The sequence below is a fragment of the Manihot esculenta genome, chromosome 7, assembly GCF_001659605.2.
Source record: "Manihot esculenta cultivar AM560-2 chromosome 7, M.esculenta_v8, whole genome shotgun sequence".
In the NCBI taxonomy this organism is placed as follows: domain Eukaryota; kingdom Viridiplantae; phylum Streptophyta; class Magnoliopsida; order Malpighiales; family Euphorbiaceae; genus Manihot; species Manihot esculenta.
Window position 1 is genome coordinate 30,195,755 of NC_035167.2, and position 70,861 is coordinate 30,266,615.

At 33.6% G+C, this 70,861-nt stretch overlaps 8 protein-coding genes across 18 annotated transcripts; 4 read left to right on the top strand and 4 right to left on the bottom strand.

Annotated features, from left to right (window-relative positions):
* Window positions 1-1,694: 1,694 nt before the first annotated feature.
* LOC110618434 (probable lysine-specific demethylase ELF6) lies at window positions 1,695-12,324 on the bottom strand. The gene is made up of 7 exons (XM_021761564.2): window positions 10,761-12,324; window positions 9,992-10,070; window positions 9,191-9,258; window positions 8,046-8,196; window positions 6,574-7,151; window positions 5,508-5,687; window positions 1,695-4,670 (listed from the first exon to the last, which is right to left on the bottom strand). Exons 1-7 carry the CDS (start codon window positions 11,923-11,925, stop codon window positions 1,936-1,938), a joined length of 4,956 nt encoding a protein of 1,651 aa, XP_021617256.1. The 5' UTR covers window positions 11,926-12,324; the 3' UTR covers window positions 1,695-1,935.
* Window positions 12,325-14,998: 2,674 nt separating this feature from the next.
* LOC110618561 lies at window positions 14,999-19,437 on the bottom strand. Of its 11 annotated transcripts, none has more exons than XM_021761713.2 (6): window positions 19,339-19,437; window positions 19,138-19,200; window positions 17,223-17,283; window positions 15,760-15,939; window positions 15,576-15,672; window positions 14,999-15,436 (listed from the first exon to the last, which is right to left on the bottom strand). In XM_021761713.2, the coding sequence occupies exons 4-6, from the start codon at window positions 15,906-15,908 to the stop codon at window positions 15,107-15,109; spliced, it is 576 nt and encodes a 191-aa protein (XP_021617405.1). In that variant the 5' UTR covers window positions 15,909-15,939; window positions 17,223-17,283; window positions 19,138-19,200; window positions 19,339-19,437; the 3' UTR covers window positions 14,999-15,106. The 11 variants fall into 11 exon arrangements, with proteins under 11 accessions (XP_021617405.1, XP_043814560.1, XP_021617404.1 ...); XM_043958625.1 differs by having other exon boundaries at window positions 17,223-17,371; XM_021761712.2 differs by having other exon boundaries at window positions 19,293-19,436.
* Window positions 19,438-21,441: 2,004 nt separating this feature from the next.
* On the bottom strand, window positions 21,442-25,161 carry LOC110619191 (transketolase, chloroplastic). Its single transcript, XM_021762464.2, has 7 exons — window positions 24,509-25,161; window positions 24,198-24,288; window positions 23,814-23,919; window positions 23,446-23,728; window positions 23,032-23,180; window positions 22,790-22,946; window positions 21,442-22,639 (listed from the first exon to the last, which is right to left on the bottom strand). The coding sequence occupies exons 1-7, from the start codon at window positions 25,037-25,039 to the stop codon at window positions 21,668-21,670; spliced, it is 2,289 nt and encodes a 762-aa protein (XP_021618156.1). The 5' UTR covers window positions 25,040-25,161; the 3' UTR covers window positions 21,442-21,667.
* An 8,745-nt stretch (window positions 25,162-33,906) lies between these two features.
* On the top strand, window positions 33,907-35,179 carry LOC110619177 (BURP domain-containing protein BNM2A). The gene is made up of 2 exons (XM_021762450.2): window positions 33,907-34,064; window positions 34,159-35,179. The coding sequence occupies exons 1-2, from the start codon at window positions 34,011-34,013 to the stop codon at window positions 34,993-34,995; spliced, it is 891 nt and encodes a 296-aa protein (XP_021618142.1). The 5' UTR covers window positions 33,907-34,010; the 3' UTR covers window positions 34,996-35,179.
* A 24,307-nt stretch (window positions 35,180-59,486) lies between these two features.
* Window positions 59,487-60,267, top strand: LOC110619841 (organ-specific protein P4). The gene is made up of 2 exons (XM_021763409.2): window positions 59,487-59,582; window positions 59,675-60,267. The coding sequence occupies exons 1-2, from the start codon at window positions 59,541-59,543 to the stop codon at window positions 60,089-60,091; spliced, it is 459 nt and encodes a 152-aa protein (XP_021619101.2). The 5' UTR covers window positions 59,487-59,540; the 3' UTR covers window positions 60,092-60,267.
* A 1,709-nt stretch (window positions 60,268-61,976) lies between these two features.
* LOC122724097 (organ-specific protein P4-like) lies at window positions 61,977-62,814 on the top strand. The gene is made up of 2 exons (XM_043958650.1): window positions 61,977-62,080; window positions 62,178-62,814. The coding sequence occupies exons 1-2, from the start codon at window positions 62,033-62,035 to the stop codon at window positions 62,454-62,456; spliced, it is 327 nt and encodes a 108-aa protein (XP_043814585.1). The 5' UTR covers window positions 61,977-62,032; the 3' UTR covers window positions 62,457-62,814.
* A 3,275-nt stretch (window positions 62,815-66,089) lies between these two features.
* LOC110619044 (organ-specific protein S2) lies at window positions 66,090-67,038 on the top strand. Its single transcript, XM_021762302.2, has 2 exons — window positions 66,090-66,134; window positions 66,231-67,038. Exons 1-2 carry the CDS (start codon window positions 66,090-66,092, stop codon window positions 66,960-66,962), a joined length of 777 nt encoding a protein of 258 aa, XP_021617994.1. The 3' UTR covers window positions 66,963-67,038.
* Window positions 67,039-68,746: 1,708 nt separating this feature from the next.
* LOC110619045 lies at window positions 68,747-69,708 on the bottom strand. Its single transcript, XM_043958160.1, has 2 exons — window positions 69,702-69,708; window positions 68,747-69,603 (listed from the first exon to the last, which is right to left on the bottom strand). Exons 1-2 carry the CDS (start codon window positions 69,706-69,708, stop codon window positions 68,747-68,749), a joined length of 864 nt encoding a protein of 287 aa, XP_043814095.1.
* Between the last annotated feature and the right edge of the window lie 1,153 nt (window positions 69,709-70,861).

A 70,861-nucleotide genomic window follows, 5' to 3' on the forward strand; every position in this document is an offset into this window, starting at 1 on the left:
CTTTATCAGGTGAAAGCAATTTTCATTTTTTTTATTGTTTAAATCAATTTGATTACAAATCAATTTAAAAGGAAAAAAAATGTACTTTTAGTTTAATTTTTAAAATATATTTAACATTACATAATATATTAAAATCATTATTTTAATTTTTCAGTTTTATATTATTTCCACTAATTTATTTTGATATTAACGTTAATTATATTTTTTAATTAATTCATTGTAATATTTAAAAATATTTATCTAAATTATTTAACATTTTAATATTATCCATTGATTAAATTTGAATTGATTCAAAATTATTTGATATTTAAAATAATAATAAATTCATAATATTTTATATACTTTTATAAAATAATTTAATATCATCTGCTAATTAAATTTAAAACTTATTATCAGTTATTTTTTAACTCAAATGAAAACTAATCTATTCATAAATTATTATAATTATTTTAGTATTCTTTTTAAATATTGAATCATATGATTAAATTATGTTATCACTTATTATCCTACAATCATGTTTTAAATTTAAATTTATTATTTAATAATTTAATATTATTAAAATTAAATTTATTTTAATAATATTATTTCAGTTTAATTGACCAGAATCCAAATATTCATTTATAATAAATATTAACGTTTCACTTTAAAATTAAAAATTTAATAATCAATAATTAAAGGAACAACATACCTAATATTTTTTATTATCAAATTATTTATATTCTTTTTCATAATTGAAATGAGCTTTTTTTAAAATGAATTTTAATTCATACACTAATATCATATTCAATAAAATACAATCTCGATATAAGAAAAATATTATAGTAAAAATTTTCTTTTATTTGGCTTTTTTTTTAATTATTATTGTCTAAAAATTATTATTAACTTTTATATATTTTTTTATAAATAAAGTTATAAATATAATTCACTCTTAATAATTAAATCGATTATTATAAAAATGAATAATAATAATAATAATGATATAATAATTTATATAAAAATTAATAAATATATATATATAATTAGAAATGAGTAATATTCTGTTTAAATTAAAATAACTAATTGAATTAAATTAATTCAAAAATTCAGTTTTAATTTTCAGCTCACAGTATAATACAATATTATTTAACATGAAAGGGACATCGTAAAAATAAGCAAGTGCAGAACATTTGACCAACCCGTCAATCTAAAGGAAGCCAATTGTTCACAGGCCAAATCTACAGTCTCCTTTACCCACGCCATGAAAGACATCAATCCATTTTTGTTTCAAGTTTGATTCAAAATCAGAAATTAAAGTAATTCTATGTATAAATTGGCAAAACCATAATAGCCAATTCCAAACCATTTGTTTTCCAACCTGAAATGATAGCCAAACTACTACACTTACAATAGTGCCGCTTTAATATTACTATAATTTAAAATTATTAGAAAAAATTAATTTTTCAATATATACAATAATATATTTTATATTTAATAAAAATAAAATTTTAAATATATTTTTTTATAATGCTATATTCTTTATTCATTATAAAAAAATAAATAAACCTCAACAACGTATTTTAAACTATTGCTATTGATCTAAGATTATATTTAAAGTATATAATGCAATAATTCTTAGATCTATTTTTGTAGCGGTGAATGCAGGTCTCATAAAAATGAGAAGCATGTCATGAAGTTTCTCCAGAAGAGCTATCTGGTTTGTACTGAAATGAAAATAGTATTGAATGATCTAGACAGCCAAAAACACAACAGGGTTTTCAACTATCAGTGCATACAAATAATTGGACAATGCCTGCCTACAAAAGGATCAGTCTAACTCTAGCCTAGCTCTATGTGGAATGCTCGAGATTATACATGATTCTGTAGGCCTCTTTGGCCCCCAAAATCCAATTCCCCTTTTCCATATAATACAGATTCCAGCCTGAATACAACAAATCTTCAGGCAGGTGTATTCACATAGTGTCCTGTTTTTCTCCTATGCCGGCTAAAATCTGATACAAACCTGAAAGAAAGGCCACAGCCTTCGACCTTGCACTTGTATGGCTTCTCTCCGGTATGCACGCGTATATGCTCAGTTCTAGCCCATGCCCACTTGAATGACATGGAGCAACCATTCCATGGGCACTTGAGAGGTCTATCACCTTCATGAACACGTTGATGAATTATTGCGTATTTGTGGGTGCTGAATCTCTTCCTACACCCTTCGTACGGGCACTGGTTCCGTTTGTGCAACTGTAGCTCTGCCTTTGTCTCAAAACTCATGGTGCAACCTTCCAGGTCACACTTGTGAGATCTCTTTGTGATTTCTTCCTTTTTTGTGCAAGGAACTGAAACATCAGACGGCTTTCTGGCCTTTTTTCTTGGTGGATTATCCAGAGCTGATTTTCTGATATTGATCCCATTTCTACTTCTTGCATCTTTCCTAGCCCTTGGCCTCAATCCTTCACATGGGCTTTTAATAAAGCCATTGCAATTTAACTTTTTGTCTGTTAACTGATCAACTTCATTTTTCCTTTTTCTGCCCTTCCCAGCAGTTGATCCAGGTTCCACCACAGTGGATTTGATGCTTTCCTGTTCACAAGATGAACAAACTTCTTGTCCCTTCAGCATATTTTCCTCGGTGCAGGATTCTTCATCAGTTGTAGAACATTTTGTAAATGGGTCTGGATTACTCTGATTTATCTGTGTAACTCGGCCAGAAAGATGCTCCTCCTTGTCAATTGCACTTGTAGTCTCACATATTTGAGGCCCTTCATCATCTTTATTCATCCCATCATCTGAGTGAATTTCCTGCTGGACTTCAGTGTCTAAATTGACACCTACAGTGTCTTCAGAGGCATATTTCTCTCTTGGAGCTTCAGAATATTCTTCAGCTGGATCTTCCATATTGCTCGTGTCTTGCATTTGAGTAGGGGAGTGTAGGACTAGTTCTTCCACACTGCTTGTGTTAGCAGTTGGAATTTTTAACACCTTTTTAGAATCAGAACTTGACATAGTGGTAGTGCACAAGTCTTTACTAGCTGTGATCCTTCCAATAACTTCAGGAAATCCTTCCGTGGAAGCTATAGTAGGCTGATCTATTTCCATTTGTGCTACAGAAAACGAGATATGTTCTGCTTTGCTTTCATTTGTCGCCTCAATTGCCTGCTGCACCACATTCTCTGAGGTTGCACCATCCCACAATTTGACTGAATCACAGGGGTCCCTGAAAATTTCAGAAAATTCATCCTCAGAAACCTGATTTGGGTGATTTACCAATCTAGCATTAATTGGAATGAGTTCCTCTACATTAGTTCTTCCAGTAAATTGAACTTCATGCTGCAGCTTATTGAATCCATAACACTTATCTTTTGAGAAACAGGTCCCCTGTGAAAATTCAGCCATCTCTTCCCCTGAGGCACCAAGCTGATTTATTGGTGTGTCATCATATAAAATGCTTCGGCTGCCTGTACTTTTACCTGTAGTTTGAAGAGCTACTTGCACTTCATTGTCCAGAGTTGCACAATCACAAACCTCACAATTCATGCTAGATTGCTCTACAACTAAGTTCTCCATTTGTCCCACAGGCGCACAAGCATGTACACTTGCTGCGGTAGCAAGATCGGTAACCTCATTTTCCAAAACATCTCTACTAGCCAGGAACTTGTGCTGTCCTTCAGAAACCATATTATATGTCTCATTCCTGAAGTTGTTCTTTTCCATTATTTGATGCTCTTCTTGCACTCCAGATCTTTTGTCATCTGGAACCACACATGGACTAAGGCATTCGATGGCATTAGAATCCTCAACCTCACTGGTTCCTCCTGTGACCTTTTCTTTGTGCTGCATCTCCAAATTACCACATGCTGCTGTATTGCATACAATCTCATAGCCATTTGATTCTTCCAAAGTTTGATTCTCAACCTTCTCCGTGTGTTCAACAGCTACATTAGCAGTTAGAAGAGAGCCTGCAACATGTAAAGGTGCAGAATTCAAGCTCATATTGCCAGTTGCTTCAAGCACCTTAACTTCATGCAGCACCCCAGACGTTCCAAGGGGAGAGAAATCTAATCCTGCAGAATCTCTTCCACTGATCTCAACAGTGGGACCAATCTTACATGTTTTTCCAGTATGCTTCACAAGATCCTCGCAATTAGCAACTGAAACTTCTTCCACTACATGATTCCCAGGGCAGCATTGACTCCAATTTGAAGAACAATCTATTTTCACCTTGTACTTCCTTCTTGTATACTGAATGAGTTTTTGTCCCTTTTCAATATTGACTCTACCTGACCTTTTCCCCAATGCATCATTTTTATTTGGTTTAACATTCTGACATGGCTTACAGTGAGCAGGCCAATTTAACTTGGTTCTTGACCTAGATCTTCTGGATTGCCATTTGATATTTAAGAAATCTGAACTGCTTCCATCAGAAAATAATCCGCCCAATGCTAAAGCATGCTGAGCCTTACTAGAAGGAGCATTCTTTCTAACCTTTAAACAGAACCGCAAGTTGATCCCCATTTTTGAGGTCCACTCTTGTCCAGATTCATCATGGTCTTCATTGTCAATTGCAAGACATATCAAATTCAGATCTTCCTGGGATGCACTTTCTAGTAGAACCTCATTGTAATTGAAAGGAGTACCAATATCCTCAGAAATGGCAGCAGCATGTGCCTTTATTTTCTGATAATCTACAGGATTTTAAAATAAATAATAAGAATAAATTGCTTAACAATTTTCAAAACGGATGCACATGAAGAAAAGCAGAGAAAAATTGTCATATATGTACTACAGTGTTGTAAAAGGCACCAGGCAAGGTGAGGCGCCACCCCCTTGCCTTGCCTGACTGAGGTAAGGCTCTGCATAGAGGCAGCCACCTGGCCACTGAGGAGCCAGGCAACAAGAGCCAGAGCCTCACTGAAGCAATGGTTTTTTTTTTATGCTTTTAAATGGCAAAAGAGAAACCCTAGCCTCTCTCCATCTCTTTCAAACAGCAGCCAGAAGCCAAAAAGATTATTTTCTTCCTCTCTCTTGCTCTCCTAACAGCAGCAGCAGGTATCTCCCTTCCTCTATCTCTCTCTCTCTCTCTCCCCCTCCCTGCTGGATCTGGTGCAGCAGCAGTTCTTTTTTTTTTTTCTCTATTCTTCTATTCCCTCCTCCTCCTCCTCTCCTCTTCTTTTCTTCTTCACTCCCTTATTCCCTTCCCAAAATGGCAGCATGACACTGGCTGACACTGGCAGCTACTTTGTTTCTATATAGCAGCAACATGAAATTTTTTTTAATTGCTTTACCACTTTCCATATCTTTATATGCATGTATGTGTACATATAAATAAATCTATATATTGGCTAATGTGCCTCAATTCATAAAGACCCTTGCCTCATCCTCACCTAAGGCCATAGGGTACCTGGTCACCTTAGTGTTACTCTCACCTTAATAACACGAATGGACTGTGTATAATGCATTTGCAGAAAATTAAAATCTCAATTTACTGAACAATAGGACAGACATTCAAAAGCCAATCTCACCTGAATGGCAAATTACAAGCATGTTTGCTCCACCTTTAGACTGCAACATCTCCTCAATTTGCACACCATGCTCCAGGCAGAAAATCCGAGGTCTCAGAAATTTACTAGAATTATCCCACCCTCTGGGCATCGGCAGATTTGTCAGTGGAAGAAAAAGGTCAGAAACAGGATGGAGATTGTCTGCAGAAGCAAGTATAAAACGAACATTTACTCACTTTAGCACATGAAGAGGCTCAAAAGAGAAAAGATAAACAGCCTAAATGAATCACTTCATATGCTTCCATTCAGACCCATAATTATTTCTTCAAGTACCTTCCTATTATTCATACCATATGCAAAAATTAAAGACACTGCATGAAACATGTATGACACAATTCCTTATCAAATCTAAGTCAGCTAGTGCATCTCCATGAAGTACAACATGGAAAACAAAGAGGGCTGTCTTTTGCATACTTTATTGCAATGCAGTTGAGTATCTAGCACAACTAGCAGACAGTATCATAAATCAGAAATAGAACTAGCAGCATTGAAATTTACATATAAAAGCTGCTCAAATTAACATAAAATGTAACCCACCCAACTGAAGTTCATAGTCAAGTGAAATATAAAACAAAATATATATAAAAAAAAAGATAATGGAAACAATTAGCATTAGTTGCAGTAGGTGGTAGAAGTCTCCACCTGACTTTCCCCAAATTAGTTCTGAATATCAGGAAACTCTTTCAGGCCTTTGAGACATTGTTAAAAATCTTGCAACAATTTTCTCCATATTAAGTGCATTTAAGTGTAGAATACAAATTTCAGAGTTTCAAGTCCTGATTTGTAATTTTTTTAGAAGGAAAAAAAAAAGAAAGGAAGTATTGATTTACAAAAAATATGATGGACCGAAGGAGTTATCTTTTGGTGTTCTGATCCATCACAGCAATGTTGGTGTGTATTATGAATTGAATTGGGGAAAAAAAGGGGAAACAACATCAATTGCATGATGAGTAAGTGAGAACAAGAAAAGCAAAGGGACCAACTGAAGATAACAAAGAAGCAACAGACAAGTATGTTAACCTAATACCTGGAACAGAGCACTTGATAGAGCCATCACAGGCTGCAGAGGAATGATAACTGTCAAAATTTTCAACCCTTGATCCTTCTTGAACCAAAGGATGATCCCCTTGAAGAAGTTCTATTGATGCCCTCCCAGACGGTTGCACCACACACATAAATGGAAAACCAAGGATCCCACAAGCCACACAAGCCAATGTTCCTGAATCAACTTGAAAATCACATGACAAATCATCATCATCATCCACATATAGATCATTGAGAGATTCCATATACAAACTCATCTCCTTTAACAGATCATTCCCAATAGCATTACTTTTATCTTCAGAATGAGTATGCAGAACATTTTCTTCTGCTATGGTAGCAACAGAATTAGGCAATTGAGACTCTTTACTCGCACAAGGCAACAAATCAGCGTTCCATATTACCACATTGTAAGTGGAATCCTTCCCAAGAAGAGCAGACAAAATACTGTTTTCTTTCAACATATCTTGTATAAAAGCCTTCTTCACTGACAATTCTCTTTCTTCTTTCAAGCGGTCTCTAAGACGAGAACTCCGAGCACCTGGTAGCAGTGATCTAGGTACTCTGGCATTAAAACAAATTAAGAGATGAGAAATGACGAGTTGCTCGTACCACTTGATAACTTCGTGGATGCAATTAGCAAAGAAATATAATCTAGTAAATTTAGCATGCCGGTGTTGCCACAAAAGTTCTTTTATAGAAACTCCCAGCACAATGCAGCATAAAGTTATTTTCATTCAACAAGGTCCTAAACTCAACAATTTAGCCAGACATTTTTCACCTTCGCAATGATAATTGCATTATAATACCAGTCAAATTAATTATGATAATACAGATTAATCCCAACTGTCTCTGGAATGAACTTATTTCAAATGGAATTTGAGAAACTGATTGAACTAAAAGACAGCTAGAAGCACAGAGGTTTAACGGATAATTCCACCAGCTAGACCAACTATCAAGAATCAATACCTCAATCAAGTATTATGTGATGCACAGATGACTGCATGAACAGGTAGGCCTGTGAAAGCATCAAACTTGACAATGAAGCATTCAATTCTAGTAAACTACACATCAAATACATAATAAATTATGAGATGAATTAAAAAATGATACATTATAGACCTTGAAATACTTTAGAGACCACAAAAACATGGTATTATAGAAAAACTGTACAATCATGCAGCATTTTTACGTATATGATGCATATAGGAGATGCAAGATGCTTATCATATTTTCTGATCCTGATTAGCATTTTTCTTATACACCATTAGAAAAAGCAATATAGTTGAACAATCCTGCTCAATTTCCACATAAATATTCATCTCAACTATACCATTGGCATAAAAAAGCTTCCATTTCATTAAAATAAGCAAACATTTTAGGAGAATCATCAAAAATTTAATTGGAACAAGTTTCATAAGCTATTAGAGGGTTGTTTACAGTGAATAATATGCATACCTTGAAACGAAAGACATAGTCAACAGGTATAGCAGCTGCTGATGGGAAAGCATGGGAAGATAATTCATGGCAGCTCTGCGCACTGCAGCCTCCTTAGCTACTTGAAGCCATTGTGGAGTTCCAAAATTAGCCGCTTCCCCGCAGTTAAAACCTGTTATAATAATGAAGGGGAAAAAAAGAATGTGATGAAGGGAGTAGAAAATCAAGGGTTCAGCACAGTTGGATAATAGCTGACTACCTTAAAATGACAAGAGAAATATAAACCAAGCAAAAAAATCCAGAAGTACAACAAATATTAGAAGAGCAACATTTAATCACAGGCATCCTTTGCAGAAGGGAGAATAAATTTTACAAAGGAATATCAGAGTAAGAGTATGGATATACATGAATTATGATGGAAGAACCTTGCACTTATTTATTTACTTTGGTGATACGTGTGGAAGTGCATTAGTCATAGATTTATACATTCCTTTTACAATAACATAATGCTTCCCCATCATCCCAATAGAAAAACATCTCCAAAATTCTAAGGGTCAAGCCACCCAGTCTTCCAAGTATTCCAAATGCAAATACTTAAAAAACTTATAATTCCTTCAATACATACACACACACACATATATATTATTTTAACATTTTATGAAGGTTATTAAAACTTCTCGTGTCATTTTCTATCACTCTTTTGAATGACTCGTACATTAAAACAGTCACCAGTATTCTTTGTGGGTGCTTATGGCAACTAGATCAACTTCTACTATATCTAAGCTAAGTTTCCAAAGACTTAAAATCCCCAATATAAGTATCCTAAGAAGAATAGAGAATGTCTAACAAAGCATTCTTCGATATGATAGTGCATTAAAATTGACTTATTGACTACAAACAGGGGAGACAGGTGCCCACCCATGAACGAATGGAAACCATTGCTGCTTACATAAATGGATCAATAACATCCTGGAAAAATATTTGATCTAAAACTTTTCACATTTCCACATCATAAATCAGGTTATACTGGACATTTATTTTCTCCTCATAGCAAATGCCATATATTATGTGTGTTTGCACAGTAAGTGCATTGTGTTGAGCTCAGGTTCATAGTAACAACATGCTTCATAAAATTTTATAAGCCTGAGTAAACAATGAATAATTACCGTGGCTGAATCCTACATGATAAGCCCTTGGAAAAGTCACAACAAATTCACCAGGATTCTGTATTAACCTAAAGGAAAATCAGGAAAAGAATGAAAATAATTTCAACATAATCAGCTGAAAACACCAAGTTCACTCTTCAGTATCACACAAGATTAAGTTTCCAAGAATAAACCCCACATTCATATTCAAAAATAATTATATAAATGGAAGACATAAAAAAAGTTAGTTGTGATTTATTTTGACATCTGAATAACATAACAATTCTTTTTTCTCTCACCATTTTAGTGCCACAAGATTTCATATATTGTCACATTAGTGCTATTTTAACTAAACTTATTCAGTTATCTTTAAATAGCATCCTAGGGCATAAAACAACTCATTGATAAAAAGAACTGCCAAATTAATGATCTTTATATGTCCAGAGAAGGAATAGAACTTTCCGTATCTTTTACCCCTAATATAATTTTATCCTAAAGACCAAGTAATAACAGTTAAATGAACACTCAACTGATGTCATGTGACCATCCATGCAAGAGCATACGTATGAGTTTAACATGTCAGCAAAAACTGGTGCTAAAGCGACAATGAATCAGACATCATGGTACTAAAATGATTTTTTTTTTAAAAAAATCAGTTGCTTAAATGTCATGGTCATAAATCACATGGTAATTTTGAAATTTACAACATAAATTTTTTTTGAAGAGCAGGAGAGATCAATCGTCAAAGCTCAGAGAGAGAGAGTAAGGGAAAAAGAAAGGACAAAACATACACACAGACACTCTCTCACACCCAATACCTACCTACAACAAGGAATGCTGGCTGAAACTACCACCTCAGGTGACAAAAGGGTTGTCTTCTCACCCAACAAGGTCAAAGCACCTGGAAGGAAAACAAACAGCAGCTATGAAGGAAATAAAAAAGTTCAACAAATTTCAGATTTTAACAAACTAATTCATCAAAAGAAAGGAAATAAAGAATACCGAAATCATCATAATTTACAAACTAAGAACTTGGAAAACTTTGTGCCACAAATACAAACCAAACTAAGTCATACTTCTTCAAACATTGTGCCAGTGCAAGGAAAAATTATTTTTAAGTGCAAGAATATTCTTTTACGAGATTTAAGTCGCAGGACATAGTCACTTCAGCTATGGCCAGGAACTTATTTGCAGACCAAAATTTAGTCACTTAACCAATCTGAGACCATGGAGTTAAGCATCATAATCTAGGCAGTCATTAGAAGGTATGCAGGTCACTCAGCCACCTAAACTATGGCTAGGTAACAGCAGGATAAAATTTGACAGACAGATTAAGAAGCTTCTAAGATTGAATTATCACTACTTGTAAATAAATAAAATAGCATTAATAGGAAGATGGAATCGTTGAACAGAATGCATCTGAATCATCCGTTAAAATAAAAATAAGGATTCTTGAACATGGTTTTATTTTAGCTATAAAAAGACCAAGGAAAAAAGTTTAAACCCTTCATCAAAGAGGAACTGCATGAAAAATTTTAAACAATAAGCAAACAATTTGAAATATAAACATGCATGTGAATTAGTGAAATACCTAAGCGATCAATACTGCCACCATAAGCCTCAGTACGGATAACTTCCTCAAATGCAAATGCATAATCTCCAGGAACCGCATACCAAGTCTTTGGAGAGCCAGTATGAAGAAAATTCATGCTGTGAAGCTCATGATCTTCAACATGCCAAGCAAACCAACTGAACAGCATACCAATATAAATCATAGGGGAAGTAACACCTGGGATATCGTCTGGCATGAAACGTGTTATTGACCCAGGTGAGCGTGCAATTACTTGCAGATTCCACGGGCTGTTAGAAAGTTTCCAACCTGCAGTACCTTCCATATCAGTGATAGCATTAACATTTTTTCGCTTAGAAGATCTCAAATTATCCTCCAAACTCGAGGTTGAAGAAGTAATAGATGATCCAGATATTGGTCCTGAGGATGTACTAGGGTCATTCTTACAAGTAGCATCCTTAATTTCATCATTACATGAATTATTTACATTATTCATTTCCTTTTTCTGGAAATCAGAACTTTCTGTACTCCTTCGATAGGACTTATATGATGCCCTCTTCCTTCTTCGTCTATGAAAATACCGAAACTGACCCTCTGGCTCTCCAAAAGCTGACCCAGGCACATCATTTGCATATTCCACATGGATAGGCTTCTCTGAAGCTGCTTTCCAGAATAATGCTTCTATAACCAATGGATTAACCTCCTTAATCATGCCCAACAAACTCCTAGCGAAAGCCTTGGACTTGGACTCAAACTGTTCCAATGTGTAAATTTCCCCACTTTGCCATACTTGCTTATGAACACTGAGTTGGGTGCCCTCCTTAACCATCCCTTTCGTTCTCTTCATACCTTGACCCAATTCCTGATGCCTGGTCGTAAATACAGCTCTAACCCCCCCTTCATTACCACAATCTGCTAAACCCGTATTCATTGAAGAAGAAGCATTTGACAAATCTACATCACCCAATTCCGGACATCTGGAGAGGGACTTATTCAAGTTAAAGAAAACGTACCTTTTGGAAGGTTTAGGCAAGGGTGGTATAATCTTACATATACCAAAAGCACTAGCTTCCTTCTCAATTTTCGATATATAAGCAATTGGGTCTGCAAATTCAGTATCAGTAGGCCGAAACTCAGGGGCCAAGGGCAAGTCTTTAAGCCATTTGGGTATTTCCACATTACCCATTTCAACAAAGATTCAGAATACCCACTTGAGGGAGAAAATATACAACAAAAACTGAAGCTCAATTATACAGCATTTCCTTATCATTGAAGCAGAAAAGCAGAGCTTATCTAAACCCTAGATTCAAGATTTTCTATGGGCGAAACTGTAAAATGTTTTTTTTTTTTTTTTTTTTTTTACTTCTCTAGTAATTGAAGATACCCCATCTTGAAGAAATTGACAAACTAGATAGAATGTAAAAAGGTAAATTTAAAACAAGAAAAATGAACCTGTTGAACTCCACGAGACCCTTTTGAATTTCACTTCTTCAAAGAAACCACACGCAAAAGAGGGAGAGCGAGTGGGGAGAGAATTAGGATATTTGTCTAGGTTTTGAGTGACATTTCTTATCCGGCGTATGTTAGCAACCTACACTAGCTTCTGCTAACGTATTTAAAATGAACATAACGCACAGTTTTCTTGTCCGTCGCGGTTTTCTTTTTTTGCTGGTTTTTTAGCGCGAAACATAAAGCTCCGATGTGTAATACCAGCGCATGATAGCAGTGAGCACTGACAAAAAATAATGGTATGATAGGATTATTTGCCGGTGTACGGCCCAACCACCGATGAATTGAGAGTATGCATGAAGTCATTTTGCATTTCCGGAAAAAAAAAAAAAAAAAAAAAAAGGTAAATTTTGCGTAGAGCGCTTAGTCCGCCCAAATAAAGGCATTTCATTCTATTTCAAGAATTTAAATTTAATTTTCGTTTTCCTTTATTTTTAAATAGATTTTAAATGCTACTTAGTATAGAGATATGAGTAAATACTTGTGAAAATTATTCTATCTGAATTTAAATTTAATTTATATTATTAATATTTAAATTTAATTAAAAATTAAAAAAATTTAATAAAAATTATAAAGTAATCTCTTATTAAATTTTCAACTAATTCTTAAATTTAAATTTTTGTCTAACAAAGTTATTCTTTCGTTAATAAAAGTAATTATTTTTCATGAGTTAATTATTGACTTAAGATTTAATCTTTTTTTAATGGCTAAAATATCTTTTAAGTGGCAGAAGGGATTGATGGTTTAACATCCCTTCAATACTTAGCCAATATATAATAAATATTAGGTAATTGACCTTTAAAAATTAAACGTTTATACATTTTAATAATTTTCTCAAATATTTTAATTTTAAAAATTTAATTTAAAATTAATATATTTTATGTAAATGTCATCCTAATTTAAAATTAGATTAAAAGGTGTTTACTTTTAATTTGATTTGCACAAATTTTATTCAAATTTAAATAAGAGAATGTGTTTTTTATTATGTGATATTATATTGGATTAAACGATGTGATCTATTTAATACATATGTAAACTTTGTAACCCATAATTAATAAATAAATATTATTTTAATTAATTAAAAATATTTTTAACCTCTATTTCATTTCTTATCTATTTTTATTTTTTTATTTTTCTTTTTTTTACTATGATTTTTTATTTTTCTTCTACTTAATATTATTAGCGATGATATAGTTGATAAAAAACAATCCAAATTAAATCATTCATATTCTCATTTTACTTTCTCGAAATAATCATCTTTATATTTAAAAATTTATAATTTGTGGAAACAGAGAAGAAATGAGTTTTACATATTAAAAATATATGGTAATTAATTAAAATATATATTAATTAATATTATAGGTTGATAATATTTATTTAAATGTGGAATGAGTCCGTATTTAGTAATAAAAAAATTAAATATAATATCACATAATAAAAAATATATTTTTTAAAGTGTAATTTTAAATTTGAATAAAATTTATATAATTTTTTAATTTTGGAGTAAATTGTTAATATTAAAATATTTGAATAAAATTTTTAAAAATGTGTAAATATTTGACATTTTAATATTTATTTATGTGTCGAATAGAATTTATATTTAAAAATAAAAAAATATCTGTGGTTAAAATTTATACAAAATATTTTAATTTGATGCCGACCCCTCCATCATTTAGGGCTCACAGCTAATCAGTCATTCGTCCAATTTCTAGAATTTATGCAACCTACAAGCTGTATTTATGGAAGAAGAGATTGGCAATATTCTTTCCGTTCCAATCAACATTTTTCCAAGGGAAGATGAATTGATTTGGCATCATCCATAAGGAGATTGGCAATATTCTTTCCAAAGGAAGATGAATTGATTTGGCATCATACAACCTCAGGAATCTACTCGGTGAAATCTGGATATTGGACAGCTAAACTCAAGCAAGAACAGGAGATGTCTATCCGAGCAGAACCTGGATCTTCTTCTTCCCATAGGTCAAGAGACATGTGGAAAGGATTATGGAATCTTAAGCTACCCCTAAAGCTAACAATCTTCATGTGGAAATTCCTGCAGGATCGTTTACTTACAAATGAACAACTAAATGGCAAAATATCTTCCTTTCCAGTGGAATGTGCCTTTTGTGGTGAGAAGCAGTCTTTAGTTCACCTATTCTTCAATTGTCCAAGAGTTATGCGTATCTGAATACATTCACCACTCATGCTTCGCTCTTCTCTCATACAAGGTGACTCTCTAGTGGATTATTGGCTTGAGCTTTTATTATATCCGTCGCACCATCGTCAAGAGCAACATATGATTCTTCTGTTGGTTTACATGTTGTGGAATATATGGAAAAGTAGAAATAATTTGATCTTCATGAACCAAGTTGCATCTCATCAAGATGTTATTTCTGCAGTGTAAATTTTTTGCCTCTTTAAGATTCTCAGAGTCACCCACAAGTTATAATTCAACCGACAAACTTCAAATGATAAAATGAACATGGATTTTTGGTCGTCGTTAATTTCATTAGATGAAAGTTCATATCTGACGAAATAGCTACATCAAGGCATAAATCACTGGAGATGCTGATGTTCCAGTATTTTGCTGATTTTTGAAAATCACAGATGACAAAAAAATTACAATGATAATTTAAAAACACTTTTTTTAAAATGTAAACTTTTTAAACTAGTAACATGCATTAACAAGTATTTAAATAATAATAATAATTATTATGAAATTTAATTTTATTATATCACAGCACGTTCACTGATAAAACAATTAACTTAAACTCTATTTCAATTTTGATGTGCTACAAATATATGTCATAAAACAAATACTAACATCTCTTAGACTAATCTTAAAAGTACATGGAACATCAATTATGAGGTGGTATAGAAGGTGAAAGAGTTGGTAAACTACTGACTAATTTAGCTATCAGCTCCATTATAGAGGCCTTGAACTCATCGAACTCCTTCCTCAGCTCCCTCCTTTCTTGTCTATCAACTTCAATTTGTTCCTCCAATTTCTTAATTCGTTGTAGTAAAGCAGCATTTTGTGCTTCACTTGATAAAGATGCACCAGAGGGTTGTGCTACTTGAGAGCCATGACCATGTATTCTCCGTTTTTTATTACTTCCAACAACATCTATATATATTTGGTTATCATTAATACTTTCAGTTGACTGTGTCATCTCTTGTCCAACATCCTATATATAAACCAAAAAATATTTAAATAAAATAATACTAATAATTTATACCATATATTTCAAAAACATTTTGTAATTACAACATAATCAATTTGTATGTATAGGGTGTTATGAAATTTGACATAAAAATGATACTCACTAATCTATCAGATGTCTCAGCATGACCAATCGATCCACCTGTATCGATGGATGGTCCAAAAGCATCTACAACACCACCATTTTGATCGATAAGAACCCTAAATAGAGAAACAAATATAATATTATTAGATGTTATATGTATTACAAATAAATTTCATAAATGAAAGTATTAATAATAAACTCACAGTCTTCCTTCACGTAATTGTATCTCTTGTCGCCCCATAGGATCATTCCTAGTTAAAGACACAGGCTGGGACCCATATGAGCCAGCAACTTCATCCCCTGGGCCAACTTCTTCAGCATCAGAGTGAACTGATGAATGTGATTGCGCCATCTAATGCTCCCTTAGGATGTTGAACGAGTTCCTGCACTCAAATTATGGGTATTTACTAAAACGAGCCCGTTTCTAACCATATATGTAATTAAAAGGCAAGTAAAATTTTAAGAAGAATTATCCCGAATGTATAGGTAGTTGGACAAGGAATCCTCTCAAAATGAACATCCCCATACTTATTATCAACAACTCAACATGGATAGTACATTCTACAAGTATCTCATTTTCTCAAATCTACACATCACGTTTTAATTAAAAATAGTATGTTAAATCAAGTTACATTTAAATGTCAATTAGTAGGACAAGGTAAACAAAAATCAAATTGCATTTTATGTTTAATTAAATTCCAACACAATGATATTTTCTATTGAAAAAAAATCAATAGTTGCAAATTTCATAACAAAAATTCTATTGAAAAAATATCAATAATTGCAAATTTCATAAAAGAAATACATTGCTATCATCGTCATATTTTACAAGTCCATCTTCATCCTCGATTTCCATTAAAAGAACTTAGATATGATTCACCTGGTTGTTTCTCTTATTCAATAGCTTCAATATTCTAGGATTCATTAAAGGAATAATCTAAATTTTTAACTTGTTCTTCTATATTTATATCAATTTGAAGAAATAGATTGAAATGTTTGGTCCAACATTTAGTTTGTCAAGTTTAACTTAAGCACCAAGGCAGTGAATTTTGGCTTCACTTAGCATATCACACACCAATTCGCCTTGTCCCTTCTCCCGGCAGTATAAGGATGTTTCATTAACAATTCATATTTATTTAATCTCTACCAATTATTGATATCTACTAAGTTGTACTATTTGTGAGACTCCATATCGATATTTGGAGTTAAATCAAACAACTTGCATTTGAAGAGTATTCTCTTTATTGGTAATACAAGGTACTCTAGCCAAACCACTTCAGTCAAAATACCATAATAGTAATTGGAATAATCGCTAATCCTTGAATACAAATATCACTATTCATCGTGGACTGGTTAGCAACATCATTTATAGTGTGAAACCTATAACTATTTGTAAAATAAAGAGTATGATGTAATACTTTTTAATGATTCTTCTGTTAGATCCGTGATGAATTTATTATTCATGTTTAAACACTTTCGCTAATACATAAGCTTTGAAGCAATATTGAAATCTTCTTTCAAAATCTTTTTTTTTTCAATTTTTCCTCGACAAATTTTGCAGCTTTTTATCAAGAACATGGGTCTCATGTTAAAAAAGTAATCTAAAGCTGTAGGATGATAATTCAAACATTAATAAACAGACAGGATTTGATGTGAATATGCTTACATATTTAATTCTGCAGACAGAAAGGCGAAACCATTGCCATTATTTGATGATGCAGAAAATCCTTGACGATGATTTTTAACATTTAGTCAAAAAAAGAAAGTAGAAGTACCCATGATATGATGAAAGAACTAGTTTTGTTGACTTTAAAGCTGCATTGCACAGTAAAAATTAATACTGAGAACACACAGATTGACTGGTCTTTTCCAGGATAAAATTTATTCAGTTATTGGAATATAATTATAGAGGTAAAGCTTTGGGAGTACACATACAAGTCAATTTTGCTTGGTCAAAAAAAAAAGACATATCTGCTGCATATTAACGTAGGAACATTTACTTCAATGGTGAATGTGTCTGAAACTTTACTGATAATATTATTTCAGCCGTAATGTACAGAAACTTGATCTAAAGATCAAGTGCATGACTGTTAATTTGCATATGATCTAAAACAGGACTGGCATGTGATCTAATTTGCATGCTTGTCTCAACCAAGAACATATTTTATTCTGAAGGTATTCATCATGGTCATACTCAAACTAATCCATATCAGACCGATAAACTTGGCATAAACTAATCCACATGATCACGCTCAAACTAATCCACTTCTAAACTTGGTACAACCGCACAAAAGTGCATCAAATATGTCTGCGTAAGTAATTAATACCTGCAAACAATAAGAACTTTACGTTCCAAAATATGAAAAGGACCTACAACTTTAACCCTTTTCCAGTTGCATCAGCCTAAGTTTTATTTTTGGAAAGGCACCCTGAATTTTTACAATTCGAAAACAACTGTTAGTCAAGAAAAGTTTATCTCCACTAACTCTAGGTCAGATTCCAAATATTCTTGTTACGCCTAAGAGCATAAACTTCAACCATGTTATCAAATTGCTGCTGTTATTTTATCATACAGCTCTTAAACCAATATAGTGATATGCAAAACCCCAATCATCAGAGCGGTATATTTACTGGCCTTCTAAGAAAACCTTCAATTAAATGGCTACCTCCCAAAAACCCGGGTGTAAATGAACCAAGCAACTCAGACTTGACTCACAAAATATCGTAATCAAGTGGACTGTCAAGTAACTTATGAAACAACAGTGCAGAGTTCTAGTTTTATGCCCAAATATGAAGAATAATACTCAACCAAGTATTGGTTAATAAATAAGAATGGAGCCTTAAGCTTTTGAAACAAATTGAGTTCAAAATAGTACACTATATCAACTCAACTCAGCATGGTCACATTATGTTCAATCGCAGATTTAAGGATCTCTAACACATGTCTACAACCATGCCTTAAACATTTTTTTTTTAATTCAATAGCTAAGCCTGAAATGCTAAAATCTCAAAACACAAATTTCTGCATTCATTCATACAACAGTGACTAAAAATTAACATCATATTAATAAATAGACAATATCAGAAACTACCTAATTCTCATGATTGAAAGCATATACTACCAAATAAAAAAATTCAAGAAAAAACATAAGCCCACGCAATGCAATTTCATGCAAGTGAAACAAAATAATAATTTCTAACAAACTGGTTCTCAGTAGATCATTGGCTAATGGTTCATGTGTTTCACTTTCATGCATTGTTGAAAACACAAAACTCATAGTTAAAAACAAAAACTTCCTATTAATTATCAATAAATTGCAAGCTAACCATACCTTCTCAAAAACAGTACAATTGCTCTAAATTTCAACAGCAATTCAAGTTGGGTATGCAGGAGCAGAATTAGCTCCTTAAATGCAATTTCATTCTCTTCTCCGTATTTATCTTAGCCCACAATATCTTAAATGCAAATTGTTTTTATATATAAAACTAAGCATAAAGGCATTACATCCTACATTGGCTAAAAGAGTTGAGAGATTGTCAAAATATAAATAAAATAAAATTAACAATCGCAAGCCACTAACCTGCAGTGACGAAATCTCAATTTGTGAGTAGCAATAAAGGGTGATGAGGAATTAAAGACTAACCTGAAAAATCAAAAGAAAAAGACCCAAAGAATATCAAATCAACAACTTATCAACACAAACCACCAGAAAGATAACCTGCAAAAATCAGGTACCACCGGCGACGGAAGAGAAGAGACAGAGCGAGAGAGAGAGAGAGACTGAGAGGCGGAGAGGATGTCGTGGATTTGCTACTTCATTTGGAAAAAACCGGTTTTGCCTTCGTTTGGAGAGACCGAAAAAACGGGGTTTGAGCTTTGCTCCGAAAAAAAATTATATATTCTGAATTAAATTTTGTGAAAATTTTAAATGTGTGCATTAAAATTTTAATTGAGCATTAAAAAATAAATTATAATTTATTTTTTTATATGTAATAAAATCACCTTAAATTTATCAATTTAATTATTGAAATTTTGTTTAATTAAAAAAATAATCTCTTAAATTTTATATTTTCAATTAAAATTAATTTTTAAATATTATAATTAATAATAAATTTATATTTATAAATTAATATTTTTATTTATTAAATTTTAATATATGTGAAAAATAATAAAATAAAAATCTGTCATTTCTTTTTTTTTCGATTAAATAAAAAAAATCACTCAGGAAAGTTAGATCAAAGGGGATCTTTTGGTTTAAATCTAGATGCATATCTGAGCAAGATTAATGAGTTGATTTTTATTTTATTATTTCATTGCATAATGTAAAATATTAAATTAAATAAATATTAGAGATTTATTTATAAAAAAATATGTGTTATTTTATTGCTTAATATAAAATATTAAAATATTTAATAAATATTTTAATTTATAAAAGATATAAATAATTATAATATTAAAAATATAAGTAATTATACTATTAAAAATATAAATAATTATAATATTTACACATCAATTTATATAAATATAGAGACAAATTAGGATTAAATAAATTATTTTATTATTAAAATAAAATTTTATATTTAAATTTAAAACTAAGGATAAAATATATATTTTATAAAAGTTTCAGAATTATGTAAGGATGTATATAATTTATAATGGAGATTAATTGGATCGAGTTTATTAATACAACTTTTCATAAAGTTTCGTTGTTTTTGAAAGAGGGCGAATTTCAATAAAAAATCAAGTATTATGATATCCAATTTTCATTTTTCTACAAATAGAATCGTATTAATATATTAAATTTTTATTTCGTGATTTTATTTTACAATAACATTTTATAATCGATTTTATTAATATTACAAGAAAAATGACATCAATTAATAATAATGATTCTTCAAAAAGTCATCATAAATACATTAATTTTGACCCATATACTTTACACAAAAAGTCCCTGATTTTTTCTTTATTAACACTTTATACCTAACCTTTATAAAACTATAACTATTATACCCCTAAATTTTATACAATATAAAAATCAAATCCTTTATAAATTTTACAAAATATAATTATTTTTAATCTTTAAAAATTCAAAAAATGGGTAACTTATATGGAGATATATATGGTTAAATACTTGCGCATTTAATCTCTCAAATTTATTCAGATATACTTAATATCAAATTAAATCTGTAAGTATTTCAATACGTTACTTAAAATTCTTTAATTTAAAAAAATGTTAGATACATAAAAATTTCGACGTCTATTCTTAAGTGCTAGAAGGGAAAAAAAATCAAATGATATTTGGAATCTAACCTCACAAAATTGAAACATATTTTTGTTAACATTACATATATTTATAAAAAAAAACAGTAGTTAACAACATTATCAATAACAAGATAAGAAAAATTATATGAAAAATCAATCTATTGATTTCCTGGTTTAAGGCCATCAACCGCAACTTCCGATTCCCCAAAAGCAAAAGCATCAGTAGCATGTTTAGCACTAGCACTACTTCCTCCAACTGCATTGCAGGAATCAGAGCAGGCTTTAGCACAAGTATCAGCAGATGCTTGTGTTTGCTGAAGACATGAAGGCATGCATTGCTTTGCACATCCTGTAAGCTCTGTACTTCTGCTTGTACACGCCATTATCAACATTATTATGCCTATGCTCGTCATCTTCATGCCCATTCTCATTTTCTTTTTCCTTGGAGGGTGTTTAAGATTAGCAAGTGAAGCTTTAATGAGTACTTATATAAAGAGAAAATGGGGTTGAAACTATTAAGGGAAACCACAAGTCTTTTGACTGGTTTGGAACAAAATGAGGGAAACCAATGATGTTTGAAAAATTTTGTAATTTTTTAAACAGAAGTCACTCTGTGGCAATAATCCAAAAATATCCTTTTCTATTTTATTACTTTTGTTATACAAATGAAGCAAAATAACCAAATACAACAAGTAGATTACACAATAGAAAATTAGCCTGCTTGGTAAGAAAGAAAATATGAAGAAACTCGAACTCAAATCCCCACCAAACTACTCCTTGACTAGCTCTATCATCATTGGATTATTGCCATGGACTTGCTCTCTTCCTATGCAACTACAGTTCTTGAACTATTTCTCAAGCAATGACTTAGCAACGTTTGTTACATTCTCTTCAGTGAAACCAAACTTCTTAAACGTATCCAAATATGCTCCACTAGCCCCAAATTCCTCCACCCCAATCACCAGACCTTCCCCGCCTACATACTCCCTCCAACCAAGTGGAGATCCGGCCTCCACACCGATGCGCTTCGCAACACCCTGTGGGAATACTTGCTCCTTGTACTCCACCGGCTGCCTGTCAAAAAGTCTCCAGCAAACAAGTGAAACCACCCTTACCTTTCTCCCTTCTTCCCTTAGCATCTTGGCACTCCCTTCACAAAGGCACAGTTCAGTTCCGGTTCCTATCAATATAATCTCTGGCATATTTCTACCAGAATTGTCACTTACTATGTATCCTCCTCTTTCAACTTCATTTGCAGATGTTCCTTCTAGGTTTGCTGCTACTTTTTGCCTTGACAATGCAATGACACTAGGTACTTCTCTATTTCTAATGGCTACTTTGTATGCTCCTGCAGTTTCATTCCCATCTGCCGGTCTGAAAACTAGAAGCCGCGGCACTGCTCTGAGGCCTGCAAGCTGCTCAACAGGCTGATGGGTTGGACCATCTTCTCCAAGACCGATAGAGTCATGAGTCATGATATAGAGTACTCCAGCATGGCTCAAAGCAGAAAGTCGGATTGAATTTTTCATGTAATCGGAGAATGTAAGGAATGTTGCTGCAAATGGGATTAATCCACTTCCATGTAATGCAATTCCATTAGAAATTCCAGCCATTGCATGCTCTCGAACTCCAAAGCGTATATTGCGGCCTGAAGGGGAGTGAGGCACAGAGAAGTCTTGGTAGTCATGAAGATAGACTTTGTTAGATGAAGCAAGGTCAGCACTCCCACCGATCAGTCCCGGAAGCACCTTAGCTAGCTCGGTCAAGCACTTCTCGGAGTATCCTCGAGTAGCATCTACTGAATCTGACATAGACCATTTCTGTTGAGAAAGAACAATATTATCACAGAAATTGGCTTTTGGGAATTCTATATCAAATATATTGTTGGTAACCAAATAATAGTAGTCCTTAATTTGTTCAGAAAAAAAGAAGCATCTCCAATTATGCAGTCTTGTACAGTAACAAATTACCGGCAAGCAGCTTTCCCAGTTGGAAGGCAGACCACCATTGAGAAGGACTTCAAACTCTGCAGCCTCCTGATGAGGATACTTGCTTTTATAATAGTCTAGCTTAGAGAACCACTCCCTCTCCAATTTTTGTCCCTGGTCTGATTGAATCTGCATTTCCCTGTAGCAATATATTACATGTTTGAGATAATATTTTTTTAGAAAGAAAATGTTTGCTAAACAATGACAAGTTCAATAAACCAAACCTATAAACCATTGGGATAACATGGAATGGCTCTTGATTTTCCCATTTGAGTTTTCGTTTCATTTCCTCGAGATCATCTTCACCAAAGGTACCATGATGAGACTTGAATGTTCCTTCCTTTTTGGACAATCTCCCTATCAAAGTCTTCACCTATAAAAGTTAAGATGATCATAAGTGCTCTTGCAATAAATATTGGTTCATCTTTAGCTAATGAATCATGCCAGTGGCTGCCCCTGGAAGCTCCACGAAGAATTTTGGTAAGTTATCAGCAACAAATTAAAGGTTGCAAGCACAAAAATGCGAGTAAATTGTCTTTCTTTTTGGCAAAGCAAATAAATAAATTTATGGTCCTGCCATTTGAAAGAAGAGAATGAAAGGTAAAAAGTAGATAACATGGTCCTGCAAGAACACAGACCCTGATGAAAGTTGGTTTTCTAGTCTCATTCAAAGCGGAGAGAAGAGCATCCTCGATCGAACCCATATTGTCATGTATGTTGTCTACTGTAATTGCATTCCAACCAAGAGCCCTGAATCTTGCAGATATATCTTCAGAAAATGTTAGACTAGTCGGTCCATCGATGGTATTGCAGTTATCATCATAAATTAGTGTAAGCTTGTTGAGTTTCCAATGGCCAGCCAAAGATGCAGCTTCATGTGATATTCCCTCCATGGCACACCCATCACCCATGATGCAATATCTACATCACAAGCTCAGAGACATAACACAAATATTCTGTGCATATGTTAATTTATCCTAACAAACTATCAAGTTTATATACTAACACCCGATGATCAACAAGTTCGCAATCCGGCTTATTGAAACGAGCTGCCAAGTGAGCTTCTGCTAGTGCCAGACCAACTGCATTAGCTACACCTTGTCCAAGAGGGCCTATTTTAAAAGTTAGATTTGTAAACTTAGTACATTCCAAAATCCCACAACTGCAGATTAGTCAAGTAGCACTACTACAAACTCTAAAGAAACAAGTATAAAGTGGCAGCAGATTGTTCCTTAATTATAGCCATGAGTCAACAGCAAAAGTTACATCTATAGGTACGTTAAAAATCAAAATCCACCATATAAACTGTCCATGTAAAAGTTATCAGAAGGATCAATTTTGGGGAAGTAATGGGCAAGGAGAGGGAACAGGAATGCATGTAAGCTTGTACCTGTGGTGACTTCAATGCCATCTGTAACTGTGTTCTCTGGGTGACCTGGTGTCCGACTCCCAAGTTTACACAAGTTCTTTAGGTCTTCTATCTGAATTAAACACGCCTTAGAAATTAGAATAAAATAAATTACAACCCTCCACCCCAAATATACATAGGACTAATGCAATATTAGGTCTTCTGTCTAAAGGTTAGCTCCAAGATGAAACAATTGATTTACATATGCGGATCAATGTTTCAATCATTTTTGTTCAAGAACATTACACAGGAAAATTAAATTGAGAGATGTATATTTTATGATTAGCCGATACCTGAACGGATTCAAACCCAGCAAGATGAAGGCATACGTACTGGAGCAAACACCCATGTCCAGCACTCAAAACGAATCTATCCCTATTGAACCACTTGGGATTTCTTGGATTATACCTCATAGCATGCCTATATAAATAATACCCAACCTCTGCCATCCCCATGGCCATGCCAGGGTGACCTGCCTTTGCATTTTGCACAGCATCTACTATAAGCATTCTTACATTGTCCACGCATTTCTTGTCAACCAATTTCTGGAAGGACTCATCATCAATCTTATCAATTTGATCAATGGAATAGTTTTCTATTAAGTTTTGGTTACTGGGTGGTTGTTGAAATGCATTTTTAAGCTCATTCTGCCAGGAAAGCCTGTGGGTATTAGAAAGACGAGTGGTGGCTCTGTGGGGTGGGTTAGTTCTTAAGGAAATATGCAGAATGGATGAATTTGAGTGTGTGTTGTTTTTGTTGTTGAGAGATGGTTTGGTGCAAATGAGAGGAAAATAGGACTTCAAAAGAAGGGAAGAGATAGCCATGGAGAGAGCGAAAAACGATGGAGCCACGGTGGTGGTGGTGGTGCAATGGCTGCAGGGAAGTTGAGGCGAGAATTGAAGGTGATGGACTGATGTGGCAATCTCCTGGAAGGTCAGACGTGTTTGTCAAAGAATGTGACAAAGTGAAGAGTAGGAATCAATTCGAGTTATTCTGATTACAATTGTCATACATGCAGAGAACTGATAAAATTGTAGAGATAAAATATAGAAAAATAAAATGAAATAACATATTAAAAATATATAATTAGTGAGTAAATTTTAATTTACTTATGTGTACTTTAAATATATAATAAACTAAGCTCAAATAAATATTTTATTAAAAAATTAGGCATGAAAAAGTTTAAAGTAAGTAGCAATGATCGCATTGATGTATGTCAATAAATATTTGTATGTGCAACGACGGATGCATAAGTTTTATTTAAATATATAATTAAAAATTCATATATAAAATAAATATATATTAAAAATAATATATATTATAAAAAATTAATTAAATTTTATAATTAAATTACAATAATCATTATTTAATTTTTATTGCTTGAAATCTATAGGTATTTACTTAAATTGTAATAATTGAACATATTGATTTACTTACGATGATGATAATTGATATTCTTTTATAAAATCATTCTGTGTATAAAAATTAATAAAAAATTCAATAAACACAATTTTGTAAAAATTGATGACACATCTATCTCTATCTTTTTTTTTATAAATAATTAATAATATAATTAATTTATATTTAATTATTATAATTTTTATAAATTTAAATATTTAATATATTATATATTTAATCGATTAATATGAAATAAATAAAAGTATATATTTAATCAATAAAAATATTTATTATTTTTTATAAATAAAAAATAATATATATAAAAATAATTTAAATAATCAGTGAATAATTCATTTTTAATATTTTGAAGAGAAGAAAAATTTGAATAAAAAAGATTTAAAAGTTGAAAGCTTGAAGATTTAAAAGTAAATTTTTTGAATTAGAAAATAATAAAGAGGAACTATGGGTGAGGGGCTGCTATGAAAAATTTTTGGGAGGGTTAAATTGTTATTTACTTAATGTTTGAAGGAAACTTGCTTAAAAGCCCTTAAAAGGATTTTAAAAATTTCAGGAGCCCACAGCCCCTTAGTCCTATGGTAGCTCTGTCCATGCACATGCTTGTGCGTCTCCTATCACAATGATCAAGTTATTTCATATTTTAAAAGTGATTAAGATGAATTTTTTCGTTTAAGGCAAAATTCATTGTTTAAATGGCTAAAACCCAGTACATACAAGTTTAAACCGAACAGAGTACAAATCAGAAACCCCTAAAAACTTACCTTTAGTCCAATTACAAATGTAAACCCATGACCCAAACCCAAAAACCCTAGCAGCAAAATGCAAGAGGGAGATGAGGACCGAGACACTGCCGCTTGAAAAGGGTGTTGAAGCTTACAGCAAGATGTCTAAAGTCAATTTGTTGCCCGCTAATTAAAGTGCACCATCCATAAACCAAGGTTTTAAGCTACTGGGATTTAGGGGGTGAGCATTCAGTCAGTTTGGTTCAAAATCGAATCGAACTGAATAAATTGAAAATTGAAATTTTAGTATTTATAAAAATCGAATCAAACTGATTTTGATCAGAAACTGAATTAAACCGAATCGGTCTGATTCGATTCGATTCGGTTCGGTTTGATCGATTTTGATTTTTAATAAATTTTTTATTTTTTACTTTATTTTTAATATTTTAAAATTTAATTAAAATATTTTAATTTTAATATAATTTAATTTATCTATATTATTGAAAATAACATATTATTATCACTAATCGATTCGATTTAATTTTTTTTATTTTTTTCTGATCAAATCGAATTGAAATAATCGAAATTTTTAAAATTAAAAATCGAATCAAACCGAATTGAATAAAAAATCAAACTAAATTTTAAAATTAATTCGGTTCGATCGATTTTTTCGATTTGAACCGAATACTACTTACCCCTATCGGGATCCAGTTTTAAGACCGTTAGAATTTAAAAGAACTAGTGATAGGAGGCATATGGCTTTCTTAATTCGAATACCAAAGGAAAATCAAGCATACAGAGGAAGAGAGAATAAAACAACTAGTGATAGGAGGCATATGACTTTTTTTAGGTCATATAAATATTTTTTTATTATTTTTAAAGAGAAAAAAATCCTAGAATAAAGAAAAGTGTAACCATCTTACTTTTCTATTCTAATTTTTCATCTTTTCTTCACACCATTAAATCCCCTGGAGAAAAGGAAGAGCAGCTACAATTTCATCGATAGAGGTTCTATGGACATGAATTTTCATCAGAGTTCTCTATTTTAATTTTTCTTTTTCTTTATTAATTTAATGTTTATTTCATTTTATTTTGAGATTTTTCTTGTAAATACTATAATTAGTGAGTAAATTTTTAGATTTCAAATATTGGATATATAAGGTCGTATTTTAATTTTGGATTTAAATTAATTTCCATTTAAGTTAATTTCTATTATTGAATTGTGTATTTTATTTTTTTATTCTTTTTGCTGTGATTTAATCTCTTTATTTAGTCAACCAAGTACCGTTGTAATCATTAATTGATGCTTTAAAAAATAAAAATGAATGGTAAAAAATATAGAATTAGAACTTATATTATTGATCAAGAAGTTGACTAAAGATAAAGAGAGTTTTATAATTAATTAAAAAATTTAATGAATTTCTATTAAATCAAGAGTCACGAATTGGTTTAATTAAAACACAATTTTAATATTTTAAAAGAGAATTAAAATAATTTTAAAATTAATTCGTTCAAATAATAGAAAACTCATCAATAGATAAAAATTAGAAAAAATTTGAGTTAGTTGAAATGTGAATATCAAATCTTTGTAATCCCCTTTTCCTTATTTGATTTTAGTCTTAGTTAATTGCTAATTTTAATTAATTTTGAGTTAATTATCTTTGCTTAGTTTAATTGTTCTTAATGGGTAGTTAGTTTCTGTTACTAATCTAGAATTAAATAATTTAATTCTCACCTCTTACTTAATTTTTAATTAAATTACTACATATTTTACTTTTATTAGTTAATTTTAATTTAAATTTGATTAGTCCAAATAATTATTATATTAGTTGTATAAGCTGATAAAAAATATAGAATATAAAATTATATAAATAATAATATTATTATTATAATATGGATAATATACTATTTTGATTAGAAATTTATCATTTTATTAGGAATTTTAAGGTATCTGAATAATTGATGTGATTTTAATTATTGAAATATAAATTTAATATATTATCTTAAATTTAATCACTGACATAGGGATATTTAATAATTTTAATAACTATTTTCATATATTATCTTCATTTTTCTCTAATTTAAAGAGAAATAAGGTTGTATTTGGATGTATAGTTTTGGCTTTTGAATTTAGATTTCAAACATTAAATTTAAATTTTAAAATTTGAAATCTCTAAATTTTAAAATCTTCTGTTTGAGTAATTAAAAAAAAAATTCATATCTTTATTTTGAAATTTATTGTTTTATTAACCATATATTTAAATTTATAATAAATTTTAATTTTAAATTATTTTAAAGACAAATTATATTTTTAAAACTATGTGAGATTTCAATTAATTAAAATTTTTATATGAACATTTTTTTAATATAGTATGAACTATGATATCTTGACATTTCAAATAATAAGAAATTAAGAAATTTAGTTAAATATTTAGCTATTCAATAAATAATCCGCTTTAGCTGCATGCATCAATCCCAAAATTGGAAGAACTTCCATTTCCAGATCTCTGCTCTCTGGGCATCTCAAGTTGCGAGCTTTGCAATAAAGCTGCTAAGCTAATGGGTGAATTTCTTTGCAAGAACCAAAGTTTATCAATTCAACCTGCAAAGCGGAGCCCAAGAAATTATTACAACGCAAAAAAAATTTTTTTTGGTTCTTTTCCTTTAACAAAATTAATTATTTATATATATATATTAATTAATAAATATTTTTGTTCTTCTGTAATGTTCTAATATTCAAAAAATAGAATTTTATAGTGTGAGTGTAAATTTAGATAAAGAAAAAGTGTTTCTCCACTTTTATTCATTTTCTTTTGTTGGTTTTTATTCATTTTCTTTTGTTGGTTAGTGATGTCTAATGGTTTTTCTATTATAATATCACATGTTTTTGTCACATAAATCTGTACGTATGGAAGCGTTAGATTTATCTTCACGCCATGCGGCCATTTAATTTCTCTTGGCGTGTATGCGAATAAGGTTGTGAAGTGATTGAATTTGTTATTTTTCATCATGTCACATTATCGGATTGAATTTCTGTGAGTCCAATCTATCTCACGTGTCTAAATCATAATTTAAAATACTGATCGATCTATAGGATTTCGCGAATCTTAAAGACTGCAAAGTGATTGAATCTGTTATTTTTCATCCCATCATATTATCGGATTGTATTTCTATGAATCCGATCTATCTCGTGTCTAAATCAAAATTTAAAATACTGATAGGTTTGCAGGTCTTAAAGTAGCATATATTTTGGATTATAATGTGAAAACGACGTAGTAACGTCCGACCATTCATTCTGTCTCTTCCCCATGCAGGGTGTGGGCAGGGAAAGAGAAATGATTGAAGATTAAATACATGTTTCCCAAATCTATTGGCTGTCTGAATTTTGAACACTCTGTCCTCTTCATCAGCCTCTAGTAAACTCTCTGCCTTTAGCCAAATCTGTTGGCTGTCTGATTTTTGAACACTGTGTCCACTTCATGAACTCTACGTCTTTGGCCAAATCAGCCTGCCTTACAATAAATTGAAGTAATCATTTAATAAAATTTAGAGTATATTTAATAAAATATAATTAGCTAAATTAAAAGTGTATAGTTAATAATATATGCAATAATTTTAAATATTTTTTGAAAAGTTATTGATGGTTTAAGTAATTCGAGTTTAATTATTAGGATTTTTATGTTAATAAAAAATATTATAATCTGTATGAGTTCAACGTTGAACAGATTTTAATTTTAATTTTAAAATTTCAATGAATTAATATTAAATGCTAAATACTCCATGAATTAATATTTGGTTTTTGATTTTTTTTTTTATATAGGTCCCATCTGTAAATTACCATTTCATTTTTAGTCTATTATTAAACTTTAAGAAAAAAATTACTACTTCGTTAAAAAATTCACTTCGATCTTTTAATTTTAAAAATATGTTAAAATATTTTTAATATTTTATAAAATTTATTAGTTAATTTTTTTATTAATTTTAACTATTAAATATGATAAAAAAATTTAAAATGCTTTTAATATGAAAGGATTGATTAATAAATATTTTAAAAATTTAAGAGATCAATTAATAAATTTTTTAAAATTATAAAAATTAAATAATAAAATATTTAATAAAAAATTAACGAAAAAACTATCCATTAAAATATATGATATTTTAATATATTTTTTAAAGTAAAAAATTAACTATTAAATTTCTAACTTGTATTTAAAAAATATTTTTTATAAAAAATATTTATAAGAGAAATAATTATTTATTATTATTTAATTTTAATTTAAAAAATAAAATTTTTAATAAATTTATGTATAAATATTTTAATAAAAATTTATCATTTTCTTTAAAATAATATTTTTTTATTAATTAAATTTTTTAAATACTCTAAATACAAAAAATATTTCTTTTTATAAAACAAACGAAATCTGAATAGTAATTTTTCTTAAAATTTCTCTCCACCTCTTTTTATATAAAATGTTAATGGCTAAATAGACTAAAAGCAATGGAAGTGATGGAAAGTGTTTGAAGAAATCAAATATTAAGAACTGTTTAACCCAGTTTCACAATATGGCTTCAATTGAAAAAAATATATCTAAATTCGATTTATAAACAAAAATATTTCCATATAAATTATCCTGAGGATTGTCTTAATATTTTAATTATGGTTCTGAATAATATATGATATATAGAAAGAAATTAAAAATTTTGCTTATTTATTTTACAATATCCAGAAAGCCACACATTACGAAAATGCAACTTGCTTGCATATTATATTCATATGTAATCTTTACCAGCCAGATCCATCCCCTCCTCCATCCCACACTTTTTATTCTTATTTATTTTATGACTTCGGCCGCAAATAATTATAAAAATATGTTAACGCGGATTAGATTTCATCAGAAATTTTATAGTTAAGATAATATAACAGAAAAGAGGAGTTAAAAACTGAAAAAATTTTATTAAAATTTTTAAAAAATTAAAAAGTGAGTTTTAAACGAGTAAAAAAAGTTATTTACAATAAAAAAATTATAATATATAGAATTATAAAAATATTTTAAAAAATAATTAAAATATAAAATTGACGTAAAATTTTTACTTCGAATTTTGTAATATACCTACGGCTCTCTTCACACTTTTAAAAGTTGTGTCTCGAAATTTCTTTTCTGAAAAACTATTATATATCTACGTCGGATATTAATAACAGCAATTAGATCTATTTGTAAAATTCAAGATTAGGTATTTCGTGTTAAGAATCATCCGGTCCACATATGGTAAAGATAAATTCAATATATATTTACTTAATAACAAATATAAGAGCGATCGAAGATAAATTTTTAGGTAAATTTGATCTACCACGTATAATTTTTTGAAAAAAACTCATTTATTTTGTGTTTTATATCCACAGTAGTTTTTCCATTAAAATCTTCGACCGTCCAACTATAAATACTATACTTCCACTTATGCATTTCCAAATTTCCCTAGATGATATAATAAAGATGAAAAATAAGGGCAGATTCTTCAAATGTTTCGGCAAGTGCCCGAAGATTGGCAGTAGCGTCTTCAAGTATGCAGCTTGCTTTAACTTTCAAGATCGGCAGATATGGTCTCGATTTCTAGAGGAAGATTATTCAATTCCCAGAGATGTTCCGAGGGGTCACATGGCAGTTTACGTAGGTGAAGATTGCAAGAGATATGTGATTAAGGTTACTTTACTGAAGAATCCTCTTTTCTTGCCATTGCTAGATGAAGCTGAGGAGATTTTTGGCTTTGCTACTGGTTCTAAACTCTACATTCCTTGTAATGAGATCATATTCATCAGTGTTCTAAAATCTGTGAATCCGACACAGGGTCGTAGGTTTCAGTTTTGGTTTTAAAATTCAATATTCTTTTCATCAAAGCCTTTCGAATTATACCAGAGTAAAAAAATCAAACACCTTTTGAGCAATTTCTTATCTGTGCATACAACTGGAAGAATCTACGAGAATAGCAATGGATTTTACCAACTGATTCAAATATGTTTAATAACGAATTTTTAAAATTCATTAATAAATTTAGTAATGAATTTTATAATCTATTACTAAAATGTGGAGTAATGAAATTATGAGCAAATTCATTAACAATTTTTAAAATTATTTATTAAATTTAGTAATGGATTTTATAATCTCAATACTAAATTTTCAGTTACTAGAATTTTGTGCAAATTTAATAACGAAAATCAAAATGCTTTATTAAAGTTAGTAGTGAATTTTTTTTATAATTTGTTACTAAACTGTGTAGCATTAAATTATGCTAAAAGCAAAAACAAAATATTAAAATATCAAATTTGTTAATAAACTATATATTAAAAAAAGAAATGTAAAATTTTATTTTTCAGTTAATTTTTTTATATTATCGTTAAAATAATTTTAAATAAGACTAAATAAATTAACCCTAACCCTAACCCTAACCCTAACCCTAAAGCATTTGATCTTCAAAATTATTGTGGTAATCAATTGAATGTCAAATTAACAATTGATTGAGGAAGGTTTCAATTGCAGTTGTCATATGGTGAGCGAGTATATGATAACAACAAGTATGGGTATACAAATGGGTTATTGAACTAAATAGGTTTCAATTTCAATTGATTAAGAAGAAGGATCTAGATTTTCTTTCACAGTTTGTGCTCGTTGGTTATTGAACTAAATATGGGTATACAAATGGATTTCAGATATAGTTTAAAATTTCTGGTTTGAGTCGAGATGAAGGTTATGAGGAAATTGTGAATGGCGATATATTGGACTATAGCAGGAGTCAGCCTCATATTGATCTGCATCTGGGGTTAGCAGCTTTCATATGGTGGAGGCTCCAGTGCGTATGGTTGGGATTGTATTCTGTGTGAGTCTTGTCGGAGGTTTGCTTTCTTCTTTAGGTGTTGGACAACGACGATAACGTCAGAAATTGTGCTCTTTTTCTCGGTTCTTCTCCTTGGAAGAGATAGCGGCACTGCTAGCTTTAGAGATCCGGTCTCCTTCCTGGATCTATTATCCTGTTAGGATTAGGGTTTCTATATTTGGGCTTCTAGCCCTTTCTTTTCTGGACCCGCTGAACGCAGGGCTTTTGTTTCTATGGACCTATTTGTTTGGGCTCCTTATACTGTTTAATTATGAATGAAACATTGGTTACCTCTGCCAAAAAAAAAAATGGGTTATTTCAATTTGATTAATTGATTTATTACAAACCATGGACTGAAAGAGGGGCCCAAGGCCCACCTACAACAAGCTAATCTGGCAGATTGATCAACCTAGGAGAGGAGCCATAGAGCTAGAGGAACGACCTTCAGACGAGAGCTCAGCAGGCCCTAGCTATTCTTACGTAAGACCAAATCTCAGTGGGATGCTTCCATAAGAGTGCATGTAAACACATTTTCTTTTTTTTTCTTTTATAAGATTATTTTTATTTTATTTTTTAAAAATTTTTTATTTATTTTTAACATATCATTTTATATAAGAATTATTATTATTAAATATGATTCATACCTCATCCAACAGATAAAAAGAATTATTATTATTTAATATGAATGAGTTTATCATGTTCAAATAAATATCTTCATCAACTTTGCATTATTTGCCTACCTCCTTATCTTTAGAGCTCTCTCTTTCTACCGAGAAACCAATAACTAACGATGGGATTGCAATTTGCAGTGAAGAACTTCCTCTTCCATCTTCTGCTTCTTCTGGTAATTAATCTCTCCACAGACTATACGCTGTCCTACTTTATTAATTAATTCTTCAAATATTAATCTTGTTAATTAATTGATGAATGAGTTGCAGTGTGTTCATGGAAGCCATGGAGATGCCAGGGAGATGACGATGAGCAATGTTCTGAGACTTCCTAGTGAGGACAACAATGGTGTCTCTGATAAAGAAATGCATGGAAATCATCATGTTCATGCAAATCCATCAAGCGATACGGATCACATGGATCCTTCCCTGATGGTGTTTTTCACACTGAATGATCTCAAGGTGGGCAAGAAATTGCCTATATTTTTTCCAATGAAAGATTCTTCATCTACTCCTCCCTTGTTGTCTAGAGATGAAGCAAATTCCATTCCTTTCTCCTATGAAGATCTTCCTCATCTCCTTCAGTTCTTCTCCTTCTCACCACGTTCTCCCCAAGCCAAAGCCATGGAACATACTCTTAAAGAATGCGAGATAAAACCCATCAAGGGCGAGACTAAAATCTGTGCTACTTCATTAGAATCCATGCTAGATTTTGTGAAAGAAACCTTTGGTTCGGACACCCAATTCAAAGTTCTAAGCACAACCCATCTCACAAAATCAAATACCCTTTTGGACAACTACACCATCCTGGAAAAGCCTAAAGAAATACCAGTTCCAAAGATGGTAGCATGCCATACGATGCCATATCCATACAAAATCTTCTATTGCCATAGCCAACAGACAGAGAACAAGGCATTTGTGGTGTCACTGGTTGGTGATAATGGAGGAAGAGTAGAAGGAGTTGCAGTTTGTCACATGGATACCTCTCAATGGAGTCCAAGTCATGCATCGTTTCGTGTGCTCGGGATTGAACCAGGAACCTCACCTGTTTGCCATTTCTTTAGAGGAGATAATCTAGTTTATGTTCCCATGCATATTCATGTCTAGCAGAATCAAGCTACCACTTGTTCCTGAATTGCTAATTAATGAATTAATAGTGTACTCTTATTGTTGTGATCTATGGATATAACTGTGTTGAATTCAAGAATTAAAGTGCATTTTTAAGAATAATTTTAACCTTTGTGTTGAATGTAAGATATTCATATATTCAAGAAAATCTTTATGGAATCAATTTCTCTTTTTTTTTTAAAAAAAAAAAATTAAATATATCCTTCCGTTCTTAAAACTTAATATTTTTTTTTTATTTTGACTCAATTAAATTAAAAATCAGTAGTACATAGATTAAGTGATTGAATTTTAAAATTTAGAGAAGATATATATATATATATATTTGATTTTGACATAATTTAAAAATATATCAATACTCTAACATAATTCAGTGATAAATTTATTAATTATGAGAGTATTTTGATTATTTTATATGTAATTAATAAAAAAATTGAAAAAAAAATTCTTCAATTTAATAGTGTCAAAATATAAAAAATAAATTATTGATTTTTAAAAGTCAAAAAATATATTGTTAATTATATATTATTAATTTTGATATTATGACTCAAAGATTTTTCTTTTTTGCTTTAGCTAAGTTTAGTAAGATAAAATATCAATATAAAATATTAGCATCCCAATAATTAGTCAATAATTTATCAAAAAAATTTCATTTTTTGCTTTAAATTCATTGCAAATATGGAATTATATATTACTATGTTTTTCTGTTATTATTACAAAATTATCCAATAACATAAATATATGAATAATAAATTAATTAATAACACAATTAAAATAATAATAATTGTAAAATTAATTTTTTTTTTCAAGCATCATAAAATTAAAAAAAAACTATTTTTTTAAAGCATGCATCATAAAATTAATTATCGTTCCACACTATTTTACTTTATAATTATTTTATTAATTATATATTTACATTATATAGGAAAATTATGTATACATAGTGTAGCTAGTATTATAAAAAAAATTAAAGAAAAACAAATCCGAGTTTTTGTTTGTTTTCCAGGAAATATATTGTAGGAAAAATTATTCCCCATTTTATAATATATGGAATTTTTAGAAAAATTGGTTAATAAAAATTAAATAATTTTTAGGATAAAGCATAATTCGAAATTTAAGAATTTTATTAATATTCTTTATTTTTAATGTTATAATAAAATCTTGAAAAATATTTTCACACTAAAAGAACCAAATAAGGAAAAGATTTATTGTGTTTTCTAACCAATCTGCTCAACTATTTCTTGCAACTCAAGGACAAAATCACATTAATAATGGGAGGGCAGTGTCCCCTCCACACTTTTGTAAATTTCTCATTTATGGATTAAATGAAATGTATGATTTCTATTATTTTTTTAGAAAATAACAAAAAATTAAATAAAAATATTAAAAATAATCTTATATATTGATAATCTGAGATCCAGAGAAATAGGGTTTTTACAATGGACTCTGTAAAACTTCCCAACTTAAACCTAGAAGGGAGTATTCCTCCTTTTATAGGTTTCTTTTTGTCTGCTAGTGACGTGCCAAAAGAACGAGTACTAGTAGACCATCTGTCCCTGCCACGCTGATTCGGACGTACGTGGGAATCAAATCTCTGCCCCATGCGTAACGGCCTCTGATTCTCCCTGGGCACGGATGGGCGGGTCTGCAAGATGAACGGATGGGTCTTACTCTGGGTTCCTGGTTGGGCCGGCCAGGCTGGGCCGGGTGAAAGGAACAAGATCGGGCTGAAGAGGGGCTCCCCTACAGAGCTGGAGAATGGGCCATCCCAGTTGAGGCGCGTCAGGAGAGAGCCCGGCCTTACCATTTGAATGAACCAGACCTTATTCATACTAAGGGCTCGAAGATATCTGAGTAATGGGCCGATATCGTGGGCCTCGTCTCTGATTTGGACGAAGAAATCTCGCGGTCATCAATTGCCCCTTTACCCTCTCGGCAGTTATTATCTGACTGTCGAGGGGGTAAATATCGAGGACCATCATGACCGCGCCGCCCAAGGACAGTTTCTTCTAAGACGCTTGGACGCCCTTCTGTCTTGTTACCGTTTCGAATTTTGAACTCTTTCTGCCTTCTTGGAGCATTTGCCATCTTTGATTCCTTACGCCATTCGCCCACCTCGTCTCATAGCTTTGGCCATTGTTAAGGTACGCTTCTCTTCTTCGCTCCCCATGGATAGCCCCAAAATTCCCGATGTCCTCCGGATCAAGTCTAACGTTACCCCATCTTCCTTAAAAAACTTTTTCTCTCGGGAGTATTTAGATACTCCCCTTTTTCGCATTCGAGCTCCCCTCCCGTATGAAAGGATCGTTCTTTCTGATCCTCCTCCCTCTGGTTTAATTGATCCTCAGGAGGGTCTTAACTTGGTATTCTTCGCTAAACAGAGGGAGTATGGTTTAACCTTTCCTTTTTCGCCTTTCTTTGTCCAGGTTTTCCAACACTTTCGTATAACCCCTCGGATGTTGGTCCCCAATTCCATCTTGTTCATGTCCTCTTTTGAATCTGTGTGTTTGAGTTGGGGATTTACACCCACGGTGTCTTTGTTTGTGTCCTTCTTTCGATTGGTCAGGGGAATCCAAAATTTTTATTATTTTTCCCCTCGTGGGAAGCTTTCAATTTTTACGGGTCACAAAGACTCAATAAAGGGCTGGATGGAGGGCTTTGCAGTAGTGGAGCTTAAGAGGGAGTCCGGACTTGTCTGGGACTTAGAGCTCTCATGGGAGGATGTTCCACTGGACTGCAATGACCTACCCCAGCTAAGCCTCACCGAGCAGGTCGGGTACATTCGACTGACTTCTGTCGAAATGAAGTATGATGTCGAGAAGTGTATGTTTATTTCTAATCTCCGTGATATCAAAGACGCGGGTACTTGACTCTTCTCAGTAGCACTGCTCTGCTTTAGATTTGTATGACTGGCTACCTGATTTTGTGTTGATTTTTGGATTTTTACAGCTTCCCAGGTGAAGATGGACCAAATTAAGCCCCCTAAGAATTTTTGTCTGTCCCGAGAGAGCATGAACGCTGCGCTGGACATTCTGCGTGCAGGAGGACGCGTGTCCGAGGCTACCGAGGAAGTAGCTCGGGTCATTGCTTCTACCACAATGAGCCGACCTCCCAGGTTGACCTCCAAGGGTACTAGACCTTCCAAGCCCTCCCGAAGCGGCCAAGGGAGCTCGGCTCCTCTCCCTTTTCAAGCCTCCAGGCCTCGACGAAATGACAATACACAAACTGTGAGGGATCCGGAGGTTGCTGCCAAATTGGCTGAGGGTCTCGGACTCATGAGGACGGATGATCTTCATTCTTCTGCCGAGGTTTCCATGGAGCTTTTGGAAATTGTCCCCATTGATGAGGTGGGCCCTGAGGACAAAAATGAGGCGAGTTCGAAAGGACATAATGCCCAAAAAATTTCTTTCGAGGTCGTCTCAACAAAGGAGGCTGTAACTGGGCCTACAGAGGTAGCTCCTCTACAGGGGTCGATGGTTGTTCCTCAAGGCGTGGACGAAGGGGTCGGGAGCAAGCGTCCTTTGCCTGCTGAAGAATTCGGCCCGACTCCCTCTTTGAAGAAAGCCCGAACCTCTGGGCGTCATGCCCCTCCCTTGCCTCCTTTGGAGAAAACGAAGACTTCCGTGGTGCCTCTGCTATCTGCCCCGGATAATGATATATTAAATGCAGAAGACATCACGCATCAGTCTCCGGCAGGGGTCATGGCAGAGATTTTGTGAGAGCGGATGTTCGGAGGGACCACAGATGCTTCAGACTCTCGTCTACTGGCCTTGACTGGCCATTTGGCGGGCTTTACACGGGAGCAAGCAACCTTCCGTTCCTTACCACGGGAGGAGCTCAGAGAGAAGATCAGATAGATGCTCCTGATGGTAAGCTGCCCCTTTTGCTCTCACTTTGATTCTTTTAATTTCTTTATCCTTATGGGCATTTCCTTTTCGCATTAGGCACTGGGCCTTTCCATGGAGGCAGATGCTCGTGACCTCGCTCTACGAGAGTCTGTCAACCGTAGGATTGAGGAAGCTCGTCGAGATGAGAACCTATCTGCAACCGTTGATGCCCGGGGCAACCTCGCGGCAGCCCGAGAGCATACTGCGTCTCTCCAGACGGAACTGTATGCCGCTTATGAGGCCTTAAAGAGGGCCGACGGAAAGGTAGTCGATGCAGAGGAGTATGCCAAGTCCGTGGAGACAGAGTTGTTTAACACCCGAAGACTTCTTGAGGAATCTCATGAGAGGGCAGCTGCAGTTGAGGCTCGTTGCAAGGGGGTTTTGAAGCAGCTGTCTTCTGCAGCGGAGGGCCTTCGCGAGAGAGATGAGGCTATAAGCCAGAAGGAGGAGATTCAGCGCCAGCTAGAGCAGCTGAAGGTAAAATTGGACTCCACCTTGGCTCTGAAGGATGAGGCCTTAGCCCGCATCGTAATTTTAAGGCAAGAGCTGAGTGGGCAGGCTGATAGCATCAAGGGTCTAACTTCAGCGGCAGAAGAGTTTAAACTTCAAAATCAGCAACTGTGCCAACAAGTCACAGACCTAGAGACGAGGTGCTCAGCCCTGTCTGAAGAGGCCAAATTAGTCGAGGATAAGGTCCGGCTGGAGATTGAAAAGCACTTGAAGGAGTATAAGGAGTCCCCTGAATTGAAGAAAGAGACCCAACAGGCCTGTGAAGCTTACCTCCAAAATTACAAGGATTCTTCTGAGTTAAGAACCGAGATAGCTGAGGCCTGTGAGAAGCGACTTGCAGAGTATAAAGCTTCGGATGAGATGAAAGAGGCCATATGGTATAAGGGTCTCCGTATGTTCGTCTCCGGCTTCAACCGAGGTTTAAGAGAGGCCAGGCATAATCCATCTGTCCCCCTGACCGTACTCCGAGCTAAGGAAGAGGATTCCGATGGTGAGATCGTGGCCTACGGGGAGGACGATATGCCTCTGCCCAAAGGGACTTCTCTTACTAAAGTTGGGCCTTCCGAGGCAGGATCAGAGCTGAATACAGAGGATGTGGGAGTCCTCAACCCTGAGGTAGGTGTCGTCGAGCCTCAGATGGAAGGTATAGGACTAGGAGGGGGAGGTGCTGGACCTCCAGGGCTGGAGATCGTTCCTTTTGTAAATGCCGGGGAGTCTGAGCGAGAGGAGGGCGGACCTCCCTCGAGTAGCAATGTAGACAGTGTAATCGCAGATAGTGTAAATAGAGTGAGGGATAATATAGATACTAATGTAACTGAGGGTGATGCCCCTAAGCAGGTGAGTCCTTTGAGGACAATCTTTCCTTCAGAAGAGTAGAAATAGACTGTAATTGTTTTGCCCTTTAATGATATTTTAGTTTTCCAAGTGTATGGATGCTTTGAGTTATTTTACTTGTTATTCCTTTATTCATGATTTTCTCCTCCTCCGGGGACATTCTCCCTGCAGGCCTTTTCTGAGCTGAACTAGCCTTATCCGTGAGCTCGGTTTTCAATGGCGGGTTGAATTTTCCACAGGCCTTTATGGTTTTATTTGTGACTTTCTCATGGCAGTAAATCTGATCAAGTACCTCTTAGGGGAATAAGCAGGGCTGATTTTTTGCTCTGAACTCCGTTCTTCTACGGACCGAGGTTGGGACCTTGTCTGGCCGAGTCATGGGGTTTTCCTTCGGCTTCATGAGGCTCTGTATCCTTCTATTTGTTTGTCAGACCTTCCGAGCTCGTTTATGAGTTTAATCCACAAGCGAGGACAGTTTGTCACTACTTGGGAGTTGTTACTGTCTCTCAGGTCCCACTGCCTTTTCGGCAGTTGTTTCAGGAGGGACGAGGGGGTAAACCCTTGAAGTCTCTATACTCCTCAGGTCAACACTTCAAGTTTAGAATATGCTGACACGTCCTTGACGATGTGAATGGACTGGGCCTTGGTGATGCAGGATGCTTAAAGGTTTCTAAGTAATGGCCAAGCGTCATGGGCCAGGGCCCTGTTCGAGGCGAGGGAACCCAGCGGTCATCGTCGATTGCCCCTCTACCTTCCTGTTAATTATTATCTGACTGTGCAGGTTTCCAGAATCATTATGACCGCGTCTGTTCACATTCAGCTTTCCCCATAAATTCTTTTCATCTCATTGTCGCCTCACTTTTCGAATTTTCTTTACTCCTTTCTATCTTCAGCTTTCTCTTGTTCTTCGTGTACGTTGTCACCTCTATTTTCTCAGCTTTTTCCTGCGGGATGTGCAGTCTTTCTCTTTTCGTGAATAGCTTTTAAGAATTCCACTGCCGCTGGCCTAGCGCCTAGCATCACCCTGCTCAGAATTACAGCTTTGCTTTTGGGATATATACGCTGGTATCCTTTCCTTACCTCCTGGAGTTCTTTAGTAATTCAGATTGGCTTTTCAATTGAGGACCTCTGGTTTCATCTTCCCCATGTCTTCTTTTCGTACTGTTTACCTAAGCGAGGCTTTCATGTCTTCAAGGTGTCCCTTCAGTGTTTCACAAGAGGTTGAAGTTGTATTATGCAGATCGTCAGGCCGGCCCCCTCCCCTTGCTTCCTTCGGAAAGGAGGGGAAGACTTTCGTGGTGCTAACATTCACTTGTTCCATTGCTCTTCAGAATATTTCACCAATTTTCTGGTGTTGCCTTCACTTGTTCCATTGCCCTTCAGAATACCTTGCTGGTTTTTTGTTGGCACTTCGGGCAGGTGAACGGGTAATGATGCCGATCTCCCTGGGACTTTAACTCGAAGACTTATGTTTTTCATGAGATCGGCATATAATATCTGAGCTCGTTCGTATGTATCGTGAATCACACCTCAAGACGGAGCTCAGCCGGCTTACGAAGTTGATTTTCTGAACTATAAGATTTCTTCTGAATCGAAAGCTAAGATAGTGGGGTAGGCGATAATGATGTAAACGTAGATGATGATGTATTTGGGCATATAAATCCTTTAAGGATAGCCTTTTATCCCGTAGTGTTGGTATTTATGACATGCTGTAATGTGTTTTTCTTTTAATGAAATTTTTATTTTGCGTTCATACTCGAACTGTCCTTTCTTTATCATAAATGAAGTACTTAGATTGCTTGCTCCGTAACTTTTCCCGAAGGATCTGCTGTATTGCTTTCTCCTTCTTGCCCCTTTAATCGTTCAGAGCTAGAGTTCATTCAGTCAACTGAGCTTTTGACTTACTTTTTTCCGAGCTAGACTAGTCGTACTCGTGAGCTCTATCGTAATGATGGACAAGGTTGATCTTTCTGCCTTTAGCCTTGTTTTGACAGGAATTGGAGCTGAGGTTTTATCTGTTCCTGCAGTCGTACTCGTGAGCTCTGTTGTAATGATGGACAAGGTTGATCTTTCTGCCTTTAGCCTTGTTTTGACAGGAATTGGAGCTGAGGTTTTATCTGTTCCTGTCGCTAAATGTTCCTCGGGTTGCCCCCTTTACTGCCTCAATGTTTATTACATAAAGATTGAGGGAGTAAATCTCTATATTTCATTTATACTTGCACAGTTTTGGTTTAGGCGATTTTACTCCACCATTTTATTTGTGAGCTCGGATGTCTGGTCCCTCTCGGGGTGGTTCTTTGTCAGTCGGTGCAACTTAGTCTGTATGCTCTACTGGGAGGGGAGTTCGGCCTTTGTCGTTTTCCCTCTTTTTGGGTTATTTTTGCTAAATGTCTATTTGTGGCAAACTGATTCGAGCTCTGTTTTCTGTTGTTCCCTCCACATTGAGCGTCCTTCTGTCTGAGTGTTCCCTATTGTGGTTTTATCCGAGCTGGGGACTCGGTCCTTGGTTATTTGCTTAGGCTTTTATGCCTATAGCCCCTGATGCTTCTTGTGCCCCTGAGTGTTTTCCGGGCTCTTTGCGGTTTGGACTTCTCGAGGTCGATGCCGCATATGATGTTCCTCGGCTGAACTTTTTCACCCTTCCGAGCTCATTTTTTGAGGTCGGCATGATGTTGTGGCGCTCTTGGTGATTGTGCTCTGCGCCTTTTTTAGGAGGTCGGAGTCTGGTTTTTTTTTTTTTTTTTTTTTTTGGTACCTTAAGATTCAGCTTTCTCATGAGATTGGAACTGTATTTTATGAGTTGTTCCGGCGCGTGATATTGGGAATTTTCGCTCCGGGAGGTTATTAAAACCTTCGTCGACCGTTCTCGTTTTTCCGGGAGTTCTAGGGGATCCCAGTTTACTTTGTTTTCCCGGGAGATCTTTGGGGATCCTGGTCTTCTTTGTTTTTCCAGGAGATCTTGGGGATCCCGGTCTTCTTTGTTTTCCCGGGAGATCTTGGGGATCCCGGTCTTCATTGTTTTTCCGGGAGATCTTGGGGATCCCGGTCTTCGTTGTTTTTCCGGGAGATCTTGGGGATCCCGGTCTTCTTTGTTTTCCCGGGAGATCTTGGGGATCCCGGTCTTCTTTGTTTTCCCGGGAGATCTTGGGGATCCCGGTCTTCTTTGTTTTTCCGGGAGATCTTAGGGATCCCGATCTTCTTTGTTTTCCCGGGAGATCTTGGGGATCCCAGTCTTCGTTGTTTTTCCGGGAGATCTTGGGGATCCCGGTCTTCTTTGTTTTCCCGGGAGATCTTGGGGATCCCGGTCTTCTTTTTTTTTCTTTTCTTTTTTTTTTTTTTTAGGTTTGGAAGTAGCAATGTGAATTTATAGTAAAAGAAAGAGATTGGATCATAACAGCGTCTATTTTATTGCTTTGTTTTGAAATACAATCTATCTTTTGTGCTTAATAACATTTCAAGGAAAATACCTTTTAAGATGCTGAATATTCCAGGCGTGAGGTTTAGGGTTTCCTTGCATATCCTCAATTCGATATACTCCTGGTTTGACCACTTTAGCTATTCTGAATGGGCCTTCCCAGGTCGGTGCTAGCTTTCCTATTGCCGCTCTTTTTCCTGTAGCCTCTAGATTTCTTAGGGCCAAATCTCCTACCTTCAGGCTTCTTTCTCTAACCCTTTGATTATAGTAATGGGCAACTCTTTGCTGATACGCGGCAGTTCGAACTTGAGCTTCCTCCCTGACTTCCTCAAGAGCATCCAGGTTGCTTCTTAACTTGTCTTCGTTGGTGCTTTCACTGCTGAACTGAACTCGATGTGTAGGAACTTGTAGCTCGACTGGGACTACGGCCTCAGTACCGAATGCGAGTGCAAAAGGCGTTTCCTTAGTGGATGTTCTGGGGGTAGTTCACAATGCCCATAGGATGCTGTTGAGCTCTTCTGCCCAATTTGCTTTTGCCCCATCCAGTCGTTTTTTCAATCCTTGGATGATGGCTCGGTTGGTAACCTCTTTCTGGCCGTTGGTTTGAGGATGAGCCACCGAGGAAAATTTATGCCATATTCCCATGTTTGTCGTAAACGCTCGGAAAGTGCTGCAATCAAACTGCCTGTCATTATCTGAGATAAGTACCCTTGGTATGCCAAATCTGCAGATAATATGCCCCCATACGAAGTCTATTATCTGTCGAGCTGTGATCGTGGGTACTGCCGCTGCCTCTGGCCATTTTGAGAAGTATTCCACAGCCACCACCACGAACTTTTTCTGTCCCGTGGTTTTGGGAAAAGGTCCCAGGATGTCTATTCCCAATTGTGAGAACGGCCATGGACTGGATATGCTGGACTGAGGAACGGCCGGGACATTGATGGCATTGGCGAACCTCTGACATACATCGCACCTGCTGACGAACTCTTTTGCTTCTTTTTTTACAGTGGGACAGTAATATCCTTGCCTGAATATCTTATTGGCCAATGTTCCCGCTCCTTCATGAACTCCGCACGTCCCTCTATGTATTTCCTCCATCACCTTTATTGCCTCTTCCGGGCTCACGCACCAGAGCCACGGGCTGGATTTTCCTCTTCGGTATAGGGTCCCCCTTACCGCCTGGTAGTTAGCCGCTCGGGCTGCTATCTTTCTTGCTTCATCCTTGTTTTCGGGGAGCTTTCCTTTCTCTAAATATTCCAGGTACGGGGTCATCCAAGTCTGGGTTCGTTCCGCCTGCAATACCATGTTTGTCTTACTAAAAGCAAGCGTATTGACGTGTTGTATGTATACCTCATTAGGGAGCTGCTCTAATTCTTCTTTGGTTAACCGACTAAGCAAGTCTGCTTCTTCATTTTCCTCTCGTGGTATTCTTTGAAATTTGACAATAACTCCTCGATCTGTGAGCTCGGCCTCTATCGCTTTCACCTTTGCTAGGTAATTCTGCATGGTTGGATCCCTGGCCTGATATGCCCCAGTTACTTGATTGATTACTAGTTGTGAGTCACTATTCACCTCGAGGTCAGTTGCCCCCACTTCTATTGCGACCAGCATTCCGTTTATTAGGGCTTCATACTCTACTACATTATTAGAGGCTTTGAATCCCAAACGTAGGGCAAGCAAACCTTGAATTCCCCGGGCCCCTTAAGCATTACTCCAGCGCCGCTGCCTCCAGCGCCTGAAGCCCCATCTACATATAACTTCCAACTGAAGTTCTGGGAGAGTTCTTCCTTTCTTTCCTCCCTCGACGCTCCTGAGGATGATTCTCCTTGTTTCTCATCGAATGTGCACTCCGCTATGAAATCAGTGAGGGCCTGAGACTTTATAGCTGTCCGAGGTCGATACTCTAGGCAGTAAGGACCGATCTCCACAGACCAAGCTAACATCCGACCTGAAGTCTCCGGTCTATGTAAGATCTTCTTCAGGGGTTGATCTGTCATGACAACTCCTTGGTGGCTTTCCAGGTAAACCCTGAACTTCCGGACTGCCAGCAGTAGAGCATACGCTATCTTTTCAATACTCAGATATCTGACCTCGGCATCTTTAAGCACCTTGCTGACATAGAAAACAGGCTTCTGCTCTCCTTCTTCCAGCCTTACCAGTACGGCGCTAACTGCCTATTCAGAGGCTGCCAGGTATATCAGAAGTTCTTCACCTTCTATGGGACTACTGAGCACATGAGGCGAGCTAAGATAACTTTTGAGTTCTTTGAAGGCTTCACGACAATCTTCTGTCCATTCGAAGTTTGGCACTTTCCTTAACTTTCTGAAGAACGGTAGACACTTTTCTGCCGACCGTGACATGAATCGATTGAGTGCCACCACTCTCCCGGTCAGTTTCTGGACGTCCCTTACACAGGCTGGTTCTGACATATTCAGTATGGCTTCTACTTTTTTCGGGTTGGGCTCGATGCCTTTCCCACTCACCATGTATCCCAGGAATTTTCCTCCTCTGATGAAGAAAGCGCACTTTGCAGGATTCAGCTTCATTCCGTACTGATCTAATACCCCAAATACCTCCGTCAAATCTGCCATATGCTGTTGGAAAGTTAGGCTTTTTACCACCATATCATCCACATACACTTCGACGTTTCTGCCAATTTGATTCTTGAAGATTTTATTCATCAATCTTTGGTAGGTTGCCCCAGCGTTTTTCAGCCCGAAAGGCATAGCTCTGTAACAGTAAGTCCCATCTTCGGTTATGAATGAGGTCTTCTCTTCATCCGACCTGTACATTGGGATTTGATGATAACCAGACATTGCATCCAAAGACGACATGTAATCAAAATCGGCCGTAGAGTTGACCATTTTATTAATATCAGGGAGGGGATAACAATCTTTAGGGCAGGCCTTATTCAGATCAGTAAAGTCTATGCACATCCTATATTTGCCATTGGCTTTTTTTACTAATACAGGATTGGCTAACCACTGTGGGTACATAACTTCTCTAATAAAGCCTGCCTCCTCTAACTTCTGTACTTCCTCCTTGGTAGCCTGTTGCTTCTCCCTTTTTACTACCCTCTTTTTCTGCTTTACCGGTCTGGCTTCAGGGAGGACATTCAATCTATGGGTCATCACCCCGGGGTCAATTCCAAGCATGTCCGAAGGCTTCCAAGCGAAGCTTGATGCATGACCTCGAATCAAGGACATCACCTCGGCTTTCTGCTCCTGGGTGAGGCCGGCGTTGAGACTGAAGGCTTTGTCGATTTCCGTTTCTGATAAGGAGAAAGTCTCCAGCTCCCCCACCGGCTCTGTCCTGGCCTTTGTTTTCTCATCTCGGACCTCCAGGACTTCTGAATCCATCCTTTCCTCTGCTGAGCTCGGCTCCGCTACGGTAGCCAGGTACACTGCCCTTGCTTCCTCTTGACTTCCCCGAACTGTTCCCACCCCTGCTTCTGTGGGGAACTTCATTGCTAAGTATCTTATACTGGTGACAGCCTCAAAATCAAACAACACAGGTCTTCCCAGGATCGCGTTGTAGCTCAGAGGGAGTTTAGCTACCAGAAACACTGCATAATGGGTGCGAGTCCTTGGGGCTTCTCCCAGAGTAAGGGCTAGCTTTACCTTTCCTTCCACCGTCACTGGCGTTCCTCCTATCCCTTTAATCGGGGCCTGATCTCGGATTAATTGCTCTTCAGGAATACCCATCTGCTGGTAGACTCGGTAAGGCAGCAGATTCACTTTGCTTCCATCGTCCACTAGAACCTTCTTTACCTTATAGTTGTGGATGATGGCCTCGATGACGAGGGCATCATCATGGGGCATCTGAATGTCCTAAGCGTCTTCCGAGGAGAAAGAGATGGTTGTTGAAGAGTGTTCAACGACTTGCATGACCTCGGCACTACTGTTTCCTTCTTCTCTGCTCCTCTTTTTCCCCCTTCGGCTCATCCGACCCCCCGTGCCTCCTACAATCATATGGATGGTTCCGCTGGACCCATCATTTGCGGGGTTAGCTCCCGTTCTTCGCGGCGTTTGGACTGTCGGAGTCGACGGAGGCCTCTGCCCTTCCGGCTTCTTCACGAAGTTCTTGAGGTGACCCCTCTTTATTAACCTCTCAATCTCGGCAATCAACTGAAAACAGTTATTGGTATCGTGGCCGTGCGTGCGATGGTACTGACAGTACTTGTCAGGATTTCGTTGGTCTGCCTCAGCTCTTAGGGGCCTGGGCCACTGTAAGAACTCCTTACCTTGTACGGCTATGAGTACCTCGGCCCTTGAGGCGTTGAGTGGGGTCGGCTTCTCTGGGACCCAGGAGGGCCGTGATCTTTGTACTGGGTCCTGAGAAGGGAGGGGTCTTTGATCTCTGCGCTCCCAAGGCTGTTTATAGGGCTCAGGCCTTCTACCGTGCTTTCTCTCGTGTTTCTCCAGCCTCTTTTCCTCCGGTGCTTTTCCTTTATCTGTCAGTCCCCTAGCAAACCTGCTTGTTACCAAGGCATCGTCCTGCCTTATGTATTTTTCGGCCCGCTTCATCAACTCAGCCAGTGAGGTTGGAGGCTTCCTGCTTAACGAGCCGAAGAACTCGGCGGAGGTTGTCCCCTTCTGCATGGCCTCTACTGCCCTTCCTTCGTCGAGTTCGGGGATCTGGAGGGCTTCTATATTGAAACGGGTGACATATTCCCTGAGCGACTCTTCTCTCCTTTGTCTGATTGTTTCCAAGTAGCTCGTTTTCCTATCGGCGAGAACACCAGCAATGAAGCGGCTAATGAAACGAGTGGCCAAGTCTCCGAAACTGTTGATGCTCCCAGCCTCCAGGTTATTAAACCATGCTCTTGCTGGACCTGATAACGTCGTTGGGAATACCTTGCACATTAAAGCATCTGATAAAGTCTGTAGCTCCATGAAGGTCTTGTAGTTAAGGACATGTTCTCAGGGGTTCCCAGTTCCATCGTAGGCAGCCATAGGTGGCATCATAAACTTTTTAGGTACGGTCTCCTGCTGCACCCATTTCGAGAAAGGAGAAGAGGCAAGCAGGAGAGTTTGGTTTTGTTCCTTCGTTCTCAGCTCGATCAAAAGCTGCTCTTTCAGCCTTTGCAGCTTTTGGTCTACGCTATCATCCTCCTGCCTGGGTCTCTTTTCTAGGCGATATTCCTCCCCCTCTGCTTCACCTCCTGTTTCCCTTGTGGTTCCGGCAGAATAGCTGTTGGCTTCGTCATTTTCTATCATCTCCCTCACCCTTCTCCCATGAACTCGAGCCTCCGGTTCTTCGTCTCCCCCGATTCTCCTCTCTCTTTCTCCAATATCACGGCTATCGGTTTGAAGGTGGTTATGGGTTGGTCGGGGCTAATTTGAACGAGGTTCTTCTACCACAGGGTGTGCGTTCACTGGGGTGCCAAGGCCCCTCTGCTGCATTATCTGCCCCAACCAGTGGGTGGTGCTTTGTAGCTGGAATGCGATAGTTTGGAGGTCCTGGTTGGACAAGGCCACTGCGGGCGCGTTCCCTGTCAAGCTTGGCGAAGGGTTGAAAGAAATGGGTGGTTGGTTATTGGTAGTCGTAGGACTAGAAAAAGAGAACTGCTGTCCTTCTTGGGCAGAGTTCAGGTCGTTGTGGGTGCTATTGTTTTCAGTGGGGTTAGCCATTGTGGATCTCAGTGGGTTTTGCAAGAATGGAAACTCTGGCGATGAAAAGATCAACTTCGTTCCCCATAGACGGCGCCAATTGATAATCTGAGATCCAGAGAAATAGAGTTTTTACAATGGACTCTGTAAAACTTCCCAACTTAAACCTAGAAGAGAGTATTCCTCCTTTTATAGGTTTCTTTTTGTCTGCTAGTGACGTGCCAAAAGAACGAGTACCAGTAGACCATCTGTCCCTGCCACGCTGATTCGGACGTACGTGGGAATCAAATCTCTGCCCCATGCGTAACGGTCTCTGATTCTCCCTGGGCACGGATGGGCGGGTCTGCAAGATGAACGGATGGGTCTTACTCTGGGTTCCTGGTTGGGCCGGGCAGGCTGGGCCGGGTGAAGGGAACAAGATCGGGCTGAAGAGGGGCTCCCCTACGGAGCTGGAGAATGGGTCATCCGAGTTGAGGCGCGTCAGGAGAGAGCCCGTTCTTACCATTTGAATGAACCAGACCTTATTCATACTAAGGGCTCGAAGATATCTAAGTAATGGGCCGATATCGTGGGCTTCGTCTCTGATTCGGACGAAGAAATCTCGCGGTCATCATATATATATATTTATTTTGATATTTTTCCTGCCATAGAATTAATTTCTTTTCATAGAATTATAGTTTACACTGAAACTAAAAAAATATTTTACATTTTAAAAATATTAATTATGCATCCCACTCAAATTTTAAGAAAAAATAATTAATAAAAAAGTAAAATTTATATTTAACAATACATTAAAAAAATAATGTTACAAATACATTAAAAAATTTGAGAGATAGAAAGAAGAAAAATTTCATATACTAAGTAAAATAAATAAAGTTATTAATTTTTAATTATATTAAGTAAAAAAATATTAATTCTAAATAATTTAAGTCAAATGACTATAACTAAAATAATAATTTAAAATTAAGTTATAATTAATAAATATCAAAAAACAAATTTTTAATATTAAACTTTTAATTATGTTAGTAATATTAAATAAAATATTAATATTTATAGTAGGTCAACTACTATATTAACAATCCTCAATTTTAATTTAAAATTAATATTAAAATTGATTTAAAAAAATAGTTACAATTAATAAATGCACTAAAATTTTATATTTAAAATATATATATATAATTTTCAATTGATTGATGATTTTTAAAATAAAAAATATCCTTTTGAATTTTTTAATATTGAAAATTTTTATTTTCATTATTATTATAACTTGTTATTTATATATGATTATTTATATATGATGACTGCGGGATTTCACCACTCCAGTTTGAGGTCTGATCCATGTCGATAGTTTTTTATTTGAAGGATTTTAAACCTCTCGAATAAATCAAGTACAGCTGCTCGGCTTTAAAACTGGATTCCCTCTAAATCTCTTGATTGGACCGGCTCAGTCCGTTCGGTCTTAAAATTAGGCCTTCTCTGAGTTTCAGTCCTAATCTCACCAACCAGCACAGTTCGAAAGAGAAAAGGTAGCTACCCATTCATCTAATGGGTCCATTCGCATGTGTGCTATGAAGAATATATTTTCGTACGTCCATATTCGTATAGTAGGTGGTCCAATGATAATAAAAAGCACCATCATCTCAGACTAAATTCACATAACTCTTATAAAATTTTATTTTTCTAAATATCATATCTTCAATATAAATCCAAAAGTTAAGAGCAGACAAGAATGTGAAAGGGGATAAGCTATAAAGATTATATGAAATTTCTGTCCCATAAGCAGACAGCTGAATCCCATTTGTTTCCTTTACCAATTATTTAACGTATACAAACAAAATTTATTGTGTTGTAATAAGTCCAATCAATCTTCAATTATTCTTTTATGTATAAAATCTTGAAGATGGGTTGTCATGACGATTTACAGGACGCACAAGATATCATAACGCAATCTGAATTAATTTTTAAAATACCACAATTGCTAGCAGTTGTGGGTTCTCTTCCATCACAGAATTGTGCATCAGAGTGGTTGCGCCATCCAATCAATCACTGGCTCTTCTTCGAAAGTTCCAGTTCATTATTAAAGCAAGCCCATAGATTACCTGTCTTTGATTTGATTAGCTCAGTCTCACTGCTCTGTTTCACTGTGGGTCAGTATGTCATGGTTCTGAGTCCCCAGTCTGCTAACCATTAAGCCTGACTTTGATGCCATATTGAAAGAAAGAGAAGATAAGGGATTCAACTAATTAATTCTTATTATTTTTATTCTAAAGGCAAATGGCTTTTCTAGGTTTTTAAAAATATCGTCAAAATTATTTATGTTTAGATTCATTTAATTTTTTTAAATTATTAAAAATGACATAAAAAATTTAGATGAATAGAATAGCTTTATAAAATTTATAAAATAAATAAAATATTATTTAAAAAATTTGAAAAATTAACATTTAAATTTAATAAACAGTAAATTAAAAGATCTTTTATATCAATTAAAATTATAAATGATTTTATATTTTTCCTTTATTTTTTATGAATTAAAAATTAAACTTTTAACATTAGAAAATTTTTAAAAATTTTTTAATATCTTTAAAAAAATGCAACTATTATAATATAATATATTATATGTAATAAAAATAAAAAATAATAAAATATATTAAAAATAAATAAAATTTTCTTAAATAAATATGAAATTTAAATAATGTTATAAATTAATTGAGAAAATATTCTATAATATTTTATTAGTTTTGAATGACTTTTAACAATTTTTATATTTTCATAGTTTTTATATTTAAGGTCGGTTAAGAAAATATTAATTAATTTTTTATAAATTAAGTTTTCAATATATTTTTATGGTTTGTATTATTTATTTTATATATGTAATATTATCTATTATTATAATAATATTTGCATATTTTAATAACACTGATAAATTTTTAAATGAAATATTAATATTAAATATAGTATTTAATTAAAGAAAAATAAACGTTAGTTTAAATTTTTTAAATGAATTATTTTTTATACTTTATAATAAATTTACATTTAAATATTTATAAATTTCTATGATAATTTACTTATTTTATAAAATTATTATTTTTATTTATTAATAATATAAATATAAATAAGTATATTTATAAATTAGATATTAAAATTTAAAAATTAAGTTTATTTATTCTTAAGAGTTTTAGTGGCTATTAAATTTTTTTTTATTTAGATATTTAATTTTTAAATTTTTCGTAAACGGAGAGTTATAGTTTTACCGTTTTTGGGTAAGTGGCAATTTTTAAATATTTATAAATTTAAATAATTATTATATATTAATTTAAGGAGTCAAATCAACCGATTTATTTTAATCCGAGCTTAGATGGCTTTTCATAAAAAAATTTTATGGGGCTGAAGAGACTATTATCTATTTCAAAAGATATGAGGTAGCTAATTATATTTACATAAAATAAAAAAAAATATTTTAAGTTAGAAAATTAGAATATATAAAAATATAAATATTGATTTATCAATTTTATCCACAAACTTAAAAAGAAAAATTTTGGATAATAAAAATTACTATCAAACTACAATTGGTTAACTTGTAGGAAATCAAATGTGAGGTGGTTCACAGTTACGGCAGTTACTCTTATACTCAAATTAATAAATTGAAGGGAATGGTGGGTATAATATAATACTTTGAACTCAAAGTAGTTGTGTAAGAATTACGTACCTTAATTTTTATAATCATTAATTTTTATATTGTCAAAAGATGAAATTAGTTATCATATCTCCTAAAAATCTGAATGGTACGGGCCAGTGAATAGGAGATTTCGTGATTATAGGTGTAATGAGAATTTGTTAGATTGTATTCGTTAATGATAACTTTATGTGAAAACTTGATCTGATCAAGAGAGGGCGAGTCTTAGCGTTCTAAACACCGAGTGTTACGATACCCTAGTATTTCTTTTTTACGGGTGAGACTTCTGCAACCGCATGTCATACTTTATTAGGATCTTGCCACGTGGTTTTGTTATATGGTGACAATCCATAACACACTTTGGGTTAATATTGTGTCATATCACAAATCTCCCCATCGGTCTTCAATTCTTCAAATTCAAAACTTACAATTATTTTCCACTATTTTGGGATTAACACTCGGTCATATACTTGGTGGTTATCCGCCTCGTTGCGCTATTTAGCAGAAACTTACTTTTGTCTTTTAGGGCTAATACCTGAAGACTCGCCTATCAGTTACCCGTTTTGCGGCAATTTTTGGCAGAAACCTGCCTTTATCTTTTGGGACTAATACCCAAAGACTCGTCTTGTGACGATTTTTAGCAGAAACTTATTTTTATCTTTTGGGACAAACACCCAAAGACTTGCATGTCGATTACTCGCCTTATGGCACTTTTTAGCATAAACTTGCATTTGTCTTTTCGGATTTACACCTAAAGACTTGCTTGGTGGTTACATGCTTTGTGGCATTTTTTGAAAGAAACTTGTCTTTGTCCTTTATGACTTACTCCTGAAGACTTGCTTGACGGTTACTCGCCGTATGACTTTAGCATAAAATGTCTCAATTCACGGGATTAACACTCGAACCTGGCCTGGTAGATACATGTCTTGTGACCTTGGCATAAAATGCCTTAGTTAGCGGGACTTACACCTGAAGACTTACATATGAAAACTCGCTTGACGGTTACTCGCCTTGTGACTTTAGCATAAAATGTCTCAATTCACGGGACTAACACCCGAACCTGGCCTGGCAGATACCTGCCCTATGGCCTTGGCATAAAATATCTTAGTTAGTGGGACTAACACCCGGATTAGGGGCCAGGCGGATATCTGCCTTGTGGTCTTAGTATAAAATGTCTTGGTTAGCGGGGACTAACACTCGGATTATGTGGCCTGGCAGATACCTGCCTTGTGACTTGGCATAAAATGTCTTGGTTAGCGGGACTAACACTCGGATTATGGGCCTAGTGGATACTCTCCTTGTGGCATAGCATAAAATATCTTTAGTGGGACTAACACCCAAATTATGGGTCTAGCGGATACCCACCTTGTGGCTATGGCAAGAAATGCCTTTAGCGGGACTAACACTCGAATTATGGGTCTAGTGGATATGCACCTTATGGCCGTGGCATAAAATGCCTTTATTGGGACTAACACCCAGATTATGGGCCTGGCGGATATCCGCATTGTGGCCATGGCTTTGCTTTTGACACGTCCTCTTGTCCACTCTCAACACTTGATTTTCATCATCCAGCCTGATGTACTTCTAGGGTTTGTCCATTAGTTTTTGGTATGTAGCAGCTAGATTCTTGATTAGAGAGTCTATGAACTTGATATTGCGTGTTCCTTTTTTCAATACTTCACATGCTATCTTGTGATTTAATTATTCCACTTGTATTGCTTTTGCATTAAAACGTGAGATAAACTTCCTTAAAGATTCGCCATTGATGAGGTGTTTTGTCCACTATCAGGAATAGAGAATGTAATACCCGGCTAGATCCCGACATCGGAATCCCTACCTTCCGGCGGAATCCCATTGGAATTTGGAATTCTGAAGATGTCAGAGTCTTCTAGAGGGGTAAAATGTGTTTCTAAAATGTTTTTACTGATTTCATGATTTTAAATTAAAAAGAATTGAGTTTTGAAAAGAAAAGACCAAGGAGGCTTTTGCCAGGTTCGGCCGCCGAAAGTGAAGTTCGGCCGACGAACATGGGAAGGTTTCGGGAGCGCTTTTGGCCTCCGAAAGCCTTGTGTGAGTGAACCAAGGTTCGGCCACCGAACCTCAAGTTCGGTCGCCGAACATGCATGAGTTTAGGGGGCACGTTAGGCTGCCGAAGTTGGTTCAGCAGGCCACCTATAAAGAGCCCTCAGATCGGAAATGGGCGAGTTTTCTCCCCATTCTCGAGCTCAGGTGAGTTTTGGTCCTCCTTTGGTCGTTTTCATGTTTTCTCTACCCATCCCTCAAGTTTTTCATGAGATCTAACATTGTTTTGAAGTTTTGAAGCTTAAATAGGAGTTTTAGGAGCTTGGAGGCTTTTGGAGCTTGGATCCTCCCCACCTCCGAGTTAGGGATCACACCACCCCTCGATCTTCAAGAGGTAAGTGTAGATCCTTGCTCTCCTAGTGTTTTAATGAAGTTTTCAGTAAGTTTAATGATGTTTTGATGGTTGAGTATGGGTAGATAAGCATGTTAGGGTTTATGTGGGTTTTGTGCCCAATGTGTGTTTATGTGATGTTATGTTGAAGGTTTGAGCTAGTTTATGCATGTGGGAGAGTGTATGCATAATTGGGAAAGAGCAAGTGAGATTATGGGTTGTTTTGATGGTTTTGGCCTATGTGGGTCATAAGCTATCTATGTATGCTTTTGATGTTATTTTTGGAGTTTAATCAAGTTGTTAAGCTCCTTTGTGCATGGTTAAGCGTTTATGCATATTTTTAAGAAGTTGGGTGCTTGTTTTGGGGTGTTTGGAAGGTTTGGGAGGCTGGTATGCATGAGGGCTGAGTTCTGGAAGAACTCAGGTTCGGCCGCCGAAGGTAGTTTCGGCCGCCGAACCTGCCTATGAATGCATGGATTGGCCGCCAAACCTTGCCCCCGAAAGTTGTGTTTCGGAGCTGGAGCAGACTTTCGGTCGCCGAAGGTGATGTTCGGCTGCCGAAAGTGCCTGACTTTCGTCTCTGGAGAGAGGGTTCGGCCGCCGAAGGTGCCCCCGAACCTGCATGACTTTCGTCTCTGGAAGGGACCTTCGGCCGCCGAAAGTGCCCTGTCCAACCCTTTCATGAGTGTTCTGTATGCATGTTTTGAGGATGTTTTAGGGGGTTTTTGGGGAGTTGTTTAGAGTCATGTTAGAGTATGTTTGGTCCCTCATCTGTGTCCACCTGTGTAGGATCGAACCCAAGGAACCGAGGTGTTTAGCAGAGTTAGCTGCTTCAGAGTTAGTCCAGAGCTAGCCAGAGGTGAGTAGAATAAACCTTGAAATAAATCATAAAGTTTTGAGCATGTTCATGCATCATGAATGCCATGTGATATCTTAGGTTGTTTGCATTCGAAGTCACGAATATGATGCATTGCATAATACGATGATGATGATGTGGATGAATATTGAATGATCCTCTAGCCCTCAGTACGATATGATATGATATGATATGACATGGTATGATATGAGATAGAGAAGACCAGGTGTGGTCTAATCGCCCCTGGCAATATGTTATATGTAAGAGAAGACCAGGCGTGGCCTAATCGCCCCTGGCATAGTTGGACATATTATGATAAGAGTTATGTAAGAGAAGACCAGGCGTGGCCTTATCGCCCCTGGCACAGTTGGACATGTAACGATACGTAAAGGGCTATTGGTGACAAGTTCATCCTTGATGTGATATGTTTGTGATGTGATGCATTCCATGATAGCATACTTTAAAATGAACTGTTTTTCTTGTATGGTTTCTGCTCACTGGGCTTTATAGCTCACCCCTCTCCCCTAACCCCAGGTATGCAGAATCAGAGATAGTTCAGGAAGTCACCAGGCTATGGCTATGGTTATGATGTGTAATAGAATAGTAGTGGACATGATGTAATGTAAGTTTATGTAATGATGTAAAAGAGTTGTATTGCAAAATGATATTATGTAATATGTTCAGAGTTATAGTATTGTGCTTGGCCCGAGTTGGATAATCCCTTTGTGCATGAGTTTTATTTTATGTTGATATATGTGTTGGACCGAGTTTGACATGGGGTATGCTGACCCTAGGGGTTCTATGAGTGCAGTCATAGTGCATACACAGGTCAAGCTGGGTAAAGGTAAAGTTTTAAATATTTATGAAAATGTTTGATCATGTTTGGGATTATACCGACTGTACAGGATGCATAGTAGGCTTGCTACGAGTCCCGGCGACCTTATGTCAATCTGGATCCTAGTGCCGGTAGCGGTTCGGTTTTCGGGCTGTTACAGAGAAAATGATTACGCCCTTGTTGGCAACAGTCTTATCAACAGCTCATGAATTCTCAGCCATTTTAGAGTATAAAAGAGGAAAAAGATTGCTTTTTAAAAGAAAATGAAAGACAAATTTGTACTCAAATTGTGCAGAGAAAATCTAATGGAATATTCCGGCAATGCAACCAAATGATATAGCTGAAATAGAACTATATTGTGATTGGTCAACCTGTAAGAAAGAGAATGTGAGGTGGTTGGCACCTACGGCCGCCACTCTAATGCTTAAGTCAGTAAGTTAAAGAGAATGGCAAGTGTAATGTAATGTTTTGAACTCAAGAGTAGTTGTATAAGAATTGTGTACCTTAATCTTTGTGCTTATTAGTTTTTATATTGCAAGAAGATGGAATTAGTTATTGTATCTCCCAAAAATTTGACTGGTACCGGCTAGTGGATAGGGAATCCCGCGATTATAGACATAACGAGAATTTGCTGGATTGTATCCGCTAACGATAACTTTATGTGAAGATTCGACCTGATCAGGAGAGGGCGAGTTTTGACATTCTAAACACCGAGAGTTAAGATGTTCTAACCTTTCTTTTTACGGACGAGACTTCTACAACCGTGTCATAATTTATTAGGGTTTTGCCACGTGACCTTATCATGTGATGATAATTTATGGCACATTTTGAATGAATATTGTTTCATATCACAAACCTTAATAAATTTTTTTATAGCAATATAGTTATAATTAGATTTGGGTTTTACTTCAAAAATTTTTTAATTATAAAAATATAATATATAAAATTCACACTTCTTATTTAATTTAATTACGTGTATCTGCCGCTCAATAGGTTCAATTAAATTCTATTTATACTGAGTCAACTCATAAAAATGCTATCTGCGGTATTTGATTTATCCAGAAAAATCGAATGCTCACTTGAAAAAGAAAAATATCAAATTATTGATCTCAATATTTATTGGTTTATGTACAAATTCTAACATTTGTATATACACAACAACAATTGTATTATTGATGTTGCATTGAATTTATGGGAGACCATGGTGTAAAATCAGGCAGTTCAAGAATTTTCTTTTGTTCATAAAATAAAATAATAGTTTACTTATCTTTATACAACGGTTAAAAATTATTAATAATTAAAATTATAATTTTATTAAATATAAATAAAGCTATTTATTAAATATATTAGTATATATAATTTATATATATATATACACTAATATATTTAATAAATAATATATTTTTTATAATAATTTAAATTGCAGTTACATTGTTATTATAATAATATTAAAATAATAATTTTTTAATAAATATTAAAACGAGTGATTCAATATTATTATTTTTTAAATAAAATCGTGAATTCATTCTCATACATTAATAAATATTCCCATTTCAAAAAAAGTAAAAATAAATATTCATACTTTTAGTGTCAATAAGAATTTTAAAGAAAACAATACATTATCCATCGTTGTAATTTTGAAAAAAATATTTTTTTATCATAAATTAAATTATTAAAAAAAGGATACATCACAATCATACTTTTGTAATTTTTCCAAAAGAATTCGAGATATTAACTCGATGATTCTTACTAATTTAATGCAAAAAGATATAAGCGTGCTAACTATACACACACACAAAAAAAAACTTCAAAATAAAAATCTCCCAAACTAAAAAAAATAATTATAACGTAAAAAATATATATATTTTTTATGGTCTTACTTAGAACCATAACTTTAAAAACAATTAACTATAATTAATAATATTGCAAATAAATACAAAATTCTATATTAGTTATATTTTTTAAATTATAAAAATAAAAAAATAGTTAACAAAGCTTTAATTAATAAGATAAATTAAATTTACTTGGAAATTTAGCATATAAAATTATAAAATAGCTATATTCTTGAGGTTGCCTAATTCATTCTAACATAATAATTCATTGAAACATTATGCGTGGGGTACCTTTTTGTTTACGTACATGTATTTTTATAAATATCCTTTACTCAGTTTTTTTTTCTGATCAAATATTCAATTATATTTATTTTGTATTCGGTAAAATATTAATTTCTGACTAGTATCTTTTTTCTTAATCAGACGTCTCGAATTTAAATTTTAAATATAAAATATTTTTAAAAATTTTAAAACGAGCGTTTTGCTCTCTTAATAGACCTGCACCTACCGATAATATCGTCTTGCATCCAATACTTTATTAATCAATTATCGTTTACATTATTATAGTGATATAATGATATTGGCTTATACATAGCAAGGAGGAGTATGTGCTTAACATTCAGTTGAAATTAATAGTTTCGTGGCATCGTCAAAGGAAACATGAAATCTTTCTTTGCTTCACTCCCTTTTTACTTACTTCTGGTAAGCTTTTCTACTAATGGCAAGCGACAGTATGCTTCATTTTCCAATACATTTTCAATATTTTATGATTAATTAATTTTATATTTAAGCAGATTTTGAGCACCACCTATGCAAGAAAAGATGAGGGTGAGTACTGGAGAGGAGTCATGAAAGATCAGCCCCTGCCAGAACCAATACAAGAGCTTCTTCAAGCTTCTCCAACCTCATCTGATGGAAAAACTGATAGTGGAATGAGCAAGAATTTTGAGCCGATTCCTAATGCTTCTATTTATCATGATGATATTGGTCTTCAAACAAAAAATCCATTGTCTCAGACACATTCTCTTCAAAATTTTGAGCCGATACCTGATGTCTCAATTTATCATGATGATATTGGAAAGAAGCCATTAAATAAAGAATCATTTGCTAAGAAATTTGAACCAAGGCCTGATTTGACCATATATCATAATGACGAAGTTTTCAAAGAAGAGAAGCCATCAGAAGAGAAATCCTTTACCAAAGATGATTAAGAAAATTAGTCTTTGTTTTCATGCATTGAAAATTATGATGATCAAGTTATATGATTTGATATGTTGTTATGTAATTATAACATATTTGAATTAGCTGTCCTAAGAGCTCCTTTTGTGTTGTAAGATGTGTATGAAATCTCCCTATGATATAATGGAAGGAAATTAATGTGTGTCTATGTGTTAAATAGTAAAAATTATCCGATACAATTATTTAGCTAAATACATATTAAAATTTTATTTTTAAATTTTGCGACAAGATTTGAGATTCTCGTCACACTTTTAAAAGTCGTGTGTCTCAAAATTATATTTCTAAAAAATTATTATAAATTTCTATCCCAAAAATAAAAATTAAATCCGGTTCAAAATTATAGAAAAGTTCAAGACTCATCTCTTCTTAGTCATACTTATATCCTTAAATTTTCTTTAAAAAATCTTATAATACCCTTAATTTTAAAAACATCTTATCACCTTAAACGATTTAAAATTATAATTAAAATTACTTTACAAAGTAGCATATATAGAGTGTAAACGTATTAATATATATCCACAATATTCAAATTATCCCTTAATTTCTCCATTAACAATTAATAATATAATAATCATTATACACTATGCATAAATTTTAAAATTGAAAATTATCTTAATTTTCGATTCTTAAATGATCTTTTCTTTAAATTTAAACTAGTCTAAGAATGTTATACAATAAATTGAGATTTCCAGGTAATTTTAATTCTATTTTTATATAATTTAGATGTATTATAAGACATTTCAAAATTATATGGTGCTACAAAACTTTTTAAACAAAATCCAATAGAGTAAATATATATTCTGTTAAATATAACGATTGGATATTAACTATTAATTATGGTGAAACATATATAAAATTTCTCACGACGATCAATATACAGATATAATAAAATAGAAGAAAAATAACAACTGATAATATGTCACATAATATAATTAATTTATTTTTTATTATAACATGCCAGAATTTATTATATTTTTATTTTAATTAAATTAAAATTTAACTAATTTTATATTACAAAATAAAGTTTAGAGGCGATATTATTATAACAATTTAAGTTCAAGTATGATATATGGAATTAAGGTATACAACATTTAACAATTTATTTTTATTCCTTAAAATTATAAATTTAATTTTGAGATATTTAAATTGATAAAATATTAACAAAGTTTGTGAAAGTTGAGGAATGGAAAGCATGTTGAAATTGAGGATATCGGAGTAAAATGTTCCAGACTAAAAGAATATTGGAGAATTATAGCATATATATATATATAAATATATATATATATATATATATATATATATATATATATATATATATATTTTTTTTTTTTTGTGGTCTAAAATTAGAAGCCTTATGCATAAATGTCTTAATTAGAAATCTTAATTATAAATTATCTAAATAATACTTAACACTTAATTTTCATCAGTAAACTAATCAATAAAATCTTTGTTTTATCAGTATAATTATAAACAAATGTTTGATTTATTTTTAAAAAATTTTAATTGTAAGTAATATAAAATAATAAAATAATCAATAAATATAATTAAAAACATTTATAAAATAACTATTTCAACCATAATAATTCATTGGCACTCCCAGGCTTAGCCTGATGGTAAGTGCATCCGGTTAAACCTGATAGATCTCAAGTTCGAATCCCCCATCCCCCATTTCCAAAAAAAAAAAAAAAAACCATAATAATTCATTGGACATTGTCTGTGGGGTACCTTTTTATCAATACCAGTTTTTTTTTTTTTTTTGGAAATAATCAATACCACATGGTTGAAAATATCTATTTTAAAAATATTTATTTATTTATTTTGGTGATATAATGAGAATAGCTTATAAATAGTAAGAGGGTGGATGTGTTCGACATTCAGTGGAATCAATCGTTTCTTTATATTGTGATAGAGAAATGAAATCCTTCTCTGATGCTTTGCTCCCTATTTTCTTCTTTCTCTTGGTAAGCATTTCTATCTATGGCAACAACCAGCATTATCTTCCACTCTCCAATCCCTTTTCAATATTTTAATATTTATTTATCTAATTTGTTTTAGCAGATATTCAGCATTACTGATGCAAGAAAAGATTTGGGTGAATATTGGAGAGAAGTCATGAAAGATCAACTCCTACCAGAACCAATACAAGAGCTTCTTCAAGCTTCTCCAGCCTCATCAGCCTCTCATGAGAAAAATGATTGTCGCATTAGTAAGAATTTTCAGCCGAGACCTGATCTTTCAATTTATCATGATGATATTAGTTTCAAAGGAAAGAAGCCATTAGATAAAGAATCATTTGCTAATAAGTTTGAATCAAGACCTGATGTGACCATACCATAATGATGCAATTCTTAAAGAAGAGAAGCCTTCAGAAAAGACATCCTTAATTTACCAAGGATAATCAAGAAGATTAGCTATGATCAAGTTATATGATTTAATATGTTGTTATGCAATTTATAACATATTTGAATAAGCTGTCCTGAGAGTTCCTGTTCTGTTCAAGATATGTAAGAAATCTTTGTATGATATAATGTAAGGAAAATGAACCCATGTGTTAGATAGTGCGCTTGATATTTTCATGGCCAATGTATAAAGAGAACCAATGGCCTATGTTGTGAGTGTATTCATGATATTCTGCATGTTCTCACCTCTATAATTCTCTCTTTTTATTTTGTTTTCTGCTAAAAATTTAGAGGAATTATTCAGTAATCCGGGACATAAATGACTTGGTATTTTTAGCTAATAAAATTAAAATTTTTATTTATATAATGCAATTAAAAAAATCACTATTAACCCACTAAATTATCTTTTTTCCTTAATCATAATATAAATAGCGGCACGTTCTATGACAACCTAAAGCATTCATTTTTAGGAGATCGGTCCAAGGCTCATATCAACGAGTCTGACTAGATAGAACCTGAACTCAACAAAAAGAGATTCGGTTCGATCGATCATCTAAGCTCACGAAACAACAGATCCCATACAATCGGGATCATGCTAAAATAAATATTGAAAGAAATTAAATAGCTACCTGACTATAAAGAAAAGAACCGTACGTTCAGTCCTGCATGATAACAGAACAGAACACTTTAATAGGACGGCAATTATATGTCACAAAACAAAACGATAAAAAAAAAAGAAAATAAAAGGATAATTTGAGAAAATAGAAATCAAGTTTACACACATATTCTAACCCTATTTTCTTTTGGATATCGAATTATCAATAATAATAATAATAATAATAATACGTAAAATAATTGTTAAGCTAAAGATTGTTTATTGCTTTAGATGGATAAAACGATTCAAAATGGCATATAGCATTAACAATTTATTTTTATTCCTATTAGATGGTTAAAAATTAATTATAAATTTAGTTTTTAAAATTGTAAATTGAAAAAATATTAATAAAGTTTTCATATTTTTTAAGTTTTTAAATTAAAATACTCTACTAATTAAATGAAAAAGTCCAATCATTTATATTAATTTGTATTTATAGTAAAATTCTAAATCTTGGATAATGAAATTAAAAATTTTCAAGTACACTAGAGTACTAAATTAAATTTTAAAAAATTAACAATAAATTATAATATAATTTTTAAAGTTTTTTTTTTGTGATAAATATATAGTCTCTTAGTTTAAGTTTTATATTTCTTATATATAATAAATACCAATTACTAATGAACTCATATGATAAAATAGCATATATAAATGTTATACCTAAAATATTTCTTTAAATGTTTATTAACTATGTGCATATTATTTTTATAAGAAAATTCTAATTAATATTAATAATATCAAATAAAATAAAATATCATACACTTTAAAGTTTTCATTAACTTATAAAATATATATATAAAAGTGAAAATGAGGGAATTATGAAATTGATTAAAAAAGTATTGTTGAAATAAAATATTTATTCACTACTTTATTAATTAAGTAAAACTTCAATGGCAGCATTGTAACTATCATTAACTTTTAAAATTTAATTAAATTATCTGCATAAAATAGTTACAAATTAAAAATTAAAGTTTTAACTATAAATGTGAAGCTTAATTACAAAATATGTTTTTTCTTTTTTTGTATTTTTGCATTATAATCCAAAATTTTAAATTTTAAAATTTTAAATTCTTATTAACATCTTGTTTTAAACCTTTAATATTATTAAAAGTATGATATATTTTTTTTTAAAATGAAGACAGGAGATTGGGAGAATAGAATCTAAAACTTTAGATTTATTCAAATATATTTATCACTATATTAAATTTGTGAGTGCTAAAAATATAATATTAAAATGGTAAATTTGTAGTAGTGAAATAATAGAAAAGATAAAGAAAAGAAAATGAAAAAGGAAAGAACATGTGAGAAAAGATATACAAAGAAACGAGAATAAAGAGGTAAATATATTATTATATTATTATACTTATATATTATTATATTTTATTATATATTTACACTATACAAAATGAATTATATATGAGATCCAGAGAATAAAATTTGCAATGAAAAAAGAAAGAACACTTCTTATATGAATCATATATATATATATATATATATTATATTTTATTTTACATTTACACTATACAAAATGAATTATATATAATGTTATGAGATTCGCAAAATAAAATTTACAATAGTTATATAAGTTTGAAAGGAGAGAAAGGTGTTTCTCACCTTTTATTTTTTTACATTTTATTTTATAGTGATGTTTAACAGCTTTTCTGCTATAGTGTCACATATTTTTTCTCTTTTTATTCTTTTTCTTTTTGTTCGTTAATGATACCTAATAGCCTTTCTACTATAGTGTCAATTGTTTATATTGGGCAGATCCATACGTACGAAGGCGTCAGATATTAATAATATAACTCAATATATATATATATATAAAATTTAAAATATTAAAACAATAAATTTTTAAATAATGTTAATTAACATAAAATGGTCATTAAAATTAGCTGAAAAAAAAAGTTTGCTACCGCATAACTTTACTATTATAAAATTTAGTAGATATTAATAATATAAATCATTGTCATTAATAAGATAAAAAATATAACAATAATAAAAATTATAAGCAATAATAAAGAGTTCTTTTAACTGAATCCAATGGATCTCTTTATCAATTATTTCACATTTAAAAACAAAATCCTTCATATTTGCAAGTGATGGATTAATAAATTAAATTCCATCACTTTTATTTTATTTTATTTTATGTTTTGTGATATCTTGAAGGTGGTGTGTGCAATGATAAAGTAATTAATTAATTTATATATCTAGATTTAGGGTCAATGAACCGGTCGGTTCGATTTAAAATTGAACCGAACTGAATAAATTAAAAACTGAAATTTTAATAATTATAAAAATCGAACCGAACTGATTTTAGTCAGAAACCAAATTGAATGAAACTGATCTGATTCGATTCGATTAAATTCGGTTTGATCAATTTGAATTTTTAATAAATTTTTTATTTTTTACACTTTATTTTTATTATTTTAAATTTTAATTAAAATATTTTAATGTTAATATGATCTAATCTTTATATTATTGAAAATAATATATTATTATCACCAATCGGTTTAATTCGATTTTTTTAATTTTTCTTATTAAAATCGAACCGAATCAAAATTTTTAAAATTAAAAATTTAACTGAATCAAAATGAATAAAAAACTGAAGTGAATTTTTAAATTAATTCAGTTCGATCGATTTTTTCATTTGAACCAAATACTGCTGACTCCTATCTATATCAATATAAATATGGAAATTAATATAAAATATGTAACTATTATTGAGGTACCATAATTCATTCAACCATAATAATTCCTGGAACATCATGTGAGTGACCCATATGGTAGACAACATAGTTGTATATTCATTAATTTATTTTGGTGATATAATGAGATTGGCTTATAAATAGTAAGAGCATTCATGTATTCAACATTCATTGCAATTAATATTTTCTTGATCTTGTGATAGAAAACATGAAATCCTTCTTTGCTTTGCTCTCTCTTTTCTTACTTCTCTTGGTAAGCATCTCTATCATTGGCAATTTAACATTATCTTCCACTCTCTAATCTCTTTTCAATGTCCTAAGATTTATTTATTTTATTTATTTATAGCAGATTTTGAGCAGCACTTATGCAAGAAAAGATGTGGGTGAGTATTGGAGAGGAGACATCAAGGCTCAATCCCTACCAGAGCCAATACAAGAGCTTCTTCATGCTTCTCCAACCTCATCTGCCTCCAATAGAAAAACCAGTTGCGGCATGAGTAAGAATTTTGAGCCGAGACCTGATGTTTCAATTTATCATGATCACATCGGTCTTCAAAAAAAGAATCCGATGCATGAGACATACTCTCTCCAAAAGTTTAAGTCAAGACCTGATGTCACCATTTATCACAATGATATTGTTCTTGAAGCTGAGAAACAATGGAATGAGAAATCATTTCTCAAAAAACTTGAGCCGAGATATGACGTATCAATATATCACAATGATGATGACAATGATGTTCCAGATGGTTTCAAAGGAAAGAAGACATTACATGAAAAATCATTTGTTAACAAGTTTGAACCTGATGTCTCAATATACCATAACGATATTATTCTTGAAGTCCAGAAAGAGCTTGAGCCCAGACCTGACGTAACAATTTATCACAATGATCTCCCAAATGATTTCAAAGGAAAGAAACCATTGAGTGAGAAATCATTTGTTACCAAGTTTGAACCAAGACCTGATGTTTCTATCTACCATAATGATGCAGGTTTTAAAGCAGAGAAGCCATCAGAGGAGAAATCATTTCTCAGTAACTTTGAAGGGAAAGAAGACGTTACAATTTACCATGAGAAATTATAAGACAATGAAATTATTGTCAGTGCATGCATGCAGTGTAGAAAACTTTGAATAAGCTGTCCTATAAGCTCCTGCTGTGTTCAACCTATGTAATAAATGAGTTCTCATGATTTAATTAATGCAAAGAAACAAAATGTGCCCATGTGTGTACAAGTCTGTCAGCTATGTTTTTTCTTTTTTTCTATAAAATTTTTGTTAGCAGAGATCAGAATAATCTGAAAATGGGCTTGCTTTTTTTTTTGGAACCGTTATAGAGAGATAGCTACATCAGACACATTCTAACATGTGAAACTCCAATACAATCATTCAAAATCAGCTAGTGTAGAGCTGTAGGAGGGGTTTCAAGCAAGAGGCAGCCAAGTATCTGCTGGTGTCCCTGGTTCGCAAACCCGTCGGCATATGTATTAGCTTCTCTATAAATATGGTTGACTTGGACGCTCCAGTTTCGGCAAAGTAGTTCCTTGGTTCAATATTGCACCATCAATTGTACAGGGGAAGCTTTGATGGTTCAAAGCTTGAACTAATGCAGGGTTGTCTACTTTTAGTTGCACTTGTCTGTAGTCTGAGTTCCACGCGATCCTGAGCCCATAGACCATTCCCCAAGCTTCGGCTCTGAAGATTGGGCATGTACCTAAGTTAGCCAAGCACCCCACTCGTCCCGTAAAATACCACCCACGCTGGTTTCTCCTGTGCTAGTAATCACGCTGCCATCCGAATTAATCTTAATCCATCCTGACTTGGGAGGATGCCAGACAATGTATCTCTCAACTCTTTGTCTCTTGGAACTGTTTAGGCACACATTAGGAACATAATTCATTAGGTTTTATGTGTACCTGATGATGGCGTCGATAGGATTGTCAATTGTTTTTGTCAGAATTGAATAAATTAGAGAACAAAATGAAATACTATAATAAAGGTTTGATGCCTAGGAAAACCAGCCCAGCCAGAAAAACTCAAACCCAGAAAACGAAATCTACAGGACCATAGCAGCAGCAGAAGATCGAAGCAAGGCCTGACACATAATTTTCAATTCACCGCTCGAAATAAAAAATTTCACAAAAATTTAATTTAATTTTTTTCTATTACTTTTTGTAGAATGAAAGAATTTATTTTATTTTAATTTACAAAAATTTTATTTTCTTCTTATTTGAAATGAAAAAGTAGATTTAATTTTAAATTATAAAAGTTTCATTTAAAAAAAAACACATGCATGATTTTATAATAATTCATTCAAATTTTTTTCATGTCATCTATTTATTATAATTAATATTTAATAAATTGCAATTTTATCAAATAAGAATTAGCATTTACTTTACATTTATTTTGGATTTAAAGCATATTATTAAACTTATTGTTCATTTTCTTGCAGCTGAGGGTTTCAGAAGACTAAAAATGTCAACTTTATATGATGCTTGAGTTAAAGAGTCAAAAAATAAAATAAAATTTTAGGTTTCAAGAGTTTTTTTTTGAAAATGAAAGAAATATTATTAACTCAAAGCGATCAAGGAAATTATATGAGAAGGAGGGACATGAACCCAAACTCCTTGACCTGACTCAGAATGAGCCGATGTTGCTAGAATATGAGCGACATCATTCGCAGACCTGTGAATAAAAGTACATCTTGCTTCCTCATAACTGGATAGAAGCAATTTACAATCTTGAACCAAAAGACCAAAATGTGATAAATCATCTAATGAAGCATTGTTAATGGACACAATAAGAACATGAGCATCCGATTCGAAAAGAACTCGATTCCATCCGCACTCTTTAATCCAGCTCAATGCCTCTCAAAAAGCCACTGCTTCAGCACACTTAACCTCCATCTGACTGCAAAAACAGCCTGCTTTAGCCGCTATAAATCTACCATTAGCATCTCGGACTACACAGCCAAAGCCTAGCGAACTTCGTTGCAAGTTTAAAGAGGCGTAAATATTAACCTTAATCCAACCCTGCGGTGGAGGAGACCAAACAGTCAAAGCCGATACAACATTGGTGCAGCTGGTAGAATCAGAACAGACCCCCCTCCATTGCTGCAAAAAATTCAGTGCCATGAAGAACACACCACTCGCAGTTCGACCCTGAGCTTTCCAAACAACATTATTTCTGTTATGCCACAAAGCCCAACATATCATTAGAATAAGGGAAGCATTCTCCGCAGAAGCAGTAAGGAAGGCTAAAGAGAACCACTCCCTAAGAGAGGGAGCGGAGAATGCAGGCCAACCCAAAGGCGAACTCAACCAGCAACTGCGGGCAAAAGGACACTGAACAAGAATATGTAGGATAGTCTCAGGAGCCTCATGACACAACGGACACATCGAATCAACCGGAACTCTCCTGGACTGAAGCAAAGAGAGGCAAGGAACTACATTAACTAAAGCACGCCAGCAGAAATTAAGCACTTTAGGAGGCACCTTCGTCTTCCAAAAACGACTCCATATCTCACTACCTTCCCTATGTCGAAACTCAACAACCAGAAATCTGTAAGCACTCTTAACAGAATAGTGACCCTTGAACGCAAACTTCCAGCACCACGCATCTGGATGCGAAGAAAGACTTAGAGGGATGTTCAAAATACAACTCCTGTCTCTATCATTGAACAACTGAGCTATTAAACTCTCATTCCATCTATAGCCGATTATAAGATCTGCAACAACAGAAAGAGTACAGTTCGGAGGAGGGAGTGTAGAAACCAATAAGTCGGGCGCCTCTTTCAACCAAGGGTGAGTCCAAATAGAAACTGACCTGCCATTCCCAATTCTCCAATAAGCACCAGCTTTAACCAAACTCTGAGTCGCCCATTTTACATAGAAATAATTGTAGATCAATTCAATTAATTTAAATATTAAATTTGATAAAATTATCATTTTCAAATGTGAAGGAAAATCTTTAAAGATTTAAATAAGTCACAAAAATTAAAAATTTTAATAATTTAAACAAGTATAAAACTTGTAAAACGACCATTTGAGTGGGTAGAGGATAGAGCTCACATGCTCAAAAATAGGGGAGAAAAAACATTAAAAGTACTATTGGATTTTAGGTTTTGAGTTTGAAAGTCTTAAATTCAATGCTCTAATTTCTAATTTTTAAAAAAATAATAAAAAAACATTTAATTTTATTAAGTATTAAAAGATACTTTTAAAAATTTCTTAAAAATAAAATAAAATAAAAATAATTGATTTATTTATTATTATAATATAAAAAAATGGATAATAATTTTAAAAAAATAAATAAAAATTAAAGAAAACAAGGGTTAAGGCTAAAAATATAAAATAAATACAAGGCCCAATAAAAATAAGCACAATTAATGTAAAGAATTTAGCAACCATTCAAGTCTCCCAAAACCCCAGCCAAGAAATATTGTCAACTCATATGATTCTGTTCTGGTAGAAAATTGGGCATCCAAAACATGAATCACATAAAATATTAAAATTTTATATTTAATTATAATTTATTTTTAAAATAATTTATCCAATTAAACATAAAAATTTAAAATTTTATGTTTATCATAATTATAACCAAAAATTTTAATTTTATATCTTAGTTTTTTATTTTTTTTAATTATAGCTAAATCTTAAAATAATTTTAATTTAACTTTTATTGCAATAATTTCTAATTTAAATTTTAAAATCTTTAATTTAAAACTTTTTAAATTTAATGATTATTCAAAATAGAAATTTTAATTTTAAAATTAAATATTAAAATAATAAAAATTAAGTGTGTTTAAAGTATATTGTTAATTTAAATTAAAGAATTATTTCCCTAAATTTAAGTAAATATTAAAAAAGATAAATAAATTAGAGTATATTGTTAATTAAAGTTAAAGAATTATTTTCATAGATTTAAGTAACATTCAAAAAGGATAAATAAATAACACAAGCTAACACATGCAATAATTTAAAAAT

What these genes read in the sequence shown, in the direction of transcription:
- LOC110618434 (XM_021761564.2), bottom strand. Translation starts at nt 11,925, where the DNA reads ATGGGTAATGTGGAAATACCCAAATGGCTTAAAGACTTGCCCTTGGCC. An exon ending in GCCAGCATTCCTTGTTGTAG is followed by an intron (nt 9,259 to 9,991) that starts GTAGGTATTGGG and finishes ATTTTCCTTTAG; the next exon opens with GTTAATACAGAATCCTGGTG. An exon ending in TCATGTAGGATTCAGCCACG is followed by an intron (nt 8,197 to 9,190) that starts GTAATTATTCAT and finishes TTATTATAACAG; the next exon opens with GTTTTAACTGCGGGGAAGCG.
- LOC110618561 (XM_021761713.2), bottom strand. Translation starts at nt 15,908, where the DNA reads ATGGCGCAATCACATTCATCAGTTCACTCTGATGCTGAAGAAGTTGGC. An exon ending in CAATTACGTGAAGGAAGACT is followed by an intron (nt 15,673 to 15,759) that starts GTGAGTTTATTA and finishes TTCTCTATTTAG; the next exon opens with GGTTCTTATCGATCAAAATG. An exon ending in CTGAGACATCTGATAGATTA is followed by an intron (nt 15,437 to 15,575) that starts GTGAGTATCATT and finishes GTTTATATATAG; the next exon opens with GATGTTGGACAAGAGATGAC.
- LOC110619191 (XM_021762464.2), bottom strand. Translation starts at nt 25,039, where the DNA reads ATGGCTATCTCTTCCCTTCTTTTGAAGTCCTATTTTCCTCTCATTTGC. An exon ending in GAAAACCAACTTTCATCAGG is followed by an intron (nt 23,181 to 23,445) that starts GTCTGTGTTCTT and finishes TAACTTTTATAG; the next exon opens with GTGAAGACTTTGATAGGGAG. An exon ending in GTTATCCCAATGGTTTATAG is followed by an intron (nt 22,947 to 23,031) that starts GTTTGGTTTATT and finishes ATATTGCTACAG; the next exon opens with GGAAATGCAGATTCAATCAG.
- LOC110619177 (XM_021762450.2), top strand. Translation starts at nt 34,011, where the DNA reads ATGGGATTGCAATTTGCAGTGAAGAACTTCCTCTTCCATCTTCTGCTT. An exon ending in TCCATCTTCTGCTTCTTCTG is followed by an intron (nt 34,065 to 34,158) that starts GTAATTAATCTC and finishes AATGAGTTGCAG; the next exon opens with TGTGTTCATGGAAGCCATGG.
- LOC110619841 (XM_021763409.2), top strand. Translation starts at nt 59,541, where the DNA reads ATGAAATCTTTCTTTGCTTCACTCCCTTTTTACTTACTTCTG. An exon ending in TCCCTTTTTACTTACTTCTG is followed by an intron (nt 59,583 to 59,674) that starts GTAAGCTTTTCT and finishes ATATTTAAGCAG; the next exon opens with ATTTTGAGCACCACCTATGC.
- LOC122724097 (XM_043958650.1), top strand. Translation starts at nt 62,033, where the DNA reads ATGAAATCCTTCTCTGATGCTTTGCTCCCTATTTTCTTCTTTCTCTTG. An exon ending in CTATTTTCTTCTTTCTCTTG is followed by an intron (nt 62,081 to 62,177) that starts GTAAGCATTTCT and finishes TTGTTTTAGCAG; the next exon opens with ATATTCAGCATTACTGATGC.
- LOC110619044 (XM_021762302.2), top strand. Translation starts at nt 66,090, where the DNA reads ATGAAATCCTTCTTTGCTTTGCTCTCTCTTTTCTTACTTCTCTTG. An exon ending in CTCTTTTCTTACTTCTCTTG is followed by an intron (nt 66,135 to 66,230) that starts GTAAGCATCTCT and finishes TATTTATAGCAG; the next exon opens with ATTTTGAGCAGCACTTATGC.